At 50.7% G+C, this 68,987-nt stretch overlaps 4 protein-coding genes and 1 non-coding gene across 5 annotated transcripts in view; 1 reads left to right on the top strand and 4 right to left on the bottom strand.

Annotated features, from left to right (window-relative positions):
• STARD7 (StAR related lipid transfer domain containing 7) overlaps positions 1 to 1,167 on the bottom strand; it is a 19,666-nt gene extending 18,499 nt beyond the window's left edge. The window contains exon 1 of the mRNA XM_065891378.1: positions 842 to 1,167. Coding sequence (XP_065747450.1) covers positions 842 to 1,167 — 326 coding nt within the window. The remainder of the gene's footprint in view (positions 1 to 841) is intronic.
• A 13,513-nt stretch (positions 1,168 to 14,680) lies between these two features.
• TMEM127 (transmembrane protein 127) lies at positions 14,681 to 26,056 on the bottom strand. Its single transcript, XM_065891578.1, has 4 exons — positions 25,911 to 26,056; positions 25,170 to 25,487; positions 16,754 to 16,918; positions 14,681 to 15,737 (listed from the first exon to the last, which is right to left on the bottom strand). Exons 2-4 carry the CDS (start codon positions 25,411 to 25,413, stop codon positions 15,430 to 15,432), a joined length of 717 nt encoding a protein of 238 aa, XP_065747650.1. The 5' UTR covers positions 25,414 to 25,487; positions 25,911 to 26,056; the 3' UTR covers positions 14,681 to 15,429.
• A 318-nt stretch (positions 26,057 to 26,374) lies between these two features.
• Positions 26,375 to 30,245, top strand: CIAO1 (cytosolic iron-sulfur assembly component 1). Its single transcript, XM_065891414.1, has 7 exons — positions 26,375 to 26,513; positions 27,093 to 27,241; positions 27,403 to 27,514; positions 27,621 to 27,709; positions 27,952 to 28,153; positions 29,023 to 29,110; positions 30,005 to 30,245. The coding sequence occupies exons 1-7, from the start codon at positions 26,375 to 26,377 to the stop codon at positions 30,243 to 30,245; spliced, it is 1,020 nt and encodes a 339-aa protein (XP_065747486.1).
• A 3,379-nt stretch (positions 30,246 to 33,624) lies between these two features.
• SNRNP200 (small nuclear ribonucleoprotein U5 subunit 200) lies at positions 33,625 to 60,451 on the bottom strand. Its single transcript, XM_065890691.1, has 45 exons — positions 60,407 to 60,451; positions 59,693 to 59,856; positions 58,061 to 58,232; positions 56,897 to 57,089; positions 55,781 to 55,836; positions 54,489 to 54,587; positions 53,949 to 54,101; positions 53,744 to 53,843; positions 53,444 to 53,580; positions 52,773 to 52,856; positions 52,508 to 52,681; positions 52,082 to 52,219; positions 51,697 to 51,852; positions 50,960 to 51,130; positions 49,294 to 49,487; positions 48,954 to 49,077; positions 47,770 to 47,919; positions 47,423 to 47,533; positions 46,731 to 46,862; positions 46,373 to 46,561; positions 45,818 to 46,015; positions 45,262 to 45,414; positions 45,069 to 45,149; positions 44,642 to 44,725; positions 43,878 to 43,984; positions 43,455 to 43,573; positions 43,003 to 43,157; positions 42,701 to 42,890; positions 42,362 to 42,535; positions 41,231 to 41,391; positions 40,693 to 40,920; positions 40,164 to 40,355; positions 39,895 to 40,073; positions 39,551 to 39,702; positions 38,587 to 38,695; positions 37,930 to 38,038; positions 37,228 to 37,417; positions 36,967 to 37,131; positions 36,613 to 36,734; positions 36,197 to 36,340; positions 35,932 to 36,108; positions 35,484 to 35,644; positions 35,320 to 35,401; positions 34,153 to 34,245; positions 33,625 to 34,054 (listed from the first exon to the last, which is right to left on the bottom strand). Exons 1-45 carry the CDS (start codon positions 60,449 to 60,451, stop codon positions 33,911 to 33,913), a joined length of 6,411 nt encoding a protein of 2,136 aa, XP_065746763.1. The 3' UTR covers positions 33,625 to 33,910.
• Positions 60,452 to 65,405: 4,954 nt separating this feature from the next.
• Positions 65,406 to 65,478, bottom strand: TRNAR-CCU (transfer RNA arginine (anticodon CCU)). The gene has a single exon. It is a non-coding gene; the product is annotated as a tRNA-Arg (tRNA).
• Between the last annotated feature and the right edge of the window lie 3,509 nt (positions 65,479 to 68,987).

Raw genomic sequence — 68,987 nt, 5'->3', positions numbered from 1 at the left:
TATCCTAGGTTCTTGCAATCAGTTTCAGAGTTTAGGAAGCAGAGTACGTGTGTGGAGAAAGAACACAATTTAAGAATATCTGTTAAAAAGAAAATACAGCGACAACGTAAAGCAAGACCTAAATCAAGGTTTCCCATGATACTACATGACAACTGTAAGGGCTCAGTTTAGAACCACAGGTTAACAAATTCAGTCAACGGTACTGCACTTGTTTCACACAGAGGTTTTTGATGATGACAGCGTGATTTCAGAGCCTAATAAAACAGTACTTCCAGAGCTCTAGTGGAAGTAGCAAAAAACTGACCTAATTCTTCCAGGTTAAAATGTCTGGGCTACTGGTTTGTCCCAGGAGGGCAAAATCGCTTCCAGCCTCCTAATTCTGCCATGAGTCACAATGACAAGAGCTCTCTTGGCATTTCTCACGAAATCCCATCTGGAATGAAGTGATTTTGTAAATTGCACAAGTATATCCTCAGGTCAAGTTTAAAACCTGTCTGGAACTTGCACCTTTCTGGATATGTTAAAGATTACGTGAACGATGGCCTACTTCAATACCCATTTTCCACAATGCTACTTCTTTAGTGGCATGCGCCCCAAAGTCTCCCTCCTCCACTAACCTACACTTGCATTTATTTCTAACTCGACAAATCAAGTTAACACACAGAGGCAATGAAGAAACGTGCTTTGCTACGACAGGATCAAGCTACTTGCATCGTCACTTCCAGTGCCACCGGGTCAACGGGAGACACCGCCAAGGCAGGCCCCAGGGTTCAACGTTCCCACCTCCCCACCCCACCGCCTCCACCCCAGGGAACAGGCGCGACCTCGCCGCCGAGCCCACCTCTGCAACTCCTCCTCCTGGATCCTCTCCTCGTCCCACGCGAACACGCCGGCGAGCGCCGCCATCAAGGCAGAGGCATGGCCTGGGCGTCCGCGCAGCCGGCGCCAGAGGCGACCAAGGAGGATGCGGCGCGAGCTCTCCGAGTAGAGGCGGCCGTAGAGCTGCGCGATCTGCTGCGCCCGCCGCACGCGCAGGCCCGTCACGAAGCGGCACTGATTGGCCAGCAGGGCGAGCAGGCCCCCGCCCCGCGCCCCCGCGCGCCCGGTCGCCGCCGCGCCCACCAGCAGCCAGGCAGCCAGGCCGACCGGCGGCCTCCGGGGGAACATGCTGACCGCGCGCCCAGCCTGGCCCAGGTGCTCTCTGAACCCCGCCGCGTGCCCGGACGCGAGCGAGGCCTCGCTCAAGGGGTGAAAGGAACGAGCCCGGGAGGGCGCAGGCGACCTCCTGCCAAGCCCCCCTAGTTGGCCGGCCCCGAAGTCGTCTGACGCTCTAACAGGTTCTTCATCTCTCGGCAGCAACCGCTGAGGAAGTCTCCTTTAGGGGAGAGAGTCGGCCATGGCACCGGCCGCGGGGGGCGAGCCCGCGACCGCTGCAGGAGGTGCTCCGCGGTTCCGGCCGGACAGCCCTGTCGGGCCCCTGCCTCCTCGGCGTCCTCAGGCCGGCGCCAGGGGCCTTGGTGCAGAGCGCGCGGGAAGCGGCGAGGCTGGCGGCGAGGTCCCCAGCGTTCGGCGTCCACCACATGCGCTGCCAGCTTGCAACCTATTCCGGTCTCTGCCGCCCGGCCCTGATTGGGCGCGGCCCGAACTCCCGGTGCTGATTGGCGGTGCCAAGTGCCCGTCACCGCCCCTTCGCGCGGCGCGCCGGGACCTGTAGCTAGCAAGGTAGGTGGCGCGGCGGCCAGAGCTAGTCAAGGGCGCCTGGGAGGTTGGTCGGCGGACACAGCCGACGCCGCCATCTTCCGGCCCCCCGACCCTGCCCTGTGAGGGGGCACGGCCAGGTGCCTGTTAGACCTCTGCGCGGTGCTCGCTCAGTTGTTCTGAGAGGCCTGCGACCGTCGTCTGGTTCACTGATTTGAGACTAGGGTGGGATGGGGTCTCGGCACTGCGTCTGCGGGACGCTGGGAGTATCCAGTTTGGGGAGTCGGAGGCGGGACAGTGTAGACGCCTTTGGTGAGTGGAGACCCTGCCGAGGCCTGGCTGCCAGCACCTTCCTCGGCTTCCCCGCTGGCTTTCCCGCAAGCGCCCGGCGCGCCGAGACTACCTCCGAGGCTCGGAGCCTGAGCACTACGGCCTGTCTCTGTGACGCCTCGACACGAGAGTGGGCCGGTGTGGGCATCCTTAGAGCCCAGGACACTTTCCAGAGAGCTACGTGGGCCGGTGACCCGTCGCAGTCTGGAAATGCGGTAGCCCTTTGGTTAAAGGGACAGCAGAATGGAGTTGCTTGGGGCAGATGCCCCTGGTCGTGTAGTAGCTGTCCTTCTCTCTTTGACCCAAAGGTGGCAGCTTGAGAAGGTAAACAGGTTTCCTAAAACCTACTTTGCACCGCCCATGAACAACCTAGCTAAATGATCTTGAAGGGCATTAACTTACTATTCTGTGCCCAACCTCATTAAAATGAAATGCCTGGAGGTCCACTAGGAAGACCTTACGCGAAATTTGTTTCCTTACTTTTTTAAAACTTACATTAAGTGCCTTATTGACAGACAAACAAAATACTGTAAAAGGAAGTCTTCACGTGAGAGCCTGTGCTCATTCCACGGCAGTGCGTTTAGAAACTTTACTCTTAATGTACCTGTTTGAGCAATTTTATATGTTCTTAATAAAAGATGTTTCAAAAAAAAATGCTTTACTGGGAACTGAAATTTAGATCTCTCCAGACTGTCTGATTTTACTCTGGGATTGGTATTGATGTTTATTTTCCCTTGAAATAAGGAGAAATGTATATAACAGAAAATAGTATTTGATGCTTTTCTCAATGATGGTAGGATGGCCGGAACGGGGTGTGAGGGTGTATGGTAAGGCCACTCAAGATGGCTGTTGTCTTGCTCTCTGTACATCCCCTGCCCAACCAGTGCTTGCTTCACCTACACCCTACTGACTTGATTGACCTTCCTACTTACTTGCCCCAGGCCCCAGCTAATGTTAGCTTTTCAAAAGGATGGTGAGGGGCGTGCCCCTCCGCTGGTTTCCCTGGTAACTAATGAGCCAACCTGACGTCATTTCCCTTATAACTGGAAATCTCCCCTTCCCCTTGGGAGCAAAGACTGCTACCATGTCCTGCCCATATGCACTGCACATGGTGGGGTGTCGCTCCGGGACCTTGCTTCAGACGTGTAAGTTCCCCCCATCCATTAAACCACTGGTGTGTCTTGCTGACTCCAGGCTCTTTCTTGGGTCTTGAAGCTTGGCAAGCACAGGCCTTGTAGGCCCGCGGGGTGCAGCCCAACACAGGGGAAAGGTTGAATTTTCCTACAGTCCTGCTTCCTTTGATCTAAAGGAGCTTAGCACTTCTGCTTGTCCCTTTTTTGTTTTCTGTTTTTGTTTTGTTCTATTTACCAAAATGAATTCTCAGGTACTCCAGCTGAGCCCCTCTAATCCCCCCATTTTTCTGCATCTCCATTGCTTCTTTCCCCTCAGTACATAAACACAATCAAGTTCATCCTCAAAAGAGCTTTGAGAAAAAAAGAGGCCTTAACTCTTCCTCTTTCCAGTTACCACCCCCTTATCCTTCCTTTTACAGCTATAATTTTTTCAAAAGATGACATAAACATGCTTGCTGTCTCCATTTCTGTACCTACCTATAAATTCCGCTTTAGACTTTTCAAAATCCATTTCTGCTACACCATTCTCTCTACCACTTGGTTGTTCACACCCTAACAGTACACTCTAGCCTAACTTCTCTTCCAATCCATTATCAACAAACTTTGTTTTGTTTGTGTAACCCCAGAACAATGTTGAAAAACTTGATTCTCTTTGTATATTTTTGAGTTGATCCAAAATTCTTCATCATGGGCTTGTCTTATATAAGTTGGGTTGTGCCTATTAGACCCACCAAAACATAAAGTTGAGTAGGCCCAACAATAATCTATAGTAAGAAGTGGTACATCCAGAATTGGGATGAGCAGGGCCAGGGGCACAGTAAGCCACACAAGCAGATGGCCTAGACATCCATGTCACCCAGCATTTATGCACTGATGCCTCTCCCTCAGCTCACACCTGTGGCCGCATAGGAGATTGGGTCCCTTTATGACCAGCTGACAAAGGAGGAAAAAAAGCAAAGCTTGATTTGCTCATAGGTCAAAGTGGTGTGTGGGTGCAAGCTGAAAATGAACTGCGGCTGCACTAGAGCCCCACCCTAGGGTGATCTTGAAAGACAATGGCGAGGGACATTCTCCCAATGAATAAATCCTCTCACACTTTGTGTGAACAGAAATGTAGGCAAGGTTGGAGTATATATGGACTCAGGGCACTAGCAGATGGCTTGGCTGGTTGCTCAGGAGCCTGGGAGGAGAAAGAAGATGAAGGACACAGAGGTCCGGGATAGAGGGATGTGGATGGATTATGTGTTTGGGCAAAGGGTGTGCAGATGCCCACCAGAGAGCACCTACCGTGAAAGAGGCACTAAACAACCAAGTAGGAAGAGTGACTCACCAACTGATAGCAGCCAGATGCTATGAGCCACCTCAGTGCTAGCAATGAATGGTGTAGCCACGGTGGCAGGGATGAGAACAACACGTGGACCCAAGAGCATGGGCTCCCCTTCACAAAGGGGGATGTAGCTACTGCCGCTGCTGTAGCAATGAAACCAGTGCTGAGCCCCCAAAATGGCAGTATGCCTCATAGACAACAGCCAGCCACTCGACGACAAGTTGACTGCATTGGATACCTTCCATCCTGGAAACAGCAGCAACTTCTTTTGATTGGAGTTGCTGCGTTCCGGGTACGGTTTGCCTTTTTTGCCTGCCGGGCCTCAGCCAGCACCACTATCTTGAGCATTTACTGAGTGTCTGACACATTCACACAGGGTCCCACATAACACCGAATCAGACCAAAGGGCCCATTGCACAGCAAAGGAGGTGTGACAGTGGCACATGACCATGGAATCCACTGGCCCTACCACATTCTGCACCATCCAAAAGACGCCAGCCTGAACAGAGAGAAGGAGTAGCCTGTGAAGGCACAGCTGAGGTGCCAGCACCGAGATGCTACCAACTAAGGATGGGCATCATCTCCAGAACACGGTTTATACTCTATCAATAATCAAGAGACTTCCCTGACAGTCCAGGGGTTAAGACTTCACCTTCCAATGCGGTGGGTGCGGGTTTGACCCCTGGTCGGGGAGCTGAGATCTCACATGCCTCATGGCCAAAAAAAAAAAAAAAGAAACCAAAACATAAAACAGAAGCAATATTGTAACAAATTCAATGAAGATTTTTTAAATGGTCCACATCAAAAAAATTCAAAAAAAAAATCAGTATGGTGCTATGTCCCAATAGGAAGAATAAATAAGTCCAGGAACCAAGGGGTGGAAGTAGGAGTGGCTCCATTTACCATTAATCCCAGTGATCCCATTGGGGTATTTATGTCACCACAACTCTGAGCTTTGAGGGTGTTGAGGTCCTGGTTCCCAAAGAGGAAATATTTCCATCCGGAGATGCAGCGTAAGTCCCATTGGACTCATTCACAGTTGCCACCAGGCACTCTTGAGCCAAGGGACCAGGAGGCAAGCAGGAGTCACCATCCTGGCAGCAACAACTGACCCTGATCCTCAGGAAGAGCCAGGCTGCAGTTTCACAATGGGAGCAAAAAGGAAGATGTGTGGCAAGCAGACGATCCAGCTGGGTGTCTCTCTGTTACACCCTTGCTCACTTTTGGTGGTAAATAGACGAGTGCAGCAGCCGTGACCTAAAAGGGGCGTGGTGACCAGGGACTCTGCAGAGGTGCTTCCTGCGGGTGAGAAGAATCGAAACCGATAGTAGAGGAGGGAGGTGATGAGTATCAGTTGGGGCCTCAAGACCAGCTGCAGTGGTGGCGGCTATGGTTCATCCCATTAACCATCAGTTTCCCCCCAGAAAAAGCAGAGTTGCTCCCAGAACTTAAACAAAGAAGTGGATCTGAGTGGCATAAGGAGTAGCAGATACCAGGATATGCAACCCAGGTGGACCTTCATGACAGAAGGGCTTCTGCCCCTTGCTTCTGGAAGTATTGCTGGAAGACAGCCCTCAGTTATCAGCCCTCTTCAGGAATTGAGCTTCCTCACCCAAAGTCACAGCCTCCTCTCTGGGGACAGCATGCATCCAATGACCGGCTGAAGCTGCGGTGTAAAGGCCTGGTCCCCTCACCCCAACTCAGGACAAGTCAAAAGGCCGTCCCAGTTTCAGAACTCTCTGTGGGGTCAGCTGAGGCCTTTGTCAAGACTACTTGGCACCTCACCTTCTCCATCTGACCAAGCCTGCTTCCTTCCCTTCCTCCATAGGTGTGGAACCTGAGAGCACCCCCAATACCACATGTTCATCTCCATGGCTAAGTCTGCTGCCCAGGGAACCCAGCCTGAATCAGGCTCTGTCATCGAGCTCAATAGAGTATGCCTGCCCACAGAGCTGGTACTGGGAGTTAGGTCACGGGCCCGCTCTCTGCCTGGGAAGTGCTAGGGGCACTGCACACTCCCGCCTCCAGCTGTCCTTCTCTGGTGCCCTTGCCCTCTGTTCTGCCCTTCCTTAGGGCCTGCAGGTTCCAGGTCCTGAACTGGACATCATCTCTCCCAGTTTCGGGATCTGGCAGAGAGATACGAAGCACCTCTATATTGGTTCAGCGATGGCATGTATAGAAACCATTTCTCAGGCATTACACCTGAGGACAGGCATTCCCCAGAGGGTTCAGTGGACCCATTGTAAGTGAATTAGGGTCAGCTTTGATGCCTATGCCTCAGTCCCTTTTTCCCAAAAACTTGGGAAGTAATTTGCTTGAGTCTGACACGACCCCTGGGATCCAACTGTCAGGACAAAAGATAGCAGTAATTGCCTTGTCGTCCCTTCACAAGCGTGTGTGAACCCAAAGCTCTATCCATCTATTATTCAGAATGGCAAGTGTTTACCATAGTCATCCACTTACCCACAAGTATGTGAAACCTCTTCATAGCAGGCAATTCCCTCCTACTTCCTAACCTAAAAACAATGCATGGAAGCATCTGCTTTTGTCCTCACAGATGGGGCTGTATGTGTTACTGCAAGACCTAAGACACCTCAGATCAACTCTTCCCAGAACTAGATCAAAATCCCGGGTGAGAATCGTGTTCAGGCAGCCTCCACCAACCCCGCTTCTGGAGCAAGTCTTCCCTGCCTCGTGTAGGCAAGAATTGCACCTGTTTTCCCAACTGGACAGTGGAGGGCCCAGAGCCCACGGGGTGAAGTGGTCCATGACTCCTATTGCTTCCTTCCTTCCCTGCAGTCAGTGCTTTTCTGACTCGGCTCAGGTTACTCTCACCTTCAGCCTGGCCCAGTTCACAGTGGGAAGAAGCCCAGCAGCAGGGGCTGTGCACCTGGCAATGGACCACTCACTGCAGTGTGGGACTGGGATAGGATCTTTGGGTACAGAGACGCACAACCATGTACAAGCAAGTCAAGACCCAAGTACCAGGGTCTAGAGGTGCTGCACTAGAGCAGCCCAGCCAGGAGGCAAGCAGGAGGGCAGTCATTAGGGCCATGAGACAAAGGGGCAACTAGAAACTGCACCTAAGAGTGTTGGCCTGAAGCCTCTCTCCAGTCCCTTCTGCTTGGGACCCAGGTAGACCCATCTTAAATGCCACCTTCCAATAAGGCCATTTCCACCTTTGGAAACCTTACCCGTTTCCTTCCACGTGCAAGGAATTCCACTAGGTGTAATACTCCTGTCCTCTCTATACCCCTCTTTATTTACTTTGTCTCAAGGAAAGTAAAAGGTGACCATTCTGGTGGCGGTGTGCGGGGACTGGTCACGCATAGGCCAACGCCACCCCTCCACTCCTCAGTCCTCTTGGGACTGAGCTGCCTGCAGGGTACAGAATCCCACTGTTCTTGCCGAGGTGGGCTCTACCTCCACAGGGGTCAAGGGTCAAGGGAGGCCTTCTCTGGTCTCGTGTTGCCACGACTGGGTGGGTTAATCGGCGTCACTATGGGATTTGTATTAGCAGCCCACTTAGCGAACAGACCTAAAACTATGTCCACCAACCCAGCCTCTCTACCAATAATCAAGGGGATGTTTTGGCCTCTGTGGCAACTCCTTTACTTCTCAGACCCTTAAAGAGACCTTAGAACAGCTTTCCTGACCCCTTCAATCTTGCCCTTCTCTGAATTCCCATTGCACTTCTTGGCGTATCTCTAGAGTGACCTTCCATTATTTGGGTAACTATCTTATTTCCTTCCCTTCCCAGCTGAGAAGATGGAAGAGAAGACACTGGAGATCAGCTGAGACAGAGAAGAAAGAAGGGAGTAACTTGAGGAGACAGACCTGGAAACAAACAATGAGGAGGCCATGTCATGAGTGTGCTAATGGGGGTGTTAGACAAGGCTCTGTCAGGGGCGCCAGCGAGGGGAGCCCCGACCCTGAGGGGGAGGGGAAAGCTTAGCATGTGGGGCTTCACAAGCCCAGCATCCTCTCCGTTTCTGAGAAACACTGTCTCAGCTGCTCAGCCTCCGTTTTCCCTTCTTTTAGTGAAAGTACTTTGATTTCCTTTTCATGGAACCACACCTCCCATGCCCACTCCCTCCTCTCATCCGAGTGATTCTATTCCCAGCATGGGGGTGGTTGACAATGACCCTAGACCAAGCCGGTCAGGGCATCCGGTCCCCCTAACCGCAGGGACTCATTCAGGAACAAGGTCAGTCCCAAGTTGGTCAAATCAGAGTGAAACCTGGGACATTTGTAAACTGCAGGGAAAGAGAGCTTGCTCTGTTTTCAGTTGAAATTAGTGCTCTGAGGAAAGCCTGAAGCCAAGTAGCCCCTGTATCACCATTAGGGAAAAGCCTGGCTGGGAAACGGAGCCAGCTTCCAGGAGTGGAGCTGAAAGAGTGAAGTGGTCAGGGAGCACCTGTGGAGCTCCTGAATTCACTGCATTACTTGACTTTTCTGGTCCTAAGCCAGTAAATTCCTTTCTTGCATGACCAATTTGTGTTTTTAGTCATTTTTCAACTTAGGTAAGATCAGAAAAGAGGTTTCAACATAAAGAAGGAAAACAAGTGTTGGCGAGAATATGGAGAAATTGGAAACCTCGTACATTGCTGATAGGAACATAAAATTAGAGTCACCATGACCCAGCAATTCCTCTCTTAGACATATACCCAGGAGGACTGAAAACATATGTTCACACAAAGACAGAAATGTTCATGGCTGGGACTTCGCTGGCAGTCCAGTGGTTAAGACTCCACACTTCCACTGCTGGGGCACGGGTTCAATCCCTGGTTGGGAACTAAGATCCCGCGTGCCATGTGGTGCAGCCAAAAAAAAAAAAAGAAATGTTCATGGCAGCATTATTCACAATAGCCAAAAAGCAGAAACAACATACGTGTCCATCACCTGATGAATGGATAAACAAGATGTGGTATATACCTACTGTGGAATTTTAGCCATAAAAATCAATGGAGGACTGATACATATTACAACATGGATGAGCCTTGAAAACATCTTGCTAAGTGACAGAAGCCAGATACAAAATGCCACATGGTCCATTTAAAGGAAATGCCCAGAATAGGCAAATGAATTGAGACAGAAGGTAGATTAGTGGCTGTAAGGGGCTGGGGCAGGGACAGGAATGGGGAGTGACTGCTGAGGGGCACAGGTTTCTCTGGGGGGTGAGAAAAATGTTCTGGAATTAGTGGTGATGGCTGCCCAACCTTGTGAATATATTAAAATCCACTGAATTATACTTCACAAGGGTGCGTTTCATGGTAGGTGAATTATATCTTAATAAAAATAAATGTGACAAAATGTTAACAGTTGGTAAATCTAGCTGAAAGGTATATGGGAATTCATTGTCCCATTCTTGCAACTTTTTAGCAAGTACAAATTTTTTTCAAAACAAAGTTATTTTTTAAATGCTTAAAATAGGGGCTTCCCTGGTGGTTCAGTGGTTAAGAATCCGCCTTCCAACACAGGGCGTGCGGGTTCGCTCCCTGGTCGGGGGAACTAAGATCCCACACGCCGCAGGGCAACTAAGCCCGCGCGCCACAACTAGAGAGCCCATGCACCTCAACTACTGAGCCCATGTGCCACAATGAAAGATCCTGCGTGGCGCAACTAAGTCCCGATGCAGCCAAATAAATAAATATATATATTTTTTTAATGCTTAAAATAAATTCAAAGTCATTCCTTCTTGATCCCTCAGAGTGGATCTGGAGGGTGGGATCCCCCTCTCAGGTAGTTGGAGATTAGGGATGGCAGGAACTTTAAAGTCATCCAGGTCAGCCCCTCATTTACAGATGAGGAAACTGAGTCCCAGAGAGCAGGGCCTTTTAAAGGTCACACCTTGTTGGTAACTATCTCCTCACACGTTTCAGATTGCTATTCCATCCTTTTCTCTAGAGCTGTTTACTTTTCTCCCCATCTTTCATCCACATAGAATGCTTACCTGGACTCTCTCCAAATTCTCAACATCTTTCTGAAGTACGTAGGTCCAGGGTTGGGGGAGACGTATGTTAGCTACTGAACATGTGGTGAAGAGGCATCACTCCAAGATCAGAAGAAATTTCAGTTCTGAGGAATTAATGCAAAAACGTACCCTAATGCTGGCACGTGGCATCAGCCCCGCTGCCTTCTGCTCATGCGCTGGGGCCTGCTCCCTCCCCATCCCACTGGGCTGACTTCCAGATGGAGATGGCGGGGTGGGGGGGTGGGACTGGGTTTAGGTGGGTGGTTCCCCCAAACAGCCAGGATGCCTGCAGGCAGTGTCTTCAGGGGTGCCAAGCACCACTCAAGAGAAGCACTGAGCTCAAAGCAGAAAAGAACAAAGACGAGAAAGTCAGAAGCTGGGTGGGCCCGGGAATGGAGCTGGAAGAAAGGGGCAAGTGTAAGAGAGAAGGAAAAGACACAATTCCTGAAGACAGGGCCAGGGTAATCAAGGCCCAGTTTGCCTGTTAGAAGGTGGGCAAGCCTGATTTCAAGGCCCAGACCTGTTCCAAGAAAGATAGGACACACGGAGCTTCTGTAAGAGAGCAGAGCTGGTTGGTGGCCACATGTCCTGTTGTCACAGTGAGGAGGGCTGAGGGGGAGATTACAGGCATCCCATCTCCATCCCGTAAGCTCATGCCAGCAAGGATCTCTGACTGGTGTAGGCCTCGCCCTCGTGCTCACACATCCCAACCAACGCTGGTGGCGCCATCTCTGAATCCAAGACCCCACGTGTAACCATCCATGTCCCCGGTGATAGGATGAAGCTCCACGTCCTTGGCCACAGTTTAGGGAAAGGGACATGATCTTAGCTTGGCAAAAGAGACCCATCCTGGTCCTTAAACAAGAGGTTAGTGTCAGCCTGGGGCTGCCGGGGGCCATCTTCACCACCTTTGGAGAGAGACTGCCTGACCAAGGAGCAGAGCCGAGAGACGGAGAGAAATCACGCCTTCACGTCATTGGGTCCCAAGATCTAGCCAAGTCACCTTTTCAGTTATGGGAACCAGTAAATTCCATTTAATTAAGATGGCTCTGTGTTAAGAGTTCCGTATCTTGCAATTGTGTTCTGAAATAACTTTGACATTCCAGACCCACATAGCCTGGGTCCACCCACCTAATCACCCCGCTCCAGTGGGTGTCATCACTGCTCAAAACACCAGCTCGGTGTTCCCTAAAGCCCGTCCCTTTCCACTGACAACATTGTTCTCTCAGGAAAGCCATTCTTCAAGGCCCATATTAAGTGTCTCCATCTCCATGAAGCCTTCCTGTCTCAAGGCTGAGCCTACAGTCTCAAGGGGCTGCCTTCCTGACAGCTGGATCGGAAGGTCCTTTGTGGGGACAGAGCTTTGTGACCCATTAATCTAGTGGCTGAGAGCGTGGACAGCTGTGGGCGAGATGTCAGCTGAAAAGATTCTCTAGTGATCTTGAGAAAACTGCTCTCCCCCAAGACACAACCACCTCTTCCTCTGTTCCCCAAGGTTCTCCCCCTGCTGCCCTTCACATCCCGAGTCTTCTCATGCGTGCGGCCCACTGGGCCTGTGGCTCTGGCTCCGCCTCGCATCGCATGATGGGTCAGCAGGAACTGGGGCTCCTGAGTTCCCTACTCGGTCACCTGGCTGAGACTCCAGGCGCTGGGGGCCAACTGGGCCTGCTCTTCAGGGCCCGGGCCTCCACCCTACTTCCCACCCGTCCCCCACTCCGCACACCCTCAGACTCTTCCACTGGACACCAGGCTGACCCTCCTTCACAGTCACCAGTCATTCAAATAAACCCTCCTTTCTCTTCTCAAAATCCCTCCAGGGCTTTCCACTGCTTTCAGTTCCTCAAACGGGGCCCCCTTGCCTTTCTCGCCTCTTCTCTCACCACGTCCTGGCCGCCAGGTGTGCTTCTGTTCTTGCTTTCCCTCAGCAGGAATTCCCCCCACCCCACTTCCAAACACCTTCTTACACTAAGATGCCTCGTCCAGGAAGCCTCTCGTAATCCCTGAGGTAGGAACCAGCCTCCCCGCTGGGCGTAGCACTTTTCCCAGCTGTCCAGTAGACCACTTACTTCGCTCTACCCCTCCGTGGTCGAGCCCATCTCCCGGGCTAAGAATATGAAATCTTTGGAGACAGGGCCCCTGAAGGTCATCACATTTCTCTCACGGTGCCTAAACGGTGCTTTGTACACAAGGCGCCTTTCGTAAATGTCTGAAATGAAATGAAATGAGAGAGCGAACCCATTCCCAGCTCCCGAGAAAGACACGTACTCTTCCTGGGAATAAAAACAGAAACCCAAGTGGGCTGCTCCTCCAAGGGAGCCCTGAGCTCTTTCACTGTGATGCACACTGGGGCCCAGCGTGTCGGCTGAAGGCGTGAATGGACGAAGGGAACGTGGGTAACCGCTGGAGGCGTTGACGTTACACTCCTGGAGCCGTTTGCACTCACACACCTCTCCCTGGAAGTCAGTGGTCATTTCCCGTGGCTTCAAAAGGAAGTGCAGCTTCTTCTGCAAGTCCTGGCCCTGCAGAAGTCTATTTCTCTCCGCACAAGGGCTGGAGTTCAGAAGCCACGCTCTCTCCTGCAGCTCACGGGATGCAGAGGGAAGAGCTCAGGGTCTGAAATCAAGGACTTGGGCGGAGGCACCTATGGCTCCCAGCCTTGGGACCTCGGTGCGGAAGTCGTCAGGATTAGGAGGGTCATTTGGGCGCAGATGCCTTGCATGCAGCAGGCACACTCAAGTCCCTTCTAACTTTTTAAAAATTACGTTCACACTTCCTCAATTTCTCCTGCCTCTCTAAGAGGAAGGGAACGAACCAACTCAAGGAAGCTGCGACAGAAAAAGGACAGGGAGCCATTGGCATTTACATTCTTATTTGTGGTTTCGGGTTTTTTTCTTCTGTTTTGCTTTTAACTTTTTTTTCTAGAAAATAAAAGGAACACAACCAAGGGAGTTTATATGACAAACTATCAGGGTCAGGAGGGCAGGGGAAAAGAGAAAGAAAGCCCAGAGGCGTGGGTAGCTAATAAAAAGTGGGTTCCGAACCACGCGGAACGGTCCACAGGGTCATGTCTGGGTCCTCATGAGACGACCGGTCACTTTGGCATGCGTGTTCGTTGCCCCGTCTCCTGGTCCGCCTGCTCAGAACCCCAGGGTCAGAGAGAGCTGGCTGCACCCTGGAAATCTGCCAAACTCAGACTCTACAGCAAGTCAAGACTTAATTTAGCTCCTCGGCTTTGTGCTCAGGTATCACACGGCAGTCTTTCTTGCCTAAGAGAAGAGTCTAGAAGAGTGTGAGAGTCACCATAGGACACACTTTGGCATCGCAGTGAACCCCACGTGGCCGCTCACTCAGGCGCAGACATGGCCTTCACCACTGAAACAGGCGTCTGTCCAGACATCCTCAGGCAGTCTGGCCAAAGAAGGACAAGGGACATGACAGTCCCCGTCTAGCCACAGGTCAACAATGGTGTCCGTTCTCCAGTCTTACTCTGTCTATCGCCTGTGAAGGACACGGGAATCCATCTGCTTTTCGGCTTAACACTGGACACCGATTCCAAAGAAGCTTGGCCATTTGGATCCACACCGTAGGTCTCTCCGGTTTCTCCCACTTTATGCCCCATATCTCAGGGCAGAAAATTCAGCCGATCCAGAGCCACGTGTGGCCAACAGAACGGCCAGAGCGATGGCCGGGCAAGAAAGAGCCAGCAGCACACTGTGAGACCAGAGTACATTCAAGAAGGGGAGAGGGGCACGCAGCGAGCTGCTGCCCCAGCTCACAGTCTAGGGGACACACTGAGCCTGAAGGGCACAGCCAGGGCCGCTCGCCTGACAGGGGGTTCTGACACCTCATGCAGCAGGGCCCCCCTGGTCGCAGTTCCTACGTGGAGAGCGGCGGGCTCCCTGCCCTGCTGCGGCCCCTGTTCCTGCACGGAGGCCAGGTTATGTCTCAGTGCCGCGGTCCTGAGGAGCACCACGCTGGCCAGCCAGCCAGGCCGATGTGGCTCTGGGTTCCACAGGAAGGCCGCAGGGAGCCGTGGTCACTGGGAGGAGGGGGCAAGGGAGGAGGGCTGCATTCTGCCAGGAGGGATTCGGGGAGGAACTACCAGGGGCTGGAGGGGTCTGCGGGCCCCAAACATGGCAGGGCCAGAAGGGACGGGCTAAATAGCTGAAGGACGACGATGACAGTCTTGTCGCTAGTTTAAAAAGAGAGTATTGGTGTTGTTGCTCAGTTTTGTTTTTCCCTTTTAAAACCACTCACATTTTAAAAGGTGACAGGGCTGGGGAGATTTGGCCCCCTTCACACTGATCCTTTCCGGGGGGCCTCAGGCTCACACCAGGGCGCCGGCCACCAGGCAGGGACGGGTCAGGGAGAGCACGTGCTCTGCTTCCCAGCAGCCACCGCTTCTCCCTGCAGAACCAGAACACACGTGACAGGCAGTCCAAAGACTAAAGTGCAGAGAATTCCACAGAGCGGGCAGCCCGGTACTGGGCACTCCCAGAAGGGGCAGGGGCAGGGCTCAGCCCAGAGCTACGCTGTGGGGCACATGTGGACAGCTATGAGGCGAGCCCGCAGGGCACGGTCCCCTTTCCCTTGGGCCCCGTGGACGCCTCTTCTAGCGGGGACCGTCCACTGTCAACAGCTCCCCAAGGAAAGTCTCAGTCTCAGAGATAGGGCCCACGAAGGGGGAAAACGTGTACGACCATCCCTGGTTGGTAATGACGAGTGACTGTGGAACGAGAGTGGGATGGAAAGAAGGGAAACAGTGCCATTATCTAAAACCAGTGAACCCCAGGTTTTGAGAGCGGGGATCCATGAACAAACGCTAAAGGCAGAGTCTCTCCCAGGGAAGGTTGGTGAAGACGGTCAGGATCCTCCCGGTGAGGCCCGCTGGGGAAAGGAGCACCTCTGGGTGTGGAGGGCGCTGCAGAGCGGGGAGGGCTGCCAAGGAGGAGGGCCCACGGCTGGCACTAGGGCGTGTAGGCCGGGGGCGGCTGGAACTGGTTGATGACCTCGTACTCTGCCGGGTAGGGCTCGTTCTCCTCCATCTCCGAGAGCAGCTCCAGCGCCTGCTCCTCTTCCTCCGTGGGGTAGTGGCGCAGGAGGTTGGCTGCTGTGGCCAGGATTGAGGCCCCGCCCGCGCCTGCCACCAGGTAGAAGCTAACAGCAAAGGTGACATAAACCTGGGAGCCGTGGTACTTCTTATGTTGCTGCTGCTGAGCCAGGATGAGTTCGGAAGCCCAGTAAGAAAAACCGATGACGGTGGCACACTGCAGGACTGGGGAACAGAGGGACAGCAGAGAAAGGGGGTTAGCAGGCACCCCGCAGCCGGGATGCTTGAGGAATCGACTGCAGTCTCTCTACCCAAACCCCATTTTCAGAGAACCTGCCTGGCCCCAGACACTGCAAGGGGGAGCTCTTGTGGCCGAGGCGGGAGACAGAGGCCTGACCCCACCCGGGCCAACTAGATTCTCTCTGTCTTAAGAATTTAGAATTGGGGACTTCCCTGGTGGTCCAGAGGTTAAGACTCTGCACTCCCACTGCAGGGGGCCCGTGTTCGATCCCTGGTCAGGGAACTAGATCCCGTGTGCCACAACTAAAGATCCCGCATGCCGCAACTAAAGATCCCGCATGCCAGAACTAAAGATCCTGCACGTGGCAATGAAGATCCCACGTGCCACAACTAGGACCCGGTGCAGCCAAATAAATAAATACTAAAAAAAAAAAAAAAGAATTTGGAATTGGGATACTAGGGCCGCTAGAAGTCATTGGGTGCTTCGAGAGGAATAGACAAGGTCGTGCAGTTTGGGAGCCGGAGTCGCTGATACCCTAGGTCAAATCAACACAGCAGCCCCATCACGAGGGAGGAGAGAAGCCTTGTATGAGCAGAGAAGCCTGGCCTGCAGGGAAGCGGGAAGGGTGGGGAGAGAGAACCTGAGACCATGTACTCCAGGGAGACACAGTGAGACGCTGTAGTTCCTCCCTTGCTCCTTCCAGGCCCCATGAGCCTGGCTGAGCTTCAAATCCTGTTCTTAGAGAGCCATGATGTAAATCCTAACAATATTCTCTCCCTACAGCTCAGCCGAGTGGGTTTGTGGTCCTGGCAGGCATACATGCAAATGACGGAAGCAAGCTGCTCTCACACGCCAGTGCTCTGTGAAAGGCTAGAGCTGAAATGAGCATCGGGAACAGTGTCTGCTCATGACACCCCTTCGCCCCCACCTGCAACTCCAGACGGGATGCCGCCCCTACCCTGTGGCAGTTCCTCCCCGACTGGGAGTAGCCCGAGCTTACCTGTGAGGATGTGGGCGAAGGCATAGCGACGGGTGATCTTCAGGGCTGGATGCTTGGGCCCGAAGACATCCAGAAGGAAGGCGGAGAGACTACACAGGATGCCCAGGAAGCAGAAGGCGGCGATGACCCGCAGGAGCAGGACTGTCTGGGGATTCATGCAGAAATCTGTAGGGGGAGGAGCAGATCCTCAGGCTCCCAGGCAGCACCCTGGGGCAGGAAGCCCCCCCTCCACCACAGGCCAGCGAGCCAGGGGAGGACTGGAGGGGGGCGTGGTCTCAGCTCCCACTCCCAGTGGGGCTGCAGAGGGGGTGGAGGAGCCTCCCTATTCGAAGACAGGACCCCTGGGTCACTGTTCCCGTGTGCCTCGAGTCCTTCCTCCCTTTCCAACAAGACTAGTCCAAGTGCAGGGCTCCACTTCAGTGTGCGGTTGACCCTTGAACAGCATGGGTTTGAACGGTGAGGGCCCACTTATGTGTGGACTTCTTTTTCAATAGTAAACACGACGGTACTACACGATCGGGGTTGGTTAAATCTGCAATGTGGAACCACGGATCCGGAGGGCCAAATATAAATTACACAAATTATACACAGATTTTCAACTGCTGGGAGGGTCAGCATCCCTAACCCCATTGTCGTTCAAGGGTTAACTGTACTTGCCACGCTCTCCTAACCATTTTTAAGGATCCTGACAATTAATCAGACATGTTAACCCATTCTGCTAAAGCATGCTTTGGGCTGGCAGGAAAAGCCAAAGGGACGAAGGCCAGAGGCCCATTCAAGTCCATGCTCTATCCAGTCACTCATTCACAACCCTTTTGTTCAAAAAGAAGCTGAAGCAGTTTAGAGAACCTTGTAACGACAAGAGAGGACTAAATAGATGGGGAAAGCTGGTAGACTGGACCTCCACATTTATTTTTGCTCCCCGAACCCTACTAAAACAAAAGAAAAAAAAATTAAGACATAAACCCACACAAAGAGAAGAAGGGCCAAACAAAATTCTGGAAACTGGGAAGTAACGGGACTCAGAACTAGAACTGACTTGACAGAACAGATAAACTGAAGTATAAGCCGGAAATGGGAAAAGGTAAGAAGCAGCTAGGTTTACACCACAAAAGCCGGAAAGGCTCAGAAACTGACAGCCCCAAATACCTTCTAAAATGAGGACAAAGCCATTGGGGGGTGCTCGCTCTACCAAAAGGAGGGAATTAACCAAGAAAAAGGAAGATACTAAAACAGGAGACCCAACATTCAAAGAGTAAAGAGCCCCCAGGGTCATAGTGAAAGATACCAGGAGGACAGCTACACACGGACCCCATCAAGCAACCTACATTTCCCTCTAGGACTTTAATACCATTCTTTCCTTTTTTCTTTTCTTTTTTTTATTCCATCTAGACCACACTGGCAGCTCCCTTTGATATCTACGCAAACTGCCACAGTTCTAGAAACACACAGACAGAATAAAGGCTGGTCCAAAAAGATACCATTTTAAGCTTTGATAAAAAGTAGGAAATGGGCCTTAACTTCCTCTATGCAGCCACCGGCAAGTTCTTCTTTTATTTAGGCCATGGGTCACCAAGTGATTTGGGAAACTTTGAAAAGGGCTGGCAAGACTTACACTGTAGGCTCCTGTCCCGAGGTTTTTTTTTTTTTTTGGAGGTGGGGAACCACAAGCTTTATTGGCTGTAAGTTCTCCTCAGGAGCCTGGCCTGCTGGGCTTTCCTGAGTTTTGATCTCAGGCTGAGAGGCTGTTGGACGGTGGTTATCACTCTCTCGTGCACAGGAGAATCCCCAGGGTGCTGGCTGAGAGCATGTTCCCAAGCTCCAGAGATTCTGAGCTCTTGGTCTGCGGCAGGGCCTAGGAATCTGGATTTTTACCAGCAGCGCAGGGGGCCTAAGCCTTACACCCCAAGAAACACTGATCCTGGACCTAGAGGGAGGTTAACTGATGAAGAAGAGTCCGAAAACCTGGGGAGAGCACCTGAGATCAACAAAGCAGCCTCAAACCAACCGACGTTGATCGGCATCGTGGGGTCCTGGACAGAGGGCGCAGCCTCCCACAAGGAAAAACCAGACCAGATATGCAGAGGCCCTGGGCCTTTGTGACAGCGTGCACTCCCTACCTCCTCAGGCTCAGAATTCACCAGGCAGATGTTGCCTGGGCCCACACATGATTCATACGCCTTGATCTGGCTTCAGAGCTACCTGTCACTCTCTTATCAGCTAACCATCTGTTTTGGAGCCCAATCATCCAGCCTGAGTGATTGCCTGCTGCTAGCAGGCTTGCCTGTGCATTAGCTCTGCCAGCAACCAGGTCCAGCCTCCATTTAATCCGGCCCTGCGGGCCTGAAGGGGTCTAGAAACCCACAGGGCCTCTCTGAAACCAAAGCTCCTGGAGACGGGGGCTGTTTCCTGGCTGCATTCTGAATATTGCTGAAAGCTCTCTGAGGCAGTTCTTCTGGGGTCCACGTGGCACGTGGCAGGGATGGGGCAGGACGAAAGTGTTCTTCTCTTCTAGTGCTTCCAAGAATAACCTGCGAGTGGCAGGGTATAGGGGCTTACGTCACACTCCGCTCTGCAGCAGGCCGTGTTCCAATTCCTCCAGCATTACTCAACGTGACCAGGACCACTGAGTGATGCTTTAATTGTAGTACTTAAAGTCAACTCAGTGTTGTTTATTTTTAATTAATTTATTTATTCACTTATTTAATTTTTGGCTGCATTGGGTCTTCGCTGCTGCATGCGGGTCTTCTCTAGTTGCTGAGGGCGGGGGCTACTCTTTGTTGTGGTGCTTGGGCTTCTCATTGCGGTGGCTTCTCTTGTTGAGGAGCACAGGCTCTAGGTGCGTGGGCCTCAGTAGTTGTGGCACGCGGGCTCAGTATTTGTGGCACGCGGGCTCTAGAGCACAGGCTCAGTAGTTGTGGCACGCGGGCATTAGTCGCTCCATGGCATGTGGGATCTTCCCAGGCCAGGGCTCGAACCCGTGCCCCCTGCGTTGGCAGGCGGATTCTTAACCACTGCACCACCAGGGAAGCCCTCAACTCCGTTTCAATTTAGCAACTAGTTTTAACTGAAAAATGTAACACACAGGGCTTCAAAGATACTATCTTTGGCTGCATAAGTGAGTATAGGATGTTCATTTGATTATCATCCTTTAAAACGTACATCCGCTGGATACACTTCTACGTGTCCTATGTTTCAGAATACACTTATCTTAGTAATAAGGAGGACTTGCACAGATGTCCAGATGCCCCTCCCAAGAGACAAACATTGTTGGCAGTTTTTTGTGTGCCCCTCCAGGTATTCCTGCCTGTGCACGCAGATGGGGCAAACGTCATCTTAGTTGAGCCTCACTCCACTCTGGGGGATTCATCACATGGTTCAGATGAGGAATTGGAGGCTCCAGGAGGTTAAGTGACTTCCTGCAGGTCACGCGGCACAGAGCTAGACTCCAAATCCGGGTCAGGCCCCCTTGCACCGTGACGCTCCCAATCACCAAGCACCAGAGTTAGCCCTTTTGGTTTCTCCTCGCTGGAGCTAATCAGTCAAATCCGAAAGAGCTGTATTTGAATGAAAGGTCGGAAGTGGCTCTGAATGCTGGCGGAGCCATCGCCAGGGCCAGCAGCTGCTGAGCTCACTAAGGGAACGGCTGGAAGCATGAAATCTCTTCTAGGCAGAAAAGGTTCGGGTCGTTAAGCAAACCTTAAAAGGTTTGAAAGGAGCTCATACTGGGAATTACTGGGCAAAACCTGCTGGGTGTGGTCTAAGCTTCTGCAGTCCTCAGAGTCTGGCTCTGAAAAGCAGAAGTCACTGGACTTGGCACCCAATCCTAGCCCTCCCACAGATTATATGTCACCTTGAGCAAGTCACTGAATGCCCCTGGCCTCTGCGCTCACCCTGTCAAAGGGAAGCTATAACACCTGCCCCGCCTGCACAGGGGTGCGTGGGGAGGGTCAAAGCACAAATTGCTGGGGATGAGCCGCCCCACTCCCTCTGCGCTGGGCGGCCACAGCAGTGTCTCTTCTCTGGCGTGCCTTTCCTCCTTACACCGAGACTGCCCCGTCCACACACGTCAGCCAGTGTGGGCCAAAGGAGGAGCCCACTAATGCCAGACTGAGGACCTGTGCCACCAGCGTGATGATGCAGTACAGAGAAGGGGCTTTGGACCCACAATTCAAACAGGTTTTGTTTCTACGTGACGCCTTCTGCCTTTCTCTACTCCAAAGCTCTGAGCAAACCTTCAGGCTCAGGGGGAAGCCAAGTGGGGACTTTCCTTGGAGTGATGCTAAGAGATACCCAGGAGCCTGCCCTACATCCCACAGCGGTCTCAGAGCACACAGGGAAGACAGGCAGCGTTATCCCTGACACGCTTAGAACCCAGCTCAGACTCTCCTGGGGTCGGGATCTCAATGTCCCTTTCTTTCCTCCCTGTCAGACATCAGTATGGCAGGGAGGGCAATGAATATCTGCTCCATTGAGAGGGCTGCCAAAGAGAAGCAAAATCCTCAGATGTTACGTGTGTGTTACTTTATTTGTGGAGAGAAATGGCACATGGGGCAGGGTCCTAATTTTAAACTCAAACCAGTGGTGCAGGGGACTCCCTGGTGGTCCAGTGGTTAGGACTCTGTGCTGCAGTGCTGGGGGCCCAGGTTTGATCCCTGGTCGGGGAACTAGGATCCCACAAGCCGTGTGGCACAGTCAAACAAATAAACAAACAAACAAAAATTGTTTAAAAAAAACAAAACAGGGGTGCATCCACTACACTCCAGTAAGACAGAATGCATCCTACCCTCCAGCTGTGCTGTGTGGCCTGTTTATTTTGGTAACTATTGCTTGACTGTTCCCTCCAGTCACTGGGGAAGAGGGCAGCTGCTGTGTAACAGGATCCCAAGGAACTGACTTTGCCCAAGGTCATTGGTAAGTCACTGGGCTGGATTTGTTTTGAAGGCCCTGGCTCTTCCTGTCTATCTGCCCATGGCTCTCACCCCTCCTGACCCAAAGAGGCTGCAGGCAGGACGCTTAAAGTGGCTTCTGGCCAGTTCCCTTCTGTCCCGTCTCCTATTTCCCCACTCACTGGAGTCCCTGAGTCAGAGGCACGTCCCCGGGGGCCCCAGTCCTTCCAGCACCCACCTGCACAGCCACTCCCCAGTGTGACTTTTTTTTCCAACCAAGGCTTCTGACACAAGACTCCAAGAGGGCCCTCCAGTGCCTGGCTGGGTCATCCCACAGATACCAATGGTCCTAGCCCAGCTGCCTCTGAGGATAGGCCCCAGGGGATCGGGAAACGCCAGCTGCATCAGTCACCACCCCTCAGACACTCCGGCCCTTCCTGGAAGGCCCTTGATCTTCCTGTGGCTTGCCGTCAACCGTGATTCCCCTGACTTCACATCCTAAACTCCCTCATTCTCCAGAGATGCTTCCTGAGGCTGTGGTCCCTGCTGCCCTTTGCTGGGCATGCTTGAGAGGCAGAGAGGGACTGGGGCTCAGAAGGAGTGATTCTCTGGGCTCCCCTGCTGGGGGCCACTATCGGTCTGGGCACATCTCTGCCCGCACCCCGGGCCCAGACTGAAGAAGAGCTTTGTGAGGACCAGGGGAGTGGCAGAATTCTGGTGGATCTTTTAAGCCAACGGCATTTGTTAAAGCCTTCAAGGGCTCTGGGAATGACAGCGGGAGGATGAGTGGCTTTGCCTCCGCTCACCAACGTAAGGCGATGAGGAATAAAAAGGTGCAGCTTTGCCTAGGCTTGTGATGAAAACTCAACTAGAATATGGGGAAATAAGAGGCCTGGGACAGCTCTGATGGAAGGAGAAAGAAGCTCAGTGTGCGCTAAGGTACAGTGGTGAGAGTGGAGTCCACACCACTCAGATCAGCTGTGTGTCCCTGAGCAAGTGGCCTGACCTCCCTGAGCCTGAGACGTGTGTGTGTGTGTGTGTGTGTGTGTGTGTGTTGGGTGATGACAGTCCCTACCAAATAAAGATGTTGTTTAGGAGACACTACAGCCAGGCGTGAAGTGGGTTTAGCACAATGCCTGGCACTCAGGCAGGGGGCCAAGAAATGGGAAGACACCGTCCCAAAGCCTGCTGGCCCTGGCCGCTCCCTGTCGCCTGCAGAGACCTGGCAGAGTCTGTTCTCCCTCTGGAAGCATCTACAGGCACCAGATCTGTACCCCATAGCTCTGCTCCCTCCTGAGATGGGGAATATCCCAGGCTTCCATGCTAGGATATCTGCCAGGCCCTGAGGCTCAGCACAGTCCCACAGAATAGCGTACATCTGAAGGCCCACTGGGCACCGAGAAACCAACTGGTACAAAGAAGAAGAAGAAGAGAAATAGGGACCTTTGGATTCCTCGCCTTCTTCTGTGGTAGCTCATGAGGTAGCACTGTCAACTCCTTTATTAATGGACACCAAGTGTTCCCAGCTTGTAATGGCCAAGAAGATGGCCAAGGAAAACCAGGCCGAAACTATTCATGGGTTAAGATCCCTAAACACACGAACAGGCATAATGTAAAGGTGAAGGCGACGTGCTTTATAAAAGACAAAACCTGGCTTGGATAATTTCTCAGAAAAGGTAAATATATGTGTAAACAAAGGAGAACTGCACCAGGAATTTATTCTTATTTTTGACATGGCTTTGACAAGGATGCACGCCAGAGTGGACTGAACGACCGTGAGATCATTCCTTATGACGGCTGAGGTAAAGCAAAGGTTAAAAAACATAAACGAGACAGCGTCACTTTAAACTGGAGTCAACGGTGAGGTACACTCAGCTATGCCACTCCCAGCTGTGTGGCCCTGGAGAGGTCACTTCACCTCTCTGAGACACCAGTTTCCTGGACCTTTGGAATGAGGACATGGGATCAGATGACCCCTCCCCTCATGGCATGAATTTTAAGAGCCTCCCTAGGAATGATCTGAAATGGAGAAGCATCGTGAACTCTCTCCCAGTTTGGAAATGACACCAAGCCCTTGAAACACTGACCATCAGGGGATCGATCAACTGCCAAGGCCTGGGTGAAGCGGTGGAAAGGTGGCAGCTGTTCCTCACAAAAAGGCAAGTGCAGGGGAATGCGCTAAGGGAAAAACCATTCAACTCAAGCTTGATGGGCTTTCTGTCATCAGCTACACGCCACAGAAAAAGCTGCATGTCACACGGCCTCCATCGTGTGGATAACTGTGCTCGTAATGGGCCAACGCAGAGAAAGCTATCATCAAGGTGAAACCTAGAAACAAACCAGAAGCCCCCAACCTGTTCTCTACAAAATCATCATCAAGGTGAAATCTAGAAACAAACCAGAAGCCCCCAACCTGTTCTCTACAAAATCATCCTAAAGCTTCAAAGACTCAAGAGAAATGCAAAACAGCAAAAGAACTCACAGAGAAAGACAAGATTAGGCCACAAGGATACGGCTTTTCAGCCGCAACCTGCATAAGTGGTATATACGATCCAAGTTCTCCAAAGGAAAACTTGACCTTTTCACCAAATCCCAGAGCCTGAATCCGTAAAAAGGCAACGTGAAGATATCTAACAGGATGGGCTTCTGATACATGGGGCAGTAAACATCTGGAATGAATTACAGCCAGGGAGTGGCACAGGGAGAAAGCATTCAAGAATGGTTCAAAAGGCCTTGCGGGTAATGAACTCCGCTGTTACTAAGGGCTGTTTGGAACCCACTGACCATTTTCCCTGTAAAAGCCAGGCAGTGCCATCCTTACCCCCCACACCACACAGCCTTTACCTTCATTACTACAGACAGGGTGGGCAGGATGAGCTACAGGCCTCCCCTGGGTCCAGTAAAGACCATGGTCCCTTTCCCCTTTCCTCTGCCTCCCTGGCTGAGAAGCAGGATGACGAACAAAGCAAACTTACCTCATTTGGGCACACTTGTGAGGGTTCCAAGAGCCAAATTCCTATTGTTTTACTGAGGTTGGCAATGGAACTGACTTCTGGTTATTGAAAATACCATAGACTCCCTTTGTCTCTAACAACAATCAAATTACTGTACAACTCAAAAACATCTTTTAAACTCTAGCCATATTTAAAAGTTCCTTTTTCTCCATCAATCAGGCTGTCCCAAAGAAAGCTTCCTGTATCCCAGAGGCTCCTCAGAAGGAGACAGCTAATTGTGATGCCTAGCACCCTTATCTTCTCTCCATATACGGCGCCCTTGGCCCGGCAGAAGCCTAAAATAGCAGTCCAGATTAGCATGGCGTTGAGGAGTGGGTGCTTGGCTGAATAACATCAGAATTAATGAGGGGCTGGACCCCAAACAGAGCCACCTGGTGGGCATGAACACCAGGCAGGAATGGGGCTGTTTCCTTCAACCAAGTGCCTGCCCCAGGCTATCTCAGCTCCAGCCGGCACCCTACCGAGGAGGCCCTGTCGTCCGGAAAGAAGAGGGTCGGCGCGCAGCGCCCTCACCTTTCAGCAGGTCCGGGTGCACGGAGCCCAGCACGTCGGAGACCCCCAGCTCCTGGCGGGAACAGGTGCCACCGTGGATGTGCAGCCAGGCAGGCTCGGCGAGGGCAGTGCACAGCGCGGTGATGGACAGGGCACCCGGCAGGGCCGAGGCCAGGCTACGCTCCGGCTGCTTGGGCAGAGCGCTGCCTCCCGGGTTCCTCCGCCGGCGCCCGCCAGGCAGCCCTGCGCCTCCGGGGGCGTACATGCCCGGGGCTGCCCGCCGTCGCTCCGCGGTCGCTGCTGGTCGCCGCCGACCTCCGCCGAGAGCACAGAGCCTGCCTGTCCGGGGGGAGGAGAGCAACGCGCTGGGTTCGCAGAGGTGAGGCTGGCTCAAGGCTGTCAGGGCCAACACCGGAGGATGGGGGTGGGACCGAGGGCAGAGGCAGAGACAGGAGAGCTGCAGAGGTTCGGGGGGCGGGGACAGGGTCCCTGGAGTGGGGCTGCGGAGGTGCAGGATGATGACCCGGAGAGGGCTGGGGGCCCGCTGGATCTCGGCAGAGCAGAGTGGGGAGAGGGGCTGGGGCGGAGTTATCTGTTAGTGGTGGAAGAGAGACCCGGCCTAGGAGTCTTGGCCAGAGGGTGCCGAGGGGCGGAGGACCAGGCTGGGCCGCAGGGATCGGGGACCCAGGATCTGGGAACAGCGATCTGGGGTGCGACCTGTGTCCAGAGAGGACCCACCCCTCACCGACTCCTGATCCTCACCGGTCAGCAGGCCTCAGTGCCGGGATGGCGTCGCTCCGTCCCGTCACGGGCTCCTCAGCTGCCACCGGACGAGCGATCCCAGGCCACAAACCAGCAACGCCCGAACCAACCCGGGCCCGATCCACTTCCGGCTTCCTCCACCTCTGCCCCCGCCTCCTCCGGCTCCCCGCCCAGTCCCCCGCGCGCGACACAGCCCGGGCGCGCCGCCGGTTCCCTGCGCAAGGCCTCACGGGACTTGTAGTTTCAGGCAGTCCCGCGATGCTTTCCGATGGGGGTGGGGGGCTGTGGGGGAGGAGGGAGTGAAAGGCCGACTACAACTCCCAGAGGGCAGCACGGCAGAAGCCGCGGGTGCTTTAGTTCCAAGGAGGACCCCGGCCCTCAGGGGAAAGAGGATTTGCCTGGTGGGAGCCGCAGTCGGCGCGGCTGGCTCAGCTCACCTCTGCCTCCTCCTGAGCCGGGCAGCCATGAAGGACTCGCTGGTGCTGCTTGGTCGTATCCTGGCGCACCCGGACTCCCGCTGCTGGTTCCTGGCCTGGAACCCCGCGGGAACCTTGCTGGCCTCGTGCGGGGGCGACCGGAGTGTCCGCATCTGGGGCAGGGAGGGTAAGGCCCGGCTACGCGACCGCTGCCGCCGAGGGGTCTACGTGCGCTTGGTGTGGGTGCCAGGCTCGGGGAGTGCGCAGCCTGCGGGTCAGGCATACCCTGGACGGTGGTCGCAGGCCAAGGGAGAGGGTGGAGGGGCCTCCTTAGCCACTCTGAGAAAGGTTTTTCTGGCAAAGGAGTCGACAAATACTAGAAGCTAAAATGTCAATAGGCTGAAACTGTTGAGGGAATTGTGATAGTTGCTGAGGTAGGAAAATGCAGAGAGAAGAAGGAAAGTAGCCTGCAGAGTAATTTGCTATAGATGATGAAGTTTAAATTTTATCCCAGGGGCGTTTGGGTGCTATTGACAGTTTTAAATTGGGAGGGTGACTCCTTCGATTTGACTTAGAAGGATACCTCCAGAGGAAGTGGAGTCAATTAATATACTGACCTTCTGAAAGCATGTTATTAAACACACCCACTGAGCTTTGCCCCCCAGCTTGGCTCCAATACTGGTCCCCATTACCCAATGGCACTGATACTGCTTCAGCACCTTCTCGTGCACCCAGCTCCAGAGCCTGGCCTGTCCTCTGCTTTTAGGTGACAGCTGGATCTGCAAATCTGTCCTTTGTGAAGGCCACCAGCGCACCGTGCGGAAGGTGGCATGGTCTCCCTGTGGGAATTACCTGGCCTCTGCCAGCTTTGATGCTACCACTTGCATTTGGAAGAAGAAGAATGATGACTTTGAGGTAACCGGGCTGGATGGGACCAGGATTGTTGCCTGTTCCCCGCCCCCCAGCCAGGGCTGGTTGAGGAACATGAGCCAGCCTGGGCCAGTGGGCTGTGCCCATGAGAAGGACCGCAGGGCTCTTAGCTGCTGCTGATTCTTGTCCCTCTTCCCGGTTCACAGTGTGTAACCACTCTGGAGGGCCATGAAAATGAGGTCAAGTCAGTAGCCTGGGCCCCATCTGGCAACCTCCTTGCCACCTGCAGCCGAGATAAGAGTGTGTGGGTCTGGGAAGGTGAGTCCAGGTCCCTCCGGATGCAGTTGGGAACCTGCCACCAGATCTCCCCCTGTGTCCCTGACAGGGTCGGTCAGCTCAAGGGCTCTTCTTTTCTCTTGCACAGTTGATGAAGAAGACGAGTATGAATGTGTTAGTGTCCTCAACTCTCACACACAGGATGTCAAGCATGTGGTTTGGCACCCGAGCCAGGAGGTAAGAGTCAGATATCTTGGTGGGAAGGAATTCTGATGTGGAGGGTTGTATCCAGCCTTCTTCTGCTCTTCTGCCTCAACCTGGCTTTTCCAGGGATCTCGATCTGTGACCCAGAGACATCAATCCCTTTATCAAAGCAGATCCCTGGGACTCTCCTGTCCTGGCAGGGAGAAGTGTTGGAACCACAGACACTTCTTGGGCCCTACAGACACGCGCTGTGTTTTCCCTGGCCTCTCCCACAGCTGTTAGCCTCTGCCAGCTATGACGACACAGTGAAGCTCTACCGGGAGGAAGAGGATGACTGGGTATGCTGTGCCACCCTCGAAGGCCACGAATCCACCGTGTGGAGCTTGGCCTTTGACCCCAGTGGCCAGCGCCTGGCCTCTTGCAGTGATGACCGTACCGTGCGCATCTGGCACCAGTATCTACCGGGCAATGAGCAAGGTGAGGGCCCAGCCTGGGAGCTAAGGAAGACCCATCTCTCACGAGGCTTAGTCTACTGAGGGGCTGAGACACATAGATGAGTCACAGGAAACTGGGGTAGAAAGGCAGGTGTGCCACCAGAGGCCTCCAGGTATTGTGCCGAAAGAGTCGGGAGCGTCTGAGGAAGGGGGGCCGGTCGGGAGCGTCTGAAGAAGGGGGGCCAGTCGGGAGCGTCTGAGGAAGGGGGGCCGGTCGGGAGCGTCTGAGGAAGGGGGGCCGGTCGGGAGCGTCTGAGGAAGGGGGGCCGGTCGGGAGCGTCTGAGGAAGGGGGGCCGGTCGGGAGCGTCTGAGGAAGGGGGGCCGGTCGGGAGCGTCTGAGGAAGGGGGGCCGGTCGGGAGCGTCTGAGGAAGGGGGGCCGTTTCACCTGGACTTGAAAGAGTGTGCAGGATTTTAACACGAGAAGAGAATTCTAGGTGCAAACGACACGAGCAAAGGCATTGAAGGTAACGACAGCCTAGACTTATGCCAGGAACAGTGACTCGTGTCGATGGAGCATAAGCATAAAGGATTTGGAGAAAAATGAGGTGGGTTGGGCTGGCTGGTGGGCGGCCTTAAAAGGCAGGCTAACCCGTCAGATGTAGTCGGCAGCGAAAGGGTTTTGAGGAACAGGACATATCCTTCTCAGAATTCTGCTGTAAAAATGCCAGTCTGGCTGCAGTGTGTAAGGCAGATCAGTGAGGACAGAGACAGAGCAATGAAGATGAGGCCTCATGACTGAGGGTGGGCTGGGGCGCAGCAAATTAGGGTCTCCTCTGGGGCGGGTTAGATACTCTCCTGAGATGCCCAGGACACGGACATGCCTGAGGCTCAAGAGAAGTCTGTCATGCAGGGGTGGCGTGCAGCGGCTCTGACCCTAGCTGGAAATGTATCTGCACCTTGTCAGGCTTCCACTCCAGGACCATTTACGATGTCGCTTGGTAAGACCTCCCCACTGCCTCCACCCTGCCACCCCAACCATTGGAGAGATTTTAGAGAAGTCAAAAGCCTGTGCTGCTCCCTTTCACCTTTGGGAATACATGGGGATGGAGAGCAGCCACCCTCAGGTCTTCAGATCAGGCCAGACTGTCTCCATGCTGGCTCAGAGCTGGCCGGTCTGGGGTACACAGGAGCGGGGACAGGCTTAGACCCAGGCCTGCACCTGTGTTAAGATTCCAGGCTATGAAGGCAGCTCCAGCCTTTGGGGGTCACACAGCATCATACCATCCAGAAATATTTATTCTTGAAACTGTGGATTCATGGCTAGAGAATCCAGCCATGAATCCACAGGGCCGTTTCTACCCTTATGGAGTCTAGAAAAAACGACACCATTCATGTAGGAGAGTCGATCAGAGGGCAGTTCTGGCCCTGAAAATCTATCCCTAGGAAATAATCCTAAATAATGGAAAAACCTGATGTGCATCTAAGTTTTATTTATATTGGCAGACATTTGGGAATAGCAGATATGGACTCAAGAAAAAGTATGGTAGAATTCAGTGGCCTATCGTATCACTTTTTAAAAAATGGTCAAAGAATACTTCATGACAGGGAAACTGCTTATTCCAAGTGAGAAAAGTGCAATTCAGAGTTATGTGTAGTTTTTTAGGTTAATTGTATTGGAGGAAAACCTAGATGGCAGCCCTTGAAGCTTGGGGTGATGTTTGTGGCTACATATTTGTTAGGGAGGCTCTTCGATAAGACACCTATAGCTGAGGCCTGAAGTTTGGGACGGGAGCAGGCCGGGGGGACTATAGAACCAATCCCTCCTGCCTGATTTGCCAGGTTGGGGAGGGAGGAGCCACCTGCATACTCACTGATGCGCATGTTCGTCCCAGGTGTCAGCTGACAGGGGCCCTGGCTACCGCCTGTGGGGATGATGCCATCCGAGTATTTGAGGAGGATCCCGGCTCAGATCTGCAGCAGCCCACCTTCTCCGTGACGGCCCACGTGCCTCAGGCCCATTCCCAGGATGTCAACTGTGTGGCCTGGAATCCCAAGGAGCGGGGGCTCCTGGCCTCCTGCAGTGATGATGGAGAATTGGCCTTCTGGAAATATCAGCCGTCTGAAGGCCTCTGAGCCACCTTGACTTTGGACAGAATCATGGTTCCCCAGAAAATGTCATAAGACTTTCCCAGCCCCTGAGAGGACCCAGAGGAGCATCCCTGACCTTCCTTTAACTTGGCCCTCCTCCATGCAGACTTGGGTAGAAGTGCAGGCCACAGAACCACTCACTCCTTCCCCTCCTTTGACACGGAGTCCTTGGTAAAGAGCTACAGAACATCGGTCTATTGTACTTAAGCCAGATTTTGCTTGCTTTAGGGCACAGTGTTAAATTTGGGGGTGGTGGTGAGTATACTATTTATAATCATCTTATCTATATGTAGGAGGGATATATCTCAGCCCTTTCTGAAACTGTAAGCTTTATAGGAATAATCCAAGTCCCAAGTCCTGTTTTGTAAGGACATTCACAATCTAAAAGAATTCCATGGTGAGTCCTTTTCTGAAGTAGGTCCTGCCTTCTCGATTTCTGGGCAAACCCTTGCATTTAAGACATTCAGTCAATAGTGAAGGAATTTTTTTTTTTTTTTTTTTTTTTTTTTGGCTTTGTTGGGTCTTCGTTGCTGCAGGTGGGCTTTCTCTAGTTGCAGTGAGCGGGGGGCTACTCCTTGTTGCAGTGAGATTTCTCATTGCAGTGGCTTCTCTTGTTGGGGAGCACGGGTTCTAGGCGCGTGGGCTTCAGTTATGGCACGCGGGCTCAGTAGTTGTGGCTCGTGGGCTCTAATACGCAGGCTCAGTAGTTGTGGCGCACGGGCTTAGTTGCTCCATGGCATGTGGGATCTTCCCAGACCAGGGCTCGAACCCATGTCCGCTGCATTGGCCGGCGGATTCTTAATCACTGCACCACCAGGGAAGGCCTGAAGGAAATTTTTTGATGTAGGTTGGTTTAGAGTGAGAAACACCTCTGCTTTCCCTTTGAAACCCTTACGTTAACCTGTGCTATGTGCTGTGATGACAGCCGGGAAGTGCTGAGAAATAAGTGGGGAGGACATGACCCCTAGAAGGGAGAGTTATTGGTGGCCACAGGGCATGCATTCTCAGTGGGGATGAAAATTGGGTCTTAGGTGAGGGGCAAAAAAAAATCTTAGAGACAGTAATTTGTGGCCCTCAAAAGGACCACAGTACGTAAATATGCTGTGGTCTGTCGTATTAGATTTTCATAGTGGGGGTGAGTAGTAAAAAGATGCCGATTAAGGCCCCTTAAGGCAATGATGATGAAAAAATGGTAGAGAAACACTGGCACAGGTAGTCAGTGCTTTAGTCTCACGTTATCCTCTGACAGGCACTTCCAAGTGGGTTTTGACTTGAGGCCTGTCTTCAAGCTCACAGCCTTCACTTGATTTTTTACACCACAGAAATCATGACCTTAGATTTTGAAGACAGCTGGGGCAGTACCTAGAGCAGTGGTTCTCAAGATGTGGTCTGCCGGTCACTGGAAATTCCTAGATTTTTTCAGCAGCTGGTGCCTGGGCAGGAAGCAAGGCAATGGCACCAAATACTACAGTCGTGTCTCGATGCCTTGGTCTCAGTGAAAAAATTGCCAACTTCCCTGAGAAATGTCCTCAACAGAACTAATAAGAGATAAATTGTATTAAATCTGGACCCTTGAGCATACAGCTCATGTTCTGCAATGACGGGGCGCACACACGAGCACTCCTGCTGCACACTGAGGTGTGGCTGTCTTGAGGAAAAGCAGTTGTGCAACACAACTGTGTTGTTCATGGCATAACCATTTCTACTTGAAAGAATGAGCAAATTATGGTATTTAGACTTGGCTATTTGGGAGACATTTTCCAGAAACGAACGGAACGAGCCTTTCACTTCAAGGGAAACTGATAGTGTTGCCAATGATAAAAGCTTTCGAGCAAAAATTAGAATCTTTGAAAACTTGTATTGCCGCCATGAGCTTGACATGTTCTCAATGCTTAGACTTTTCTGAGGGGACTGGTGGTGATATGAACAAACGTGATCTGTATGATGAAATGTATTGACATTTGGAAGATTTGCATAATTCAGTGAATGAGCATTTTCCAAATGCCTAATGCACGATGTTATAAGATCACTCATGGGTAAGACATTAAAAGTGTAAGGCCAGTGGGTTTTAACGTAAGAGTATAAAAAGCTCATTGATAAGGTTTCAGATCCACATTGCCTTTAAGAAACTGCCACCTGTGGAGTGGTGACATAGCATCACATAGACTCAATTACCTGAGGAAGCCTATTTAAAAACTCCTTTTTCCAACTTCGTATCTGTGTGAAGTCAGCTTTACGTCAGTACAACACACAACAGGTTGTGGAAGCAGCTATGAGAATCCAACTGTCTTCTATTAAGCCAGACATGAAAGAGATCTGCAAAAATGTAAAATGCCACTCTTCTCCCTGGATTTGTTTTGGAAGTTGTTTTTCATAAAAAGTTAACATAAGTTACTGTTGTTTTAAAATGCATTTACTATAGTAAATAAACATCAATGGCTATAACCCAGATAATAAAGGCTGTTTGCGGCTCCTAATTTTTTGTAGTGTAAAGGGGTCCTAAGACTAAATTTGAAAACTGCTAACCTAGGGAAATTACCCTTCAGAATCATTTTCTAATTTTATGCACACTTATTCCTAAAAAAAACCAGAAGGCAAGAATTTGAGAAAAACATTTGTAGATCTGGATCTTAACATCGGTTTAAGCACCCAGTTGGTGCTGCCTCATTATTGGAGGGGACACTGCTGGTCTTGAGAAAGTTCTAACCTGTTGATCTCTCCAGCAAAGTTCAGAGTTAGTTCCTGCAGTAGGGCAGATACAGAGGAAGAGACCAAGGGCACAAGCCTGACTGAACAGAAGCTACCAACACTGTTCCCTCTACACTGACTGAAATGGTGCAGGTGGCAGCCCAACTGAAGAGCAGCCTCGTCCTCTAGAAATGCTCACTGTGAGCAAGTTCACTGGCTGAAAAAAATAATCCTTAGGTTGGAGAAACGAAACTTTTTTTCTTTTTTTGGCTGCATTGGGTCTTCATTGCTGTGCGTGGGCTTTCTCTAGTTGCGGCGACTGGGGGGGGCTACTCTCCGTTGTGGCGCGCGGGCTTCTCATCGCGGTGGCTTCTCTACTTGCAGAGCACAGGCTCTAGGTGCATGGGCTTCAGTAGTTGTGGCTCGTGAGCTGTAGAGCGCAGGCTCAGTAGTTGTGGCACATGGGCTCAGTAGTTGTGGCTTGCAGGCTCTAGAGCGCAGGCTCAGTAGTTGTGGCGCATGGGCTTAGTTGCTCCGCGGCATGTGGTATCTTCCCGGACCAGGGCTTGAACCCGTGTCCCCTGCACCAGCAGGCGGATTCTGAACCAATGTACCACCAGGGAAGTCCGAGAAAGGAAACTTTTAATCTGGAATCACTGCAAAGACAAATGGTTTCTCCAAGTCATTTTATTAGAATGTGTTATTCAAAAGGAACTACAAAGAACATGCCTAAAAATGGTGTACACAGTTTATGCTTGACACCTGCAGACACTAGATCCAAAGTTTGGATGGCAAGGGAGCCGGAGGGGAAAGTAGTGGGGTGGGCTGGGACCACGGCGGCACTGGCTGGCCAGACCTCCCACAGACAGACCGGGTCTCCAAGACTGAGGTCCCGTGACGGCGTACATGTACCAAACTCAGGTTCAACTCTTCTCTCTGTGCAAGAGCAAAGGCCTCTGGACTCAGTCTGAGTCACTGTCTGTCTCAGCTTCTTTCACATCCACGCTGAATTTGTACTCCTGGTCACATCCCATGTAAGCGTCACTCATGAAGTACAGAGTGTAGTTGTGGGCGCCAGTGGCCGGGGCCACAAAGTCGAGCTTCACCTGGAGAGAGCAGGCAAAACTCAGGGCCAGCTCAGACACAGGAAGAGTTCTAACCCTGCCCCATCTCACAGCACACGAGGGCCAGCGGACACACTTACCTTGGCCTTCTGCTGCAGGGTCAGCCTCTTGATGGAAATGAGGCTATTCGACTTGGCATCTCCGATCACCACCCACCAGCCCTCTTCACGTTTCTGTAGTGACCAAAAGCCAACAAAGTCAGCACATAAAATTTGATGATCATGACACCAAGAGAAAAGTTACAAAAGTAAGAAACCAGAAACCAGAAAGAAAGCTTTCTAAAATTTCTTCCCAAACTACAACTGGATATACCTAAGATTTTAAACTGTCTGAGGTGTCTCACATGAATCTTTAAGCAGGCAGATGAACTCATTTGTTGGTTCTGCCTCATTTCCTTGTCCCAAAGTACCTTCTGCCATTTAGTACCTGACACTAAGTCCAAGATTCCAATATTAGACATCTAGTCTTTGGGGCCTCACAGCTTTGAGTTCCTCAGAGACCCTTTTAAATAAAAGGTATATATGCCGGAGGAGAAAAACACGTTAACATGGAGGTGAGCCTGCCAGCAGAGAGGATCCAAAGTAGGCCTTGCATCTACCAAGAATCCCCCTCTGCTGGCCGCTCCACTGTCAGAAAACCCAAGCATTCCACTTTAAAGCACTCTTTCCTCAGAGCCTATTAAACGAATAGTTCGTAAACTTAAACATTACAGTGTATCTGGTTTCTCCTTTCAGCCTTCAATTATTCTCCCATATAAGGGATCAGATTTCCTTTTTGGTGGTAAAGAACCAAGCACTGGAAGCAGAGTAAGTAGCTGTGAGAAACGAGAGCGAAGAAACACCAACTAGAAAGGCCGAGTGACACGTGGGATCTTAGTTCCCCAACCAGGGATCGAACCCGTGCCCGCCCCCTGCATTGGTAGCAGAGAGTCTTAACCACTGGACCACCAGGGAAGTCCCCCTGGAGCCATTTAGAGTTAAAGATAAATGCTTCTTCACAGCCACGGACGTCAACAACTGCATGACTGGGGCGTTCAATAACGACCAGGCACCTAAATTACCTTAAAGCAAAAAACCACCAAAAACTCCCACAGAAAACACCCATGGCCCCAAGATTAATCCTCAGGCTTGTGGCTTCATTATTACTCTAAGTTTCCTCCCTCAGTGACTATGCACCCTTGTAGCCCAGCCTCTAGCCAGTTGGTAGGGCCTCAAGTGGACCCCTGGCAAGCCACGCCCAGGACGCACCTGTGGGAAGAGAGGCGCGATCACGGGGCCTGTGACTTCCTCCTCTCGCTCCAGCTGCACCAGCACCACAACCGGCCCGCCACTGTGGGGAGAAACGCAGGTTGCACGTCACAGCTGTGCCCAGCAAGGAGCCGGGGCGGGGCACCTGGCCCTCTCTGGCTCACCTGCGGATGCTGTCCTTGTCCACCACCTCGTAGGACAGCTCGATGTTGGGGTAGCGGTTACAGAAGCGGGCCACGTCTGCGATCTGGCTATCGGACAGCTGAAGCAATGCGTTGCGCTCTTCATCCTCCATCTCCATGATGTCAAAAACACTCTCCACCCCCTGCAGTGGGTGTCAGAGGTCAGGGAAGAAGAGAGAACGCACACTAGCAGCAGAGGAAAGTGGCCCCAAAGAGCGGCTACTTTTACTTCCTATGCCATCAGACCATCTAAAGAAGACACGGCTTCAGAAAGAGCCTGGCCCACAACCGGCAGGCTCTCTAGCAGCTCCATGGCTAACACCTTCTGAGAGGCCAGAACGAGAAGGCTCCCCTCCACAACCGCCCCCAGTGCAAGACGCTCGGCTCCCAGCCTCGGCCACCCGACACTCCAGGTCCAGGCCCGGCTCACCTTGTCTGTGCAACGTTTGATGTGCTCTGAGGTGAAGTGTGGCAGCTGTTTCAGGTATGAGTCCTTGGACCACATAGCTTGGGTGACCATCTGGGCCAGCTCCATGGCTGCCAGAGCTGGGCTGAGCCACCCGTTGCTGGAGAGGACATCCACACAGGCCTGGATGAGCCGGATGGCCTGAACAGGGACAGGAGAGCAAGAGCAGGCAGGGTTGGAACTGCTGCTTCACAGGCCACACGGGCTTCCCCCCCGCCCCCCTCGATACCTTGCTAAGGATCTCCTCTGTATCCGACTGCAGCTCAGCACTCAGCTGCATGCGGGACAGGTGAGCCTGCAGAAGCAGGTTGGTCTTGACGTGCGGGTCATTGAACTTAGGGTTATTCAACTTGTGGGGGACCTTCTGGGCCAACTGGAAAGTGGAAGAAAAAGAGCCGATGATGAAGAGGTGACCCTGCCTGAGACCTATCCCAGGCAGCACCTATCCCAGGCTCACAACCCTTCAAAACTCAGAGGGGTGGCTGGGTGCCTGGGGGGGGTGGGTGGGGCTGAGACGTGTGGAGGTGCGTGAGGGAGGTCGGGGCAGGAAGGGTCGGTGTCTTCCTGTGGTGACGGGGCATTGCGTGCTCTGGGCACGCGGGCCAAGTTTCAGCTCCAAGGATGTTCTCCTGAAGCTGCCCTCACCTGCCGCAGGAGGTTGTCTTCATGGTGCCGGATGGGAATGTTCTCATACTCGGCCGCATTGGAGATGATCTCAATAAGCCCTCGCACCTTGGTCTTGGCATTCAGGGACATGCTGAAGAGCTCTGAGAGAGGTAGGGAAGGAGATTTGAGAGCCGTCAAAGCAGGCAGAAAAGGAGCAGAGAGGAGAGAGTTAACTCCTGGGCTACCCCAGCTCCACCCTGCGATGCGTGCCTCTGACGAACACCGGATGGGGCACTGGAAGCATCATCGCCTCTCATCCACATGGGCTGCAGACCCTGCCCGAGATCCCTCTAGCTCAGGCTCTGCACAGACCCAGCCCCTGCTGGCCCTCACCAATGGTGGTGTAGTTGATGTAATAGTAGGCAGCGATCATGCCCAGGTTCAGAGGCGCCACGTCCATCTCGTCCTCAATGCTGATGCACTTGGACTGCTCCAGGTCACTCAGGGTTTGTTCCACGAGCTCCGACAAGTGGTCAGACAGGTGACGATGGGAGATACCTGTGAAGGTGAGAGCTAAGTGGGGAGTCACGGGGAGATGGCGAGTAAGGGCTGTGAAAAGCGCAAAAGGATAAGGTATGCTCCAAAGCCACTGACCCTGCAGGTTGTAATAATTGGGGTTCTGTGTCATGCGGCGGTACAGAAAGGTCCAGGTGAGGTAGTCCACGGCGTCCTGCTTGTTCTCGATGGTCTTGGTGACGATCTCAGCATTGAAGTGGTCGTGCATACAGTGGTCCAGGTGAGACTCTACTGGCAAAGGCTCATATAAGAACTTTTTGAAGAAATCCTATGGGAAGGAAGATAATAAAGAGTCAATGACAATACGGTCACAGAGACAGATCAAGGGGAAAAAAAAGGCCAAGGGAAAATGCGGCCCCTGTGTGACAGACAGACACAGCTGATCAAAATGGAAGAAACCAGTTGCACAGACAAGGTGAGCTGGGTCTGGACCTGGAGGGTTGGGTGTGTATGCCTGTTCCCACTGGCATCACTGGTTATTTCTACAGCAGAGACAGGGGGTACCCCAAGTCCCACATGCTGAGCAGAGCATGAGGGAAGATGGAACCAGCCAGAGCGAGAAGACGTCAACACACAGAGTCAACAGCAGTAGCAAAGACCAAAGGCTACAAAATTCTACGCAGCCAAGAGGCTTGTTACAAAAGCAACATGGAAGATAAAAGAGGCAGAAGTTGACAGACAGAATGTAAAAAAATAAGTAAACACATCTATCGAAAGAGAAACTAAAGAATCTGTTCTGAAGCCCAGGATCAAAAGACAGTGCAAGAGGCCCAGGCTGACCTTTTTGGAGCCCTGGCACATGATGACGCAGCGCCCCTCGTCATCCTGCAAAGGGCGGTTGGCGTGTCCCACCATCTGCAGCACGTCGTAGATGGGGTAATCCACGTACCTAAAGACAGGCGGGGAGAGGAGGCAAAGCCGCAGCAACAGACACTCAGGAGGCCGACTCCCTAAATGTCACAGAATAAAGTGCAAACACGGGGAGACGTGGGCCAATCACAGCAAAACTCTGTTTACAAGTTCCCACGCTCAGGCACTAGTTTCACGCATCATCTATACATCACTTTAGTTTTCAAGTGTAAGAGTCATTACTTTGTTGCTCAGTGTCCTTGAACCAAAGCTATTAACCCATCTGATGCCAACAGCCAAATAACTCCCCATTAAAGGATCTAATATGTAAGGCAGGCTTCCAAACTTTACAGCTATATAGTTCATGAGTAATGAAGTCACCCGACTCAAATCCAAATCTAGAAGCAGGTTCAGACATGAAAAATAAGTCCATATAAATAAAACCCTGGCTGGGGTGGAATCTCGGCTAGCTTTTTATTTCCCTAACACCTTTTCTTCACAATAGTGAACTTCTGGATTTGCAGGTATTACGTTCATCTTAGGAAGGAAGGTCCCGTTAACACAGAGCAAGTGCACGGCTGTACTCACGCGTGGATCTTGCCGTTGTAGTACTGGGTATCCATGATAATCACCAGGTGGGCGGCCACATTCATGCCCCAGCAGAGACTCCGAGAAGCCACCACCACCTGGATAGCCCCTGAGCAGCAGAAGGGAGGAGACTAAGCACAGGGCTCCCTGGCTGAGGCAGGACCTGCTGCCTCCTGGGCAGGTAGTGGCTTATCTTGTGCTACGTTTCAGAACTCAGAGCAAAGCTTACCAGGGACAAACTTTAATGACTAAGGGGCTAACTCGGTACTACAGGAGGTGGCTCTATGTCACTGTTGCTCTGCTGGGGGGGCTACCCTGGAGGAAACAAGGTAATCCTGGAACAGAATCCCAAGCCCAGGGAAAGCTAGGCTCACACTCCTGCCTGACAGATGGGCCTTGCTGGCTGGAAAGTGCTAAGGCTGACTCAGCCACGGGCTGGCTCAGTACCTGGTAGCAAAATCGAGCTCTGAAGGTGCCACAAACCAGACAGATTCAGGGGTCAAAGGGTGACAGTAATGATTCTGGCAGGAGCAGCTCCACTGCAGCTCCACTAAGCACTGTCAAAATAATACTCTGCGTGAAATGCCTGACGTCAACAAGGGACAGAGGCACACAGCCACCCAAGGGAAACAGAGGCCCAACCACTTTGCCGAGCCTGGAATCCGTAGAAAACCAGATCTAGTGGCCAAATGTCCTGGTCTAAAAAACCACGTTCTGAAAGAGCACAACCTTATGTGCTTGCCTGCTTTCTCATCTAGAAAGTAGGGGTAGTATCTGTCCCACCTTCACCACAAGGGTACTGAAATCAAATGAGATAACAGATAAAATAATCTGGTAAGTATCAATATTTTGAAAATGACCAATGTGCTGTAAAGAAATATCACCCATGCCCAGAAGTTCAACACACGCCCCCGTGACACCTCTGGATCTAGTCTCACTCTGTGCTTCAAGGCTTGCTCTCTACCTGAGCTGAAGAGCTGCTCCACCAGGCGCCGCTCCATGGGGCTGAGCCCCTCGTGCAGGTAGCCCACCCCGTTTAGCAGTGTCTCCTTGAGCGTGCTGTCACTCAGCTTCTCCAGGTAGGGGATCAGGTCCTTCTCCGTGCAGTGCAGGAACCTGGGCGGCATGAGCACTGACTCAGCCCGGAGCGCTTCCACCCGCCCAGAGACCCTTCCAGCTGTGCGTCGCCCAGCCCCGAGCCAGGCGGGGGCCACCCCACCCTTGTGAACAGAACACCCGGCAGGAGGCCAGTCTCACTTGAGCCAACCCTCACCTCCCCACGGGCCCCAGGAGCCAGGCCCCGCCCACCTCTGCCGCTGGATGTCGGCCGCACACGTGGTGAGGATATCGATGGCGGTGAGGCGCGTCTGCTTGCGAGATGGAACAAAGACAATGACAGGCTTCTTGGGCGAGTGCTTGGTGATGGCGTGGTACACAGGCTTGGCCATGGACAGCAGGCGAGTCTGCGTGTGGCTAATGTTGAAGCCCTGGAGACCGAGGAGGAAGAAAGGAGGTTACAAACCCAGGGAGCCCAGGACGTCATGAGGCCACGTGGGAACAGAAAGAGCGGGTCCCACCTGGATGTGCAGCTCCAAGGGCACGGGGCGCACGTTCGGGTGGAAGTTGAAGGTGGAGGTGGCGCTGCACCCCAGCCAGTGGGCCACGTCCTTCGCGTTCGAGAGCGAGGAGCTGAGGGCCACAATGCGAATGGGCCTCTCGATCTGGGAGGAGATGTAGCGCATCCGGGAGCAGATCACCTCCAGCACGGGCTGAAAAGGGGCGGGAGTCACTGCAGGCCCGACGCTCCATCCTCAGCCCTGAGCTACCTTCGTGTGGAGCCCAACAACCTCGAGATGATCTCCTAACTCTTCCTTGTGATTAGGGGCTCTCCCGTCTTTGGGTCCACCTCCTCCACAGCCAATCTCCACTAAGCAATGGTACTCTCCAAGAAAACTACAAAAAAGTCTCAGATCATCCTTTCAGAATAAGGTGACAGGCAGAATCCTCTTGGGAGAAGCCCTAGTCTCTGGCCCTCACCTAAGGCCCAAGGCCAAGGCTACTCTGCTGGTCCCAGCCCCGCTCCTATGCTGCAAGGTCAAGCCATACCCCATTCTCGCCCCCGATAAGGTGGACCTCATCCACCACAAAGAGGTTGATGTTCTGGACATTCTTGCGCTGCTTCCACCGCCGGGAAAGGATGTCCCACTTCTCGGGGGTGCTGATGATGATGTTGCCTTTGCCCAGAAGCTTCAGGTCCGTGCTGGTCTCCCCCGTCAGGAGCACCACCTTCTTGTTGAGCCTGTCCTGGAACTTCTCGTACCAGTCCATGTACACCTGGCAGGCGGGCAGCGGGAGGGCAGAAAAACATCAGGCCACGTCAGGCTTCAGTTCATGAATTATGAGAAAAACATGGGAAGCCAAACACAGAGGCCTGTCGCCCTGGAGATCTCAAGCTAAATACTTCGTAATCACACACCAACCTATAAGTGACCAGAGAGCTTCCCTTTAGTATACGACTGCGGAAATGGCCACCAGCAGGCAAACAGTCTTGCCCCAGCTGGCTCTGCAAATTTCAGGGCTCAGAAAACCTTGATGTGGACTCAGAGATGAAAACGGTTTCTGGGAAAATTCACACATGACACACCTGCTCCGCCAGAGCCTCCATGGGGGTGATGTAGACACAGCGCCCCTCCGAGTTCTGTAGCAGCATCCGCAGGATGGCAAACTCCGCACAGATGGTCTTCCCGCTGCCCGTGGGGGCCCCCACAAACACGTTGTCATCGCTGTTGTACACGGTGTTGAACACTGAGAAGCGACAGAGAGGCAGCGTGAACACTGAGAGAGACTCGGACACGCAGGAAACTCAGCCAGTCAGCCCAGAATGGCAACCATGAGGGGTGACGGCACACGGCCCCCAGCTGCAGTCGGGCCTGCGACATCTCTCCCCTTCATCCGCTCCTTCCCACACAAGAGGAGGAGAAGGGACCAAGATCAAGAGTTCAGGGCCCCTGGAGATTTGCGGGAGGACAACAGAAGCAAAGGAGGTCAGGGCTCCCTCCTTGCTTCTCAGGGACAGGATGCCGAACCAAGGGGAACTGGCTCCCCTCCTCTGCCCCTCCAACCCTCTCCTGTGTTTCCTGGAAAGAGTCAAGTACACAGAGAAGGTAAAAAACCTAATACGTAAGCCCTGGCATCCAGACTGGGTTAAAATCAAGTTCTACTATTTATTAGCTGGTTCAATTGGGGTGCCTCTCCCTGCCTCGGTTTCCTCATCTGTAGAACAGGACACTGATAGTAGTATCTCAAATGGTAAATCCCTGTTTGCTGGTATCTCAAACAGGATTGTGGAAGGAATGAAAGAGAAAACACTTGGGGTGCACCCAGCCCAGAGTACTTAGAACATGGGGCGTGCTCTGCGAACACAGCTGTCGTTTACAGCAATGAAGGCAGAGGAGGCCTCGGTCAACGCTGCACACTCTGGTTCAATACTGGAGCCTCCTGAGCCTGAGAAATGACAGTGCACCGTGATAATAAGACCTGCTCTACCAACCCTCCTCAGGGACACGTGCAAAGAAGCGAAGCAAATCTAATAGTAACCAAGGGCTTCTGAGAACGGAAAACGTCCTGGCTGCTCCAACAGTTGGCACTGATGAGCTCCCACTCCTGCCAAGCACCTGAGGGCCCTCCTCCCCCTCCTCCCGCAGAACCTACCTGTCTCCAGGGGACCTTAAAAGGCCTCCAAAGGAACCGCCCGCCTGGAAATGGAAACACCTACCCTGGGTCTGGATGGGGTTGAAGAAAGGAAATTTATCTTGGTAAAGGCTCTCAAAGGCACTGTTTCTCAGGGCAGACACGGGCAAGGGCTGCAGGTCCAGAAGCTCGGTTGGGGGTGGGTACTTCTCTGGTAGGATCAGGTGCCGGAAAGAGACAGGCAGCTGGGTCTCACAAGCTGCCAGAAAAGAAACGGGAAGGGCAGTCAGCACACTGGGAACCCCAAGGCAGCATACACAGCACTCTCCCCAACCAAGTCTGGCCCAGTACAAGGGGCAAGACACTCATCTAACTGCCCCGGGAGGACCTGGCCGAGGGGACCCCGCGGAGGAGACGCACTCACAGAGCCAGCGGTCAGACACCACACGGATGAAGTACTGAGGGGGCAGCGGTTCAAAGACGGGCACGAAGAACGTAATGAGGTGCTCGTCCTGCGCATACTTGGCCTTGAGTAGGAAGTACTCGTGGTGCAGGATCACCTCGCTGTCCACATCCTCCACCAGAATCCAGAACGCCTCTGAGGAACCATGGACCTGCCCACAGGGGCACAAGTGACAGGAGCATGAGCTGGCGGTAACTCAGCCCTCCAATCCCGCTCTCCTCAAGACCCCTCTGAAACCAGGCCCCTGCCTCACACAGCCTGACCTTTTCATCCCACTGGAAGTCGGGCGTGATGGTCAGCTCCACCTTCAGCGTGGAGCGCGTGATAGGCTGCAGATGCACCGACAACTCCAGCTTGGGGAACAGGTGGACGTACTTGTGGATGGTCTTCCCCATCTTGGGCATGCGGATGAGCTCCCCTACGAGGACACAAGAGAGCACGGGGCTGCAGCCCAGCCTGCCTGAGGTACCTGCAAACGCAGCCCTGAGGGCCACCAAGGGGAACGGGCGGATTCCACTCCAGAAGGGCAGGCTCTTCCCTCCACTCTCAGTGGGCCCAGAAGATTCAAAGCCCCGAGACCAAGCGCAAGACTACTGCTAGTGGGACGAGACAAGCGAGCCCAGGATGTCAGGGCACGAGGCCTAGGAACTGGAAAGCAGGCAGGCTTAGGGGGACATCTGAGCTGTGCGGATGAGCAGGATGGCTTCCCACGCACCTATCTCATTGTGATTCAGGTCATACAGACGCTCAAAAGGGAAGTTTTTCTTCTCGATCTTCTTCACTACTTCCTCAGGGAGTTTCCGGAACTGGCGCAGAGGACACATGGACTGCCACCTGTCCAGGAAGGAAACAGAGCTATCAGTCCCTCGTGCGGGGCCTGGAACCAACTGTCCTCCTCACGGCTTCCAACGGATGAGCTGTGACCCACAAAACACGAATGCTGCAGACAGACATCTCCAACTATGCCACCCTCCCCGACTCTTCAGCTGCACCCCAGAGGGCCTGCCCCTCTCAACTTGCACCCAGCTGCATATTTCACCCATCAGGGCGAGATGTGCTGCGCTCTAAGGCTTTCCCACCACACCCTCGGCCCGGGGACCCCCACCCCGTGACCAGCTTCCAGCTCACTGGGCCTTACATGCGTTTGTCAATCATCTTGCAGAGGTTCAGGGTCTTGTCTGTAAGCTGCGCCCAGCCTCGGTTCAGGACAATTTCAAAGATGGCACGCATCAACCGGCCAGCCGACTGGGGAAAGACGAAGCATTCCCCCTGTCAAGTCCGCACTGTCCCCAGACCTAATAACGCAGCCACCCGACACAGGGTTTAATTACCTCAAGCTCTGATACGACCAGCTACACCAACTCAAAACCCAAGCCCCTCTGTCATGACCCACCCCCACCCCGACCCCCAGCAGACGCTGGCTGACGCAGGACAGTCAGAGAAGTGCAGCTAGAGCTCCGCGCCCAGCATTGTAACCTTCCACTCACTGCCTGGTCTTAAGGCTTTTGACTCATTTAGCATTTAGAGTCCTAGCAAGAGTAAGGGTGTTAGTGACTTGCCCTGAGGAAAAGACAAAGAGTAGTTATTAAAGCCTTTTGCCATTTCTGGGTTTATTTAGGAGCCCAGCGGCCGTAATGGGAAGTCCCTCTCCACAGGGAAGCAGACACCGTGTCTTGCGATCTCCACATGGAGCCTCTCCAGCATCTCTGTAAAGGCCTCACCTTCCCACGTGCTCAAGATCAGTAAAACAGAGCGGCCGTACCACACGCGCACCAGCCAACAAGCCACCTGGGGCACAACTCAGCATTCCTTCTCCCTCACTAGTGTCAGGCCTACTTTTTACCAGACACACACAGAACACGGGATGGGAACTTATCAGGGGTGGCACAACCCTGCCCTCACCTGGGTAACATATACCATGTCGGCCATCAACGCAAAGCCCTCCAATTTCAGTTGCGAGATGAAAGCTTGGAGAAGCACATTGATCTGGAAAAAAGCAAAATCAGCCAGAAGAAGGCTGATCACTGATTGAACCAACCGAAAAAGTGAATACATTTCTGCTCTGGGCATCCATGCCAGGTAAGACCTTCTAGACCTCTTGATTTGCAGACATTAAATAATTGTTACTCCATGTAAAAAAGAACATGTGAGAAGGATGCAGAAACTCGGAGAACTGAGCAGATTACCAAGAACAAACCCAAACTCAAGGATCATCTTTTATTTTTATTTATTTTACCTTTTTATTTTTTTAATTCTTTTCTAAGGTTCATCTTTTAGAAGATCAGGAAAACCCCGACCCTCACCCCAAGCAGAGAGGAGCTGGGCTCACCTTCGCACTGGGTTCCTCAATGCTCTCCTTTACAGGGATGGGCACCCTCTCCAGCAACTTCTGCAGCTCCAGCTTCTCCTCCTGCCACAAGAAGGAAACAGGTCAAGAAAAAGCCAGGAGGCCAAGGAGAGAACCAACCAGTGACGTGGCAGTGGGTACCAACTTCCAGTTCCAACACGCTGAGTGGACTCACTTCTCTCACAGTGATGTTCTTGAACTCTGAGGACAAGGAGAAGACTCTGAAAAGCTCAATCTCACTCAGGGTGGGCTTTAGCAGCTGGTTGTAGGTCTGTACCGTATCATTGGTGATGTAGTAGTGGCTGGCTATACGACCGAGTTCTGTCACCTACAAAGAAGGAAGACTCAATCCAAAGCTGATCATTAACAAGTGGCAACCTCTCACTGTGGACGAGAGGTGCCCACTGGGTGAACACACAGCAATACAAGTGCCTGGCCCAAGCACAGGAAGAAGGATGGCCCAATAAACTGACCTATAGTGTGACTTGATGCCCACACAGACAAGAGAGCTAGATCAGCTGCCACAGCTCAAGATATGGAAAGGAAGCACCGTCAGGTTTTACACCATTTTAGAAGTTCCTAGGTTCAAAGGGCACAGTGCAATGCCACTTGTTTTTCTGCTGTTCCAAGCAGTGGGCAATTAGGCAGTACTTGAATCAAGACAGTGATCTGAAAAATTGTCTCCTGGGGCAACAACTTCTGCAGGGACCTCCGTCCCTCAGCCCTCTCACCTGGAAGTTGCCTGTCTTCTTGTCGTACTTGACCAGATTGTTCTTATCCAGCATCAAGGCAGCAGTATGAACCAGATCCAGTCGGCGCTGGTCCAGCAGGGGATCTCCCTTGAGGTCATCATGAGAGATGCCATAGAGGGTTGGGGATCGGAGCATTCGGATATACAGGTAGGCGTAGCCCAGCCAGTTCACTGCATCCTGTAAGAAACAGATCATGGGCCTTAGCATGCAGAGCTGATGTCCAAGTGAAAAGCTCCCACAGAGCACTCAGATGTTAATTCCCAACTATGAGATACGTATTATACTGTCTCGTGAACGTTTATAATATTTCATTATCAAGAAGACAAAGTTCTTTCTAAGATTTTGGCAACAAGGGGAATTGTCAGCCAGAGACCCAAGAAGCTTGAGAGCCTGCTTACACTGAGAGATGTGGGGCCCAGGGCTGGAGGACCCCGGTGCTGAGGCCCACAGCACAATGACCGAGACCACCTCACTCCTGGTACCCTGGCCTCTCTGGAGAAGACAAGAGGCGCCAAGGACAGAGCCCTCCCCTACCTTTGCGTTCTGGACGTTCCCCAGCACGATTTCCGCGTTGAGCATGTCAGGCAGCTTTGATACCATCTGGCTCTCAATAGGAAGCTGCTGATTGAGGAGGGACAGGTAGTACTGCAGCTCCCCATGAGAAGTGATGAGTATGCCTTCGCCCTTGGTGTCATACTGAGGTCTTCCTGCTCGTCCCAGCATCTATAGGTCAGAGAGGGCAACCAAGACGGCTATGGCCACAGAGCTCCTGGGTTTGATTCCAGGCTTCTACGTTATGGAACCTCGCCTTCCATCTGCCATCATTTGGACCTCCTGTGTATAAAACACAGCATGCTTTTCCCCACTGAGAATAAACTCAAAAGCTCCATACCTGCAGGATGTCCAGTGCCCCCAGTTCTGTCCAGCGCCCCTTCTCTGGACTGTACACCTGGGTGCCTTTGATGATGACAGTATGCGCGGGGAGATTCACACCCCAAGCCAGGGTTGCCGTGGAAACTAAAACCTACAGAGGTAAGGCAAGGTAACAAGGAAAACGGACGTTACCACCATGGATTACTATCCTCAACTTCTCCAGGCAACTGGCCTCAGAGCTTCTAGCAGCACCAAGGTGGGTCCCATACTTGCCAATGTAACACCAGAATAAAGGGGAAAGGAGTCCTTGAGTTCCTCAACTCTTCGAGAGTCAACATTTCAAGGTTCTAGAGACACTTAAGAGACAGATATGCAGACCTATATGAATCAACTTAAGGTCACTAAACAAGTTAAAGTATGGGCTCTCCTGAGACAGGGAATGAACAAGGTCCTGACCTATGTCTGACAACATCTGGAGTCACCAACATGCTTGCTTTGCTGGGCTTCTCAGGTGCTTTCCTGAACTCACTCATCTTCCCGCACGCAGGATGTGAAGAGATGGGAGAGGTGGTATGACACTACACTGACTGTACCTACCCAACCCTCCAAACTGGTTTACCTGAGCCTGAAACAACGAAGTACCAGGCACAAACATACAGCACAGCCTCCGATGTTTCCCGTCTTCTCCGTCTGTGCTTTGCCCACCCTCACCTGAATGTGTTTATCAGCAAAAAGATCCTCTACGAGTGTCCGGTCAACTCTGGTCATGCCCGCGTGATGAATAGCAAAGCCATAGGGCAGGAGATCCTTCAGCTCCAGGTTCTGGGAAACAGAAGAGAACAGGTGATGAGGTGAGCCTTCCTGAAGGAACTCCCCCAGAGACGAAGCAAATCTCTTCAGCTGAGACTCTGCCCCTCACCTATCCACATATCCACAGCCAATCAAACCTCACCCTGTGTGAAAGAGCACCACCTCACACTCTTGGAGGACCACTGGGACAACTCGGATTGAGCCAGTTACCAGGTAGGAATGAGAGAGCTGGGCCTGTCTCGCCTCACCTTGCACTGCTCAGCTTCTGTCCGAAGGACTTCTGTGGAGGCCGAGCCCTCTCTCAGAAACAGACCCAGCGTGTCCTTCTCCAGGCACATGTCCCGGATGGCCCTGGCCGTCTTCCCAGTCTCCTTCCGGGAGTGGACAAACACCAGCACCTGAGTAGAAGCCACAGTTTTCCACAGTCAAGAGACACACTCCAACAGTCACCCCCACGCCCCTGAGGAACCAGCAGCAGAAGCAGAGGCTGCACCACGATCAAGCAAGAAACTGAGGTCTGGCTCAGAAGCCTAACAGTGCCCGTAAGACCCTAAGCGAACGAACCTACCAAGCACAGTGATGAGGGTCCTGTAACTGGGAAACTAAACTAACTCTTAGCCCCCCATCTTTTAACAGCAAGTTTAAATATAATATGAATGCACATTCAGGAATCTCAATTAATTTGTGTTCAGGTACCTGATGAGATTCTCAGCTGCTAAAATGTTATATAAAATAACGGGCACTGGCCTTTATAAATGGACTTAGGAAGTAAGTCTCAGTATGAGACAGGCACTATTTTGTAGGAAATAAAGTCCTCCAAGTATTTAGTGCCAAGAAAAGATTTGTGTCTTCATGTAAATTCTTATGTTTTTTTAATCAGGCAAAATATTCAATGTTCCATAAAAACATCAGATCATACTTACTAGTAAAATGCCCTTCCACTAGTTTTTAATTTTTATCTTTATTTTTGCTATGTTTTTAGTATAAGTCACCCAAATCTTTTATGGAAGAACCCTTGGTAACGTAGATAGACAAATTAATTATTTGTGCCTGGTGATTTCCTTTTTGAGTTTTTTTTTTTTTTTTTTTTTTTTTTCCTTTTTGAGTTTTTAAATTACAAATTCAATTTCTTTAATGGTTACAGGACAATTCAGATTATCTATATCATCAAGGCTGTTTTGGTAGTTGGTTGTTTTTGAGAAATGGGCCCATTTCCTTTAGGCTATCAAATCCATGTGTAAAGTTGTTCACAGTATATTCCTTTACTATCCTTTCAAATGTAACAGATTCTGTAGTAATACCCCATTTCGTTTCTGGTACTGGTGATTTGTTTTGTGTCTTCTCTCTTTATCTTAGTCAGTCTTGCTTGGCTATCAGTAAGTCAAAAATTCAAAAGAACACAGTTCAAGAATAACGAGAAACCATGACAGACCTGATTTTTTCCAGCATGTTCCATGATTTTCTCATAGACAATTTCGTTCATGATCTGGAAACGCTTGATAGCTTTTTTCTCCGTAATGCCCACGTAAGTCTGTTCTAGAGGCACTGGGCGGAAGCTAGAAGTTCAACAGTTAGACAAATGAGGCTTCTGAGACAAAAGTACTGAGGAAATAAAGTCCTTTTTGCTGCCAGGGAGCAATATTCCTCTATTTGGATTCATATCACATCAAAACCCAAAGGCCATTCTAAAACCCAATCTAATAGAGCTCGTTGGAAAAGAAGGACAGCAGGAAGGTCACCCTGGTTAAACTTCTCCCAGTCTTTTCTTATACCTGTTGTCGAAATAGAATAGGCCCTTGGCAGGGTCCACACGCAGAAAGGTGGCCACATCTTCATAGTTGGGGAGGGTGGCACTAAGACCGATGAGTCGGACATCCTCTTGGGTCATCTCAATGTTCCGGATGGTCCTGGCCACCAACGCTTCTAAGACAGGACCTCTGTCATCGTGGAGAAGATGGATCTCATCCTAAGGAATGGGAGGGCAGCAAATTACCTGTAGGACTAGAGAAATGTGGCCCCCTTTCCTGAAGAGTATTCCCATTTTGTAGGTATACACCTAATATGCCAAATAAAGAAGACAAGAAAAGGGATCCCAAGGCCAGGGAAACCCAAAGGATGAGATGATATTCACCATGAAATACCCCAGGAAATAACATGCTCCAACCACGGGCTGCTTTGCTGCAGTTCAGTGAAACAATGCTTTACGCTAAGAAAATCTGATACTTCGGGTAAATGAATTCATAACTCCACTCAAAGGAAAATTTCTTTACTAAAGATAAAGCTTCTGATCAGACCATATTTATATCAAATAAGGTTTTACCTCTGGGCAGTTATCTTTACCAAGAACTAATTGTATCAAATGAAGAATCTGAATCACCAAATGAAGGCTCCACATAGCCTAAGGCAGTGCTTCTCAAATTTCAGCAGGCATACAAGGCAGGAGGGGATCTTATTAAAATGCAGACTGTATTTCAGCAAGTGGGAGTGGGGACAGGGACTCTGCATTTCTTTCTTTTTTAAAAAAAATACTTATTTATTTTGGCTGTGCTGGGTCTTAGTTGTGGCACGCAGGATCTTTCCTGCGGCACGTGGGACTCTTTAGTTGCAGCATGCTGACTTCTTAGTTGCAGCATGCGGACTCTTGGTTGAGGCATGTATGTGGGATCTAGTTCCCTGACCAAGGATCAAACCCAGACCCAGTGCATTGGGAGCACGGAGTCTTATCTGCTGTGCCACCAGGGAAGTCCCAGGACTTTGCATTTCTAACAAGACTTTTGAGTAGCAGACTTTAAGCAGGGGCTAGCAAATTTTTTCTTGAAGGCCAGAGAGTCAGTATTTTAGGCTTGTGGGCCAGTCTCTGTTACAAATACTCAATTCTGTCACTGCAGCACAAAAGTAACTGTGAACAATATGCAAACGGGTATGGCTGTGTTCCAATAAAACAAAAATCAGTACCCACAGATTGCCAACCCTGCTCTAGAATGGTGCAAATCAACATGCAAGGTCTCCTTTCTGCTTCCCCAGACAACCAAAAGAAACCGCACTCAGACTGTCATTCCTCCCTGGGGGCTTCTGTGTATATAGGACACAATATCCTGACTCCTTACTCATTCTCTCTGAGAATGGATTTATAAAGCCCTTTAATGTTCTGGGAGGACATAAGTATCAATAGTTTTTTCAATTGTCTGTTTACATTTATTTCAAAATATTTGACATAAAAAAAGTATAAATGATATGGCAAAGAGCATGCACCTACTGGGAAGTGTTTCAATTTGGTGCAGATTCTCATGTAGCAGTAAGAGCAATGCGGACAATAGCTGCCGCTACGCAGGCCAGTAACTGGAGGAAAGGCACTGAAGAAAAGTTTAGCATTAAAACCCAGCAACCCCTCCTCAACCAGGCCTGGGCTCTGTGCTCCCACCAGGACCCCCTGCTCACCAGGATGATGAGTCGCACGAGCTGGGTGTAGGTCCGCTCCCCACCCTTGCGGGTAATGATGTCCCACTTCTCAGGGGTGCAGACGATGATCTGAGTGGCGCTGATCTCCTCCTTGCACAGCTGGTGGTCTCCAGTCAGTTCTGCAACAGTGATGCCGTACGTGGCCAGGCGCTGGGTGTAGGAAAGGCACATCAGGCAAAAATGCTTGGAGGGGGCCTGGACTCCACACTCTCTGTCTGTGAAGTCTGAGTGTGGGGTACTGGAGGTAGGTATCAACCCTTCAGGGAAATATCAAGTGTATGAGGTTGAGCATATGAGCATTTATTTCTAAAACAAATCCAAGTTTACACGCAGGGTAAGGAAGCAGAAAAATGCTCCCTGGGAGCTCTGCACACAATAGGGGGAAATGGAAGCTTGCAGACAATGGACCTGGAATAACACTAGATCTATTATCAACCACCCATGTGAGTGTTTCATAAATACTCCAATAATGCAAATGATACCAACTGCAGAAAATTGCTAAGGGGAAGATTAAAAAGATGGTAAACCCTTGTAAAAGCCCAAAAGAGATCCAGGATTTTCTCCTTTCACAAACACTCTGTACTTGGGTCAAGTTCCACCTTCGAAGGAGAAAAAAAACACCACACAAGGCATTCCAGAAATGCCCTAATGTAAGAAGCAGAGAAGCACCAGGCCTGTCCCCCAATATCTTCTGGAGAAAGGTTCTATCCCCTTACCTTTCCAAAACTGCCCACCATCTCCTGCACCAAAGACCGCATGGGGGCGATGTAGATGATCTTGAAGTCATCCACGTTGATAGTGCCATCCATGTTAATATGCTTCCCTATCTCTCGGAGCATAGACATCAGGGCCACGTTGGTCTTACCAGCACCCTATGGGAGGTCAAGGACAAGAAGGCCTGTGTACCTCGTTATGCTCACTACCCCAATTTCTAAGGGCTTATCGCCAAAACAGAGCATGTCCTGCGGATTTTACCCTACCATTTAACATCTCCTCCACCAAAGAATAAAGAATTAGGCGGTAAGGATGGAGATGAACAATACTGCCACCTAAAATATACACCGCGTTCCACAAGAAAAGAGCAGGCAGGGCAGTGCTTACGGTAGGAGCGCAGAGCAGCAGATTCTCATCCGTCTCCAGAGCAGCACGGTAGAGCTTACTCTGGATCCGATTCAGTGTTTTGAAACCCTCAAATCCAGCCTGGGCATACTTGGGCAGTTTCTCCACTGGAAGAAGTTGCTAGAAAAAAATGCCACATACATCACATCAGCAGCGCCCTTGGGCAGACTGTGGTTTTGCGAGATTGCACTTCCCGGCAACCTCCCTGCATAACGCTCCACTAAAGGCCAGACCAGAGAGATCAGTATTGTCCCCAGGGCTCAAAATCAAAATGGGAAAACTCTGCAGCAGCTTCCACTTCTGGAATAAACTACCTGTGAGACAAGGCCACACTTTGGTCAATGGGTGGAAATCCAAACTGGAAGGGAGGCGAAGTGAGCAGAAAACTTAGAAAAGCAATTCACTCACTTCTTCAGAGCCGAAGGGCTTGGGCTTCAGAGCAGGCACGTGCACCTCCTCATAGCCCTTGCGCTGGCGACGGAACGATCCGTCAGGAAGCTGACAGCGTTTGTTGGCCATGAAGTGGCTCCCCTGGGTAAAAACTAGGTCCTCCAAGTCCAGAACCTGTCGCGGAGCCAGTGCCTGGGAGTTTGAAAAATAAGAATATAAAGTGAGCAAGCTGAGCAAAGGAGTTTCCATCCCTCACAGCCTTGGAAATGGCCTTGGTACCTACCTCTCCACCCTGGTCCAGATCCATGGTTTCCAGATCTGTGTCCATCCGGGACTGACGCACTCGCTCTCTCCGGGACCTCTCCTCCTGTGATGCGGAAAGACAGAAAGAATAGCAACGATTCATCACCATCCCAGTTTCTTGTCCTTTCCAGTCCCTTGGCTGAGCTTGACTCACAGGTGCTGACTAGTAAGGCCTGAAACAGAAAGGTGGCCCTTTACGTTCAGACAGTTGAGGACCACCAGAATGATGAAATCAAACCACTTTCAAGGGACAATACATAGTCCTGGGATTTCAGAAGTCGACGTTCAACAATGCAGCATCAAGGGCTATCCTTAAGGGACAGAGTGTGGGTTCTGTGTTCAGCAAACACGCGTTGTGTTCCTGTACTACCAGCAGACACCATGACTTATCGTGTGAACGAACAGCAAAGGGCCCAGGTGCTGGTGACGACAGCAGCAGGTCAGCAGTCTCTCGACCACACCAGCGTGAAGGTGTTGATTCCACACTGTACCAATGACCAAACTCAAAGAATCTGGAGAAATAATTCACTTCTTCAACTTCCTGCTTTAACAGGAATTTAGCTTTTTGCTGCAATCTTCTAACTAGTGTCTCTTTTCCAAAGCAAACGCTCTACCTCAGGAGTCAGACAGACAAACCAACCCAGCCCTTACCCGGATCAGATCCTCCTTCTCCGTTTCGTGGAGCTGGTAGAGGAACTTGGATAGCTCTGGGTCAGCTTCCATCTTTCCCATGATCCTTTCCTTTTCAGCTTCACTCTGTGCACTGGCCAGCAAGGTACAGTACAAAACTGTCAACAGCAAAAGGAAGAAAGGGAAGGTGAGATACAAAATCAACCTTCAACCCTGGGGTAGAAAGAAAAATACATGAAACAAGTGGTGAGGCTATGAAAGCAGCACAACCTCTACCACACGCCTACCTAGGACACAAACGCGTCCTCGGCACATACTCACTCATCATCCTGTGCTGCCGCAACACCTTAATAAAATCAAAAGTGTTGAAACCAAGGAGCAGAACCAGCTGGTTCTCACATTCCCGGTCATCACTGGCCGTCTGCAGGGAGAAGGTAACACCACGATTAAGGACACAGCCATCTGCTTCCTACGCTGTCCCATCTGCTAAGACACACGGAACACAAAAACATTATCCCGGCTGTACCTTCAAAATCTCCAAGACTTCATCTGCCTTCTTCTGCGACACAATGGCATCATCATAGAAGCGACTGAGCTGCCGCTGGAGCCAAAAGGCATCAATATCCCGAGGGTGCAAATCCTTCTTCTTGGAACTCATCAGCTCCCCTGAGGCCACAAGCTACAAAGTAACCAGGCACTGAGCTCACTGTGTCTCCACCTGCCCCACGTGCTTTCTTATCATCCAGCAACAAAGCTCTGCAGGCCACCCACCCACAGCCTACCCTCTTCTGAGGACTTTCTGGTGGGGGCGGGGGGATGACGACTCTGCTATACTGAGTTCACGAGCACACCAAACCCACCCAGACTTCATCAACACATGCCTTTGAGAAAGAGGGTGACTGACTGAAACCTTAAGAAAAATCAAGACACGACATGTTTATCACAGCTCACCCTATGAAAAGGTAGCTTAATAAATAATACATGACAGGACCTAGGTACGGGAAAGAAGTGCTACACCCAGAAATAACCTGCCCTGCAGCGGCGGGCAGGAGCAAGCTGTACTCACATTAGCCGAGAGGGTGCAGCGCACCACCGCCTCGTCCCCTTCCATGTCGTCATCCGATGCCTCTTCTCGAACCTCCCCGTACACATCTTCATCACCTTCCTGTGGAAACAGCCCCAACCCCAACTCGTGACCTGGAGCTGATCCTGGCATCACCACAGAACCTCTCCCTCAAGTCACTTAAAATAAGCTCCATGGCTAGAGCAAAGGCTTCTGCGGTGGAACCAACAACTTACCGGAACCAGGGTCAGCCTCATTCCAGAGTACATTTACCAGAAGGACCAATACAGAAGCACACTTGGGAAAGCACACAGTGACCAGAAATGTAGAGGCCACACTTCGCTTGCTCACTACTGTCTTTACTCACATACCTGCCTACAGGTGTACTGTGTACTGAGCACAGGGTCATGTTAAAAGCAGGTCCTTAATAATAAGCATTTGTTCAATGAATGAATGCTATGAGCAAAGCATTCTTTTAGTTTGTTGCTACTTAAAATAAAGAAATTCTACTAACTCTACTGGAGGAAGGGGCTCAGCAGTCCTCTACTTCAATCATATCGTTTGAAAGGTGGAGACACTGAAGCAAAACGACCTGTCCAATACAGGACCAAAATTCAGCCCTCTAGGCTCCCAGTCTGGTGCTCACTCCTGACTCTCCTTTGCTACCCCTTCTTCCTGTCCTAGTTTATGATATCCCAAAGCTGGCGTTTTACCTTTCAGGAAGCCAAACACACCCACTGAGAACTCGAATGCAGCTCTGCACATTTTTTCAAGTGCCCCACTTGTTCCTATTAGTTATATTCAAGAAATTCTAATTCGATGGTAAACCTCAGTGGCTGCTGCAACTGTTACTGAAACAACCACGTACAAAATATGCCCATGCTCTGTGGCAAATGTGCATTTTTTTTTGAAATTGGCAGTAGGACACAGTACTGGAAAGAGGAAAATTATCACAGTATGGTTAAAATGCAGTAAAACGGGACAGCACATTCCCGAAATGAAGTATATGCTGTACTTACCTTTTTTTCTTTCTTATTGCTGACCCACTTGGTTTATGTTCAATTATTGTATTAATTTACATTTATAAGTTCAAATTTGCTTTATAAAGCCAAAAAATAACCATAACAATTTTTCAGCAAAATTAATATTTATGCCCAAGTTTGACACCAAATACAACACCATAAAACTTATCTGGCTTAAGTTAGGGCACTTCTTTATATCAGAAGTGGTCCCCTCACCTTAACAACTGAAAAAAAAAAAAAAGACGAGACTGGGTCTGTTTGCTTATCACTTACCTCCTCATCAGACTCAAACTGTACATTCACACCGTATGTCTCATCAATGTTGTCATCTGAAACGGTGAGGGATTAGAAAAAGAGGACAGAGAACAGTTAGTAAAATGAGGCACTAGGGAGTTAATTTCCTCCCTAACTGCCTGACTTGCCTCTCCTCAGGACAGACCTAAGGTCTAAGGACTAACAGACAAATGATCAACATAAGAGAGCCTGGGGCTTCCCTGGTGGCGCTGTGGTTAAGAATCCGCCTGCCAATGCAGGGGACATGGGTTTGATCCCTGGTCCAGGAAGATCCCACATGCAACAGAGCAACTAAGCCCATGCACCATAGCTACTGAACCTGATCTCTGGAGCCCACGAGCCACAACTACTGAGCCCACGTGCCACAACTAACGAAGCCCACGCGCCTAGAGCCCGTGCTCCACAACAAGAGAAGCCATTGCAATGAGAAACACGCGCACCGCAACGAAGAGTAGCCCCCGCTCGACGCAACCAGAGAAAGCCCACGCACGGCAACGAACATCCAACGGAGCCAAAAATAAATAAAATAAATTTACAAAAAAAACCAAAAAGAGCCTTCTGGGCTGCCACCAGCAAGGCCTGCTCCAATCTGCCGGCCGTAGAAACAGCCCTGCTCTGCCTGTCCACCCTCCACCCAGGCCCTCTCCAAGTTTTCTCCCATATTCTATACAATAAGAGGGTCTCAGAATAAGAAATGGCTACCAGAATCAAGAGATTCTGGTGTCCATCAATCATAACCCCTCCAAAAACACCAAATAGGTTATGGAAACCTTTTTTTTTTTTTTTTTTTTGCGGTATGCGGGCCTCTCACTGTTGTGGCCTCTCCCGTTGCGGAGCACAGGCTCTGGACGCGCAGGCTCAGCAGCCATGGCTCACGGGCCCAGCAGCTCCACGGCATGTGGGATCTTCCCGGACCGGGACATGAACCTGTGTCCCCTGCATCGGCAGGTGGACTCTCAACCACTGAGCCACCAGGGAAGCCCTGGAAACCTTTTAAAGTATCTTTCAGATGCTTTAATGGCTGAGGCTAGAAGATCACATTAGGGGTCAATGAGCACCCAGTTCATATGGTCAGGACACAAAGAGCTCACTTACCCATATTCTGGATTTCCTTGTCTCCACCATAGTCTGTGATCTTTTTACCCAGGTTCACTAACACATGGTATCTTGTATCATCTGTCTGACCCAGCAGCAGATCAATCTCCTTTCTCCTTTCCTTGTCCCGAAGCTTTTCATTCTTTAAAACAGCTAGAACTTCATCAGCTGCCCCACAAAGGATATCACGTGGCTGGCAAAAAAAAAAAAGAGAAAAATTTAGAACGAGACAAAGACATAGAACATCACTGACCAGCTTTACGTGACAATAGGATGTGAAGAGCTGTATCTCTTTAAAACCTGCATACCAGGTTCCCACCATTTTCACTAATGCTAATTTAAAAATGCCACATCGGGCTTCCCTGGTGGCACAGTGGTTGAGAGTCCGCCTGCCGATGCAGGGGATGCAGGTTCGTGCCCCAGTCTGGGAGGGTCCCACATGCCGCGGAGCGGCTGGGCCCCTGAGCCATGGCCGCTGGGCCTGCGCGTCCAGGGCCTGTGCTCCGCAGCGGGAGAGGCCGCAGCGGTGAGAGGCCCGCGTACCGCAAGGAAAAGAAAAAAAAAAACTGCCACCAAAGGTCATACAATTGAAGGAAGACTCATCTGTTTCAAAAAATCAGGTAAGTGGTCTTAGGAAGACAGACACGGCTTCCACAGCAGTGTGCCACATTTCTCCCGATGGGAGAGGCACTCTGCAGTCCTGCCCTAGCCTGCCAAACTTGTGGTGATTCTTTATCCTCACCTCCTCTAGCAGCCACCTCACGAGCGTCTCTCAGAGACTCACAGAGGTCCTTAATCTAATCACATGTATAATGCTAAGAGCACAGATTCTGGATATAAACTACCCGGGCTTACATCCTGGCTCTGCCAAACACTACTGTGTGACTTGGGAAGATTACTTAAGTATTCTTTGCCTCACACCTCTCTTCTGTAGAATGGAAAGTAAGTATTAATAGCACCTAGCCATAGAGCTAACATGAGAACTGAAAGAGAGAAGACATGTAAAATGCTATCCCTATAAAGTAAGTGCTCTATAAGTATCAGCCACTTCTGCGTATCGGTATGGCCCACACAGGAAAATACACAGACAAGGTTCCTCTGGTGCCTCCCAGGTGTGACTTCCTCCCTCTCCAAAAACATGGCTTCACCCTCTGGCTGCCTCACCTGGTCCCCAAGTGCAGCCTGGATGAAGCTGAGCAGCACTTCGTAGGTCTCCCGGGTCTCTTTAGTTTTGGGCTTGTAGATGATGCCCACCATCTCATCAATGCCCTCCGAGAGCAGAGTATAACCCTTCATCTTGTTGATGTCATGCCGGTCCTCATCACGCTTTCTTCGCCTAATGGACAGAGTATGATGTTGAACGGGCAGAACCTTCCCTCTCAAAGACAAGACTAAAGGAAGCCCACTCCACCCTCCTCCCCTCAGCTCCATGACACACAGGTAATACAAAACCACAAATCTGTACCTCAGCAAGCGATTCCCATTTGGCCTTAGTCACTTGCACAAGTATTTCTTTATGGAAACACAGTAACAGAAAGGGAATACTCTGTCATTCTCTCACTAGATGCACTAAATGTTACAATGAGACATCCTCCACGTTCATTTAAAAGAGACAACCCTTTCTACTTTGTATGACAATATATGATTAGATTTTGACTAGCTTTTTATCCCTCAGACATATTTTCTTTTTCTAGCCAGAAAACCGAAGCTCCAAAGGAATCTACTGCCATCAATTCCTGGAAAAGAAGTCATACTCTGCAAAGTGGAGGACCAAAGATACGTAACTCATTTCAAATACAACTGCTTTAATCAAAACCGGGCCTACGAATTTTTGAGACTTCATCATGAGAGAAGAGGAAGACACAGACGATCAGGGTCGAAAGATAACAGTGAGATAAAGTTCAATGATTTTTTTTGTTTGGAAATATATCACCCCGCAAAAGTAAAAAAAAAAAAAACAACAAAAAAGCAAAACAAAACACCTGCCTTTCATGCTTGAATAGTAGTTTATAACAACAAAACTGGAAGTGGGCAACAGCAAACAAAAGAAGTAGGGGTGGTAAGTTAGTAATAAAAGAGAAGAGTTACTGAGACAAGAGTTTAACGGGACTTCCCGGGTGGCACAGTGGTTGAGAATCCGCCTGCCAATGCAGGGGACACGAGTTCGAGCCCTGGTCCAGGAAGATCCCACATGCTGCGGAGTAGCTAAGCCCATGTGCCACAACTACTGAGCCTGCGCTCTCCTGCGAGCCACAACTACTGAGTCCATGTGCCACAACTACTGAGCTTGCGCTCTAGAGCCTGTGAACCACAACTACTGAGCCCGCACGCTTAGAGCCCATGCTCCGCAACAAGAGAAGTCACCGCAATGAGAAGCCCATGCACCGCAACAAAGAGTAGCCCCCGTGCGCAGCAACGAAGACCCAACGCAGCCAAAAAAAAAAAAATGGGGTTAACAGATACAAACTACTATATGTAAAATAGATAAGCAACAACAAAAACAAAAAAAAGAGTTTACCAAGAATCTTCAAAATACCATGAAGAAAATTAAGATCTCTCTATGGATGAGAAACACATGCTGAAAAAAGATCTAAAAGTTGTTTTCCACTTCAGATACACTTGTTTAGGCCAAAGAACCTTTCGATTCTTATGTTCTGCTTTTATCTTTACTGAATTGTTTTAATGTCACTGCCATCTCACTTGCACCAAGCAATTCGGCAAAAAAAACACTGCTCAAATGCCAAGGGAAAATGGACTTAGGGTCTGAAGAAAAATCATTTTCCCCCTGCTACTCACTTGGCTCTTCTTTCCTCTTGCATCTGTGGTTTCGTCCGTTGAGCCTTATCTCCCATCCGGGTGCCCTCGAGCTTCCCAACCAGGGACAGAACCTCTCCTGTGGGTTCATCCCGGCGGGTCCGGTCAATGAGAGAGCGGTCAGCTTGGAGGACAAGATTCGAGTTCTGAAAAGATCACAGTGTTATCGAAACTCTGACAGGAGCAGGACCAATGCCGGTACCAAAGGGATACCAGCTGATAACAAAGCAAGTAAGAACTGGGGCAAAGAAGTGACAAAAATCACTAGTCGGGCAAAGAAGTGACAAAAATCACTAGTCGGAATAAAAAGATGTTTTCCTTAAGAAGCGCATCATATAACCGCGCATGAGCGAAGGGCAATCAAATCGTTAGAACAATCCTTGCTCCTAACACTGCTCATAACTCCGCCCAGGGAACACTGTCGGGCACGTTGGGGATGACATACGAAAGGGGTCGGGAACAGCGCCGAGGGGACAGGGAACAAACACTCCTAGCAGAGCTCTTAGCCCATCCCGCTCGCCCCAGTCACCAGTGGGGTTATTCATATCGTCGTGTACCCCCTCCTTCGCCTGAACCTGATTTCCCCTCTGCTTTCGCGGTTCTCCCGTAGGCCTTCCAGAGTGAAACTCCCTTCCTCAGCCTCCCGCTCCCCACCGGCCTCCTCAGCCCAGAGCCCTCCGCCGAGCCCACACGCACCGCCTTGTACTCGTACTGCAGGCTACGAGCGGTCACATCCGCCATGGCGGCGGATGCTCAGCGGTCTCAGAGCTCCGCTCCCCCCACCACACGCTACAGACAACCGCCGATCTCCTCTACCGCCGCGCCTGACGCAGGAAAGACGCACAGGAAGGAGAATGAGACTGGCTCCCTTCCGCTTCCGGGTCGTGCCCCGGAAAGTGCTGATGGGGCGTATCTCCGGGGTATGCGCTCCGGTTTTCTGCGACCGTGTGGGCTCGGTGGGCGGGACCGGCAAATCCCGGGACTCTCGAAAGACGGTTCCGGACCAGTACTCTCCCTATCTCGGGTTCCGGCCCTCGTCCAGCAGGACTCCTCTCATCTTATGCCTGCTTAGCCTGCTATCCTGTCCCACGCGCTTCTTCCCCTGGTTAACAGTCCTGTGAGCTCTGCAGGCAAGGAGGGGCTAATGAGCCCCATTTCCGGCTGAAGAAACTAAAGCACCTTGCGAGGGACTGAACTGTGTTGTGTGTGTGTTTCTGGTATCTTCCTTTGGGTTTTTCCTCTATATTAAACAATTGAAAAAAAGCTCTATTTCCCCCCCCCCCATCCCATCTAAAACCCGTGCCTCTGAGACCCTCGTTCTGGGCATCCGGGAAACCCCTTTTTGCCCCCAAAACGCTTGTCACGTTCCGCAGCAGGGCCCGCTCCACCGCCCAAGGAACAACAGGGAAAGCAGTTGCCCTCCCAGCGGGGCCAACTCCTTGAAGACAGTGATTTAATTTCCTCTCCAACAACAAAGCCCCCCAGGGCCAGAAGGCACCCCTGCCTTCCCCCAATCAACCAGTTCTGCTCTGTGGAATGGCAACGAATAGCTGAATGGTTACCTCATTTAGAGCCTGTTTGCTTTTTTTTTTTTTTTTTTTTTTTGCGGTACGCGGGCCTCTCACTGTTGTGGCCTCTCCCGTTGCGGAGCACAGGCTCCGGACGCGCAGGCTCAGCGGCCATGGCTCACGGGCCCAGCCGCTCCGCGGCATGTGGGATCTTCCCGGACCGGGGCACGAACCCGTGTGCCCTGTATCAGCAGGCGGATTCTCAACCACTGCGCCACCAGGTAAGCCCGCTTTTTTTTTTTTTAAATAAATGTATTTATTTATTTTTGACTGTGTTGGGTCTTCATTGCTGCGCGCAGGCTTTTCTCTAATTGTGGCGAGCGGGAGCTACTCTTCGTTGCGGTGCGCGGGCTTCTCGTTGCGGTGGCTTCACGTGTTGCGGAGCACGGGCTCTAGGCGTCGGGGCTTCAGTAGTTGTGGCTCGCGGGCTCTAGAGTGCAGGCTCAGTAGTTGTGGCGCATAGGCTTAGTTGCTCCGCAGCATGTGGAATCTTTCCGGACCAGGGCTCGAATCCGTGTCCCCTTACACTGGCAGGCGGATTCTTTAACCACTGTGCCACCAGGGAAGTCCAGCCTGTTTGCTTTTGAAAGATGAATGAAGGGAAGCTAAAGGAATTCATCCTCAATAGCCGTCTGCTGGGCCAAATTTGACCTGTGTGGGTATTTTGCTTGACTCATTATTGGTGCCTTATTAAAAAATTGGGATAGTTCACACAATCTGGATTTCCAGCATCTAGGAAAGAACCAGAATACTAGCCACATGAGACACACGTTCCTACGTGGCTGCTTGCCCAGGACTAATCAGCAACTGCCACCCTTAGAGGATGTGTATGCGCCTCCCACCGCACCTGTTTTCTTATTTGAAGCCCTCACTCCTTGGTGTTAGCTGCCTGGCCCCTGTAGGCATGGAGTTTGCAACCCTGACCGTGTTTCTGTACATCTAACTGGGCCTTCCAAGGCACAGTCAAGTCCTTTGACGGCTCAGCTCCTCAGCAGCTGTGTGACTTTGAGTAGCTGCTACCTTGTCTCTTTAAGAGAGTGTCATTTTGCCATCCTTAAAATTGAGGCAATGAAACGTTCCTCTGAGGACTTTTATGATTAAATGAAGTGGTGTGATTAAAAGCACATACAAAGTGCCTGGCTCAAGGTGGGGGCTCACTGAAGATTATTTAAATCTGAATTCTCAGGACTGACTTTCATTCCGTGGCCATGCTGTGGATCACACAGATGACACAAAAGGGTCTGAAAAGTATTTTAGGGATTCTGCTCTGCATTTAGATAGAAGTGGTACTCAGGTTCACAGTTGAGCCTGGGCCACTGGCAAATCTGTGAAGCAGGGAAAAAAGGAAAATTCCCCATCTTCCCTTTTCCTCTCTAAGCAAGCTCTATCAAATATAATTTTCCAGTTAGTAATTTAGATGATTTGGACATCAGAACTGGAAGGAGCTTTGGAGATGGAGTAGTTCAGCTTCCCACATGAGGAGGCTGCAGCCAAAAGAGGATTGTCACACTGAAACAGGAAGAAAAATATTGTGACTTAGAAAACAAAATGCCAACTGTGCTTCCTCACTCTAGGGAAGGGGCAGTGTTTACGTCAGAGATGGGAGTTCTTCTGTTGGGGGAAACGCTCGGGAAAACTTCATAGGCCTTTTTATTAGAAAGGGTGAGGCTGGGGAGTTTTGGTGAAGGTAAGTCAAGGAGAGAACTAAAGTGCCCTTCATCAGAAAAGGAGGAGTGGGGGTTGGAGGCTGGCATGTAGAGAGGGGAAGAGAAAGGTATCCAGGGAATGGGAGAAAATATTTGCAAACGAAGCAACTGACAAAGGATTAATCTCCAAAATATACAAGCAACTTATGCAGCTCAATATTAAAAAAAACAAACAACCCAATCCGAAAATGGACAGAAGACCTAAATAGACACTTCTCCAAAGAAGATATACAGATTGCCAAGAAACACATGAAAAGATGCTCAACATCACTAATCATTAGAGAAATGCAAATCAAAACTACAATGAGATATCATCTCACACTGGTCAGAATAGCCATTATCAAAAAATCTACAAACAGTAAATGCTGGAGAAGGTGTGGAGAAAAGGGAACCCTCCTGCACTGTTGGTGGTAATGTAAATTGATACAGCCACTATGGAGAACAGTATAGAGTTTCCTTAAACTAAAAATAGAACTACCATATGACCCAGCAATCCCACTACTGGGCATATACCCTGAGAAAAACATAATTCAAAAAGAGTCATGTACCACAGTGTTCATTGCAGCTCTATTTACAATAGCCAGGACATGGAAGCAACCTAAGTGTCCATCCACAGATGAATGGATAAAGAAGATGTGGCACATATATACAATGGAATATTACTCAGCCATAAAAAGAAATGAAACTGAGTTATTTGTAGTGAGGTGGATGGACCTAGAGTCTGTCATACAGAGTGAAGTAAGTCAGAAAGAGAAAAACAAATACCATATGCTAACACATATATATAGAATCTAAAAAAAAAGGTTCATTACAGGAATAAAGACGTAGACGTAGAGAATGGACTTGAGGACACGGGGAGGGGGAAGTGTAAGCTGGGACGACGTGAGAGAGTAGCATTGACATATGTACACTACCAAATGTAAAATAGATAGCTAGTGGGAAGCAACTGCATAGCACAGGGAGATCAGCTCAGTGCTTTGCGACCACCTAGAGGTGTGGGATAAGGAGGGTGAGGGAGACGCCAGAGGAAGGGGATATGGGGATATACGTATACATAGAGCTGATTCACTTTGTTATACAGCAGAAACTAACACAACATTGTAAAGCAATATTAAAGGAAAAAAGAAAGGTATCCAGGAAGCAAGAGAGCCCAGGAAGATGACAATTAGCCAGGACCTAAAGGAGTCACAAACAAGGAAAAATTTACCATCACAGAAACTGGCTGATGCAATTTTAGGCAGTGATATCTAAATTGTTTTTCTAAGTTGCTGCCTATATGAACTTTTAAAGATTCTCCATTCATTTACTCAAATCCTGAGTAGGACTTTGCCACACACTAATGTGTTTGTGGTACTCTAGGGCATGAAGGAATGGAGGTGGTATCCAGGGAAAGTTGAAATGGAGTGGGAAGAGCTAGGTTATAGAAGACAAGACTCAAAGCTGAGAGAGAATTCAGTGAAAACAAGGAATTGGTACAAGAGGTAAGGGGGGCAGGGAATGTGTCCCTGAGAATTCCCAGCCCCCTGGCAGTGGGGAAAAGCTGTTGTCCTCATAACATGTAGAATGACGCTTGATCCAATGTGTTGTAAATTTGAAAGAGAGATAAGCACATAGCTCAATGGAATAGAATCAAGAATCCAAAAATAAAATTAACCTCTGCATTTATGGGCAATTGATTTTTTTTTTTTTTTTTTTTTTGTATTTTGGTCACGCCATGCCACTTGGCACGTGGGATGGTTCCCCAACCAGTGATCAAACCCGGGCCTCCACAGTGAAAGTGCTGAATCCTAACCACTAGGCTACCAGGGAACTCCCTGGGCAATTGATTTTTGACAAGGGTACCCAGACAGTGTGATGAGAAAAGTTTTTTTGCCAAATGGTTTTAGGACAACTGGATATTCACATGCAAAAGGATGAATTTATACCCCCTTTTGTTGAACCCAAGTTTGTGTGCACAGTAAGGTCAAACAAACCAAAATGTTGGAGTTTGGAGCAGAGAAAGTTTTATTGCAAGGGCCAAGCAAGGAGAAGGGGTGGCTAGTGCTCAAAAGACCCGAACTCCTAGGTAGTTTTCAGGGAAGAGTTTTTAAAGGCAAAATTTGTGGTTAGGGCTGCAGAGTGTGTGACTTTCTTCTGATTGCCTGGTGGTGAGGTAACAGGGCGGTGATCCAGGAATCTTGTCCTCAGCCTGAAGTTACCATCCTCCACCTGGGTGGGGGCCTTAGAAGGCAGAAGAACTCAAAGATATATTGTTCTATTTGTTTGTTTGTTTGTTTGTTTATTTGTTTATATTGGCCACGCTGGGTCTTAGTTGTGGCATGCAGGATCTTTAGTTGTGGCACGTGGAGTCTTAGTTGGAGCATGCAGACTTCTCAGGTGCGGCATGCAGACTCTTAGTTGAAGCATGCATGCAGGATCTAGTTCCCCAACCAGGGATCGAACCTGGACCCCCTGCATTAGGAGCGCAGAGTCTTACCCATTGGACCACCAGGGAAGTTCCAATGTATTGTTATGTATATCCCTTGAGGAGGAACTAGGACTCTGCTTTACTGCTGTACTATTGTTCCTTTTTTAAAAATAAATTAATTTATTTATTTTTGGCTGTGTTGGGTCTTCGTTGCTGTGTGCGGGCTTTCTCTAGTTGTGGCGAGCGGCAGCTACACTTTCGTTGCGGTACGCAGGCTTTTCATTGCGGTGGCTTCTCTTGTTGCGGAGCACAGACTCTAGGTGCACGGATTTCAGTAGTTGTGGCACGTGGGCTCAGCAGCTGTGGCTCACGGGCTCTAGAGCACAGGCTCAGTAGTTGTGGCGCACGGTCTTAGTTGCTCCACGGCATGTGGGATCTTCCCGGACCAGGGCTCAAACCCGTGTCCCCTGCACTGGCAGGCAGATTCTTAACCACTGTGCCGCCAGGGAAGCCCACTATTGTTTCTTGACTGTTTTTCCTTTGGTTCTGCATTCCCTCCCTTTCCTAATTAGTAACTGTTTGAATCTGCATTTTGGAACTCAGGGAAAGTCTAGGAGGCTGAAGCCTTTTTCCTACAAATAAGAAACAGGAGACATGTAAAGGCTTTTGTACCTGGGAGGGCCCCACAGGGTCCTGCTCAGTTGCACTACTTCCTCATATCATACACAAACATTAATTCAAAATGGATCAGACCTAGATGTAAGAGCTAAAACTGTAAAATTATTACAAGACATACGTGTTAATCTTCATGACCTTGAGTTAGGCAATAATTTCTTAGATATGATGCCAAAAGAACAAGCAGCAAAAGAAAAAATTGATAAATTAGACTTCATCAAAATTGAAAATGTTTGGGCTTCCCTGGTGGCGCAGTGGTTGAGAGTCCACCTGCCGATGCAGGGGACAGGGGTTCGTGCCCCGGTCCGGGAGGATCCCACGTGCCGCGGAGTGGCTGGGCCCGTGAGCCATGGCCACTGAGCCTGCGCGTCCAGAGCCTGTGCTCCGCAACGGGAGAGGCCACAACAGTGAGAGGCCCGCGTACCGCAAAAAAAAAAAAGCGGAATGCAGTCAGTGCCACAAGGGGGCATTGGAAGATCAGAGAGCTCACTTCTAATTTAGGAGACTGGCTGAGGCTTTGCAGTTGTGATGTAAAAAGGCCAACCAGGATTTCAGCAGAGGCAGGGAGCGGAGGAGATTTCAGGGGGACACAGAAAAAGCAAAAGTATAAATGTGGAAAGACAATGGCAAGTCCCAGGAACTGTTAAGAGTTCAATTCAGCTGAGTGCAAGGCAAATGTAAGGAATGGAACAATGTGACATAATTTGGGTAGATATAACTTAGAATCCCTTGAAAAAATGTCATTGTAAAGAGATTTTGCTTTATCATAGGAGACAATAGTAAGTGTTAGCAAGTTTCTGGTTTGGGAGGTTTTGTTTCTTGCAGCTTTATAGCAGGTGTTTGATTAGAGGGACCAACATTTAGATTACGCAAAGGAAAAAAATACTATTGATCATGTGGCAAGCATTTGCAAAGTACTTTATTTTTTTTTAATTAATTAATTTGGCTGCACCGGGTCTTAGTTGTGGCATGTGGGATCTAGTTCCTCCCAGGGTCTTACCCCCCAGGGAAGTCCCTGCAAAATACTTTAGCACACGTAATCTCATTTAATTGCCATAAAGTTCTATGAAATATATTGATTTTTTCCCCATTTTACCAAGGAAGGAACTGAGGCCCATAGAAGATAACTGACTTGCCTGGCTTCACCTGCCTCAAAGCCGGGGCATCTCATTCCAGATCCTCTTTACAGGGGTTTCCTCACAGAGCTAGTTATGGAGAAAGTGATGCTGACAGTGCTAGGTAAGATGGATAGTGGGAGGGCTTCCCTGGTGGCACAGTGGTTGAGAGTCCGCCTGCCGATGCAGGGGACACGGGTTTGTGCCCCGGTCCGGGAGGATCCCACATGCCACAGAGCGGCTGGGCCCGTGAGCCATGGCCGCTGAGCCTGCGCGTCCGGAGCCTGTGCTCCACGACGGGAGAGGACACAACAGTGAGAGGCCTGCGTACCGCAAAAAAAAAAAAAAAAAAAAAAGATGGATAGTGGGAGAGTCAGGGGTGGGAGAACCAGAGACAGGGAGTAGAGCTGGGAGGCTATTGCAGGAGGTAGAACAGATTAGGTACACCTGATGGAGGGACCATGGGCAGGGGTTATGGAATGTTAGAAATGAGAGTGAAACACCAAGGGACTAGGTGATTGTCTTTGGTGTGTCCAGGAAGCCTTTAAGTTGCCTGAATTCCTGGGGCTGAGAAAGAGGAGTGCTGGGTCACCCAAAAGCCCTTTAAAGGTAACTTGCATATTGGATGGTGAAATGGCTCCTGACCTAGGATTGAACATGCACCTTATAGGGTTAGAGTGAGGCTAAATCAGATGACTCCAGGAAACACAATGTCCTACATCAAGAGGGAATCAATAAGTGATACTGCCCTCTTTATTTGCCTAGAACATCAGTTCACCCAGTAATGCATACTTTGAGCTACTTTATTCAGTCACTCACTTCTTCATGTAGCAAAATTTACTCTCTCCTATGTGCCAGTCACTAGACTAGTTCCAGGACTGTACCAGGAAACCAGACAGAATTCATATATATATATATGATTTAAATATGTAGAGACAAAATTGATTTTCTAATTATTTCATCTGGTGCATGTTTCTAAAAAAGCTTTGTTCCCTTCCAGGCAGTTTGATGTAGTGATTAAAAGCATGGAGTCTTGGGACTTCACTGGCAATCCAGTGGTTAAGACTTTGCCTTCCAATGCAGGGGGTGCAGGTTCGATCCCTGGTCTGGGAGCTAAGATCCCCCATTCCTTGGGGCCAAAAAACCAAAACATAAAACAGAAGCAATATTGTAACAACTTCAATAAAGACTTTTAAAATGGTCCACATCAAAAAAAAAATTTTTTTTTTAAAGCATGGAGTCTTGTGTCAGGCTGCCTGGGTTCAAATCCCAGGTTCACCCCTTACTAGCGGTGCAATCTTGGGTAAGTTCTTTTGTTTGGCCGCGCTTCGCGGCTTGGGAGATCTCAGTTCCCTGACCAGGGATCGAACCCGGGCCCCCTGCAGTGAAAGCACAAAGTCCTAACCACTGGACTGCCAGGGAATTCCCTTGGGTAAGTTCTTAGTGACTCTGTGCCTCAGGTGCATTGTCTGTGTAACGGGGATAGTTTTACCTACTCCATAGGGCTGCTGGGCCCTATGCCAGGAAATAGTGCTTGGAGACAGTTTGTGACTCAAACACAGGAAGACTGCCTCATTCTTTGCCATATCCTTCTTTTCTTATCCCAAATGGTCCTACCAAACCTGATGGCCCTTCCACACAGTGCACTGGGTTCTGAATGACTCTTGGCTCTTCCCCAAACTACAGCCCTCAAAGAGATGGCAGTTTGCCAGCATAAAGTATATCCAGCAGCATGGCTGTTGGTTGGGTGGCTGTACCAGAATGCACTGTTGGGCTGAATATGTGGCCTCTCCAGGTGATTGACTT

The sequence above is a fragment of the Phocoena phocoena genome, chromosome 14 (assembly GCF_963924675.1).
Source record: "Phocoena phocoena chromosome 14, mPhoPho1.1, whole genome shotgun sequence".
NCBI lineage: Eukaryota > Metazoa > Chordata > Mammalia > Artiodactyla > Phocoenidae > Phocoena > Phocoena phocoena.
This window is presented reverse-complemented; position numbering and strand designations above follow the sequence as displayed.

What these genes read in the sequence shown, in the direction of transcription:
- SNRNP200 (XM_065890691.1), bottom strand. Translation starts at nt 60,451, where the DNA reads ATGGCGGATGTGACCGCTCGTAGCCTGCAGTACGAGTACAAGGCG. An exon ending in AGTTTGAGTCTGATGAGGAG is followed by an intron (nt 54,588 to 55,780) that starts GTAAGTGATAAG and finishes CTGTTTCCACAG; the next exon opens with GAAGGTGATGAAGATGTGTA. An exon ending in GGTGTCTGACCGCTGGCTCT is followed by an intron (nt 42,536 to 42,700) that starts GTGAGTGCGTCT and finishes CTTTTCTGGCAG; the next exon opens with CTTGTGAGACCCAGCTGCCT.
- CIAO1 (XM_065891414.1), top strand. Translation starts at nt 26,375, where the DNA reads ATGAAGGACTCGCTGGTGCTGCTTGGTCGTATCCTGGCGCACCCGGAC. An exon ending in CCGCATCTGGGGCAGGGAGG is followed by an intron (nt 26,514 to 27,092) that starts GTAAGGCCCGGC and finishes CTCTGCTTTTAG; the next exon opens with GTGACAGCTGGATCTGCAAA. An exon ending in AGAAGAATGATGACTTTGAG is followed by an intron (nt 27,242 to 27,402) that starts GTAACCGGGCTG and finishes CCCGGTTCACAG; the next exon opens with TGTGTAACCACTCTGGAGGG.
- TMEM127 (XM_065891578.1), bottom strand. Translation starts at nt 25,413, where the DNA reads ATGTACGCCCCCGGAGGCGCAGGGCTGCCTGGCGGGCGCCGGCGGAGG. An exon ending in GCACCCGGACCTGCTGAAAG is followed by an intron (nt 16,919 to 25,169) that starts GTGAGGGCGCTG and finishes CTCCCCCTACAG; the next exon opens with ATTTCTGCATGAATCCCCAG. An exon ending in CTTCGCCCACATCCTCACAG is followed by an intron (nt 15,738 to 16,753) that starts GTAAGCTCGGGC and finishes TCTGTTCCCCAG; the next exon opens with TCCTGCAGTGTGCCACCGTC.